The sequence below is a fragment of the Macrosteles quadrilineatus genome, unplaced genomic scaffold (genome assembly GCF_028750875.1).
Source record: "Macrosteles quadrilineatus isolate MER2022 unplaced genomic scaffold, UCM_ALF_1.0 Scaffold_3__2_contigs__length_128488019, whole genome shotgun sequence".
Taxonomy (NCBI): domain Eukaryota; kingdom Metazoa; phylum Arthropoda; class Insecta; order Hemiptera; family Cicadellidae; genus Macrosteles; species Macrosteles quadrilineatus.
Window position 1 is genome coordinate 41,536,036 of NW_026542596.1, and position 72,089 is coordinate 41,608,124.

Consider the following 72,089-nt stretch of genomic DNA (forward strand, 5'->3'; position numbering starts at 1 on the left):
TATAAAAAGTGAATAAATAATAAAGGATAAAAAGTGATGAAAATACGAAAATGTAACAATTCGAAAATTATATAATCGACAAGTTTTAAAGGGCCCAATCTAAACTTTGGTTGTAGTAAACTAATTTGTCAAGAGAATCAATTCATCGTTGAATCATTTTAGGATGGACAAATAAATAAATAGTGTGTAAATATTATCAAAGCAAAGGTTTAAGACATTGACAGCGTCTCCAGTGGAGATCTGATGCGTAACAGCTGAAGTAGTTGATAATGTCCAAAAACCACATTGTCTTGTTGGAAGACAGAACGTAGTCTTATAGAAGTAATCAAATATCACAATTTTTGTCACTCAGGCTATTATTTCAACCCAGTATTTGAAGACAAAAATATAGTGAAAATCTAAAAGCTGACTCGTATATTTGAATGTCTACGAAGTAATCCGTGAGCAAATTGTGAATGTTGAACCCCAGTCAGATTGCAAACAAGAGATGAAACAGTTTATCAAAATAGTTTTAATCGGGTACTTTTTTAATTGTAACCTGATTGGTGTAGATAAATCACTTTTCATGGTGTTGATCTACAATCAAAATTAAATTGTTGGTAAATTAGTAGTTTTATTCACCTTATAATAAACTTAAACTTTAGAGGGCAAAAGTGTATTGCATTGGGTTCTTTTTGCCTTGGAAAAAAGTCTTGGTCTCTATTCAAACACTCATCGTAATTAAAAACACTTAATGAAAACTTAATTTTTAAAATTTACACTGTCAAATATTTTATAGAGAAAGCAAAGGATTTTGCTCTAATACAGCTTGGTTAGCCGTACTAAAAATATTAGCATTTTTACTGTGTGTTATAGGGTTGACCTACCATAAAGGTTATGACATTATAAGTTCGAGAAAACATCATATTTTTACGAGGTATTACTATTTGCGTTATTAATACACAGAACTAAAAAACACTAAGTAAAAAATAAAACCAATTCAAACAATTATTTTAAGTGAAAATATGCCAAAAAATGTAAGAAGTGCAAAAGTTATAATTACACTTAACTTTTTGACTTGAAAATAATATTTGATCGCCATGGAATTGTGTAAGGAAATGTATAAACAAAACCTAATGTCATAACACCCCACACAGAAACGCCTGCAGCCAGCCTAAAATAACCAGCAGTGAGCCTGTGGGTGGGGGCGTTAGTTTCGGGGTCGGCCAAGTGGAGCGCTGAAGTCTGTGACGTCACCGAGTGGGCCTACCCTAACTTGGATTTGGTTGTCCAACCACTCTTTAGGTTACTGGGTCCCTGCGTCTCGCCACCCTTCTACTATCCGGGCTGAAAACATCGCCTTTCACACTATCGAGCCTTTACACAAACATTGGCTAACAGTTTGAATTTTAAAATATAAAATTCAATCTACCATCATGAAAAAAAAAATAAATAAATAAATACCAGTTCTCAAGCTTATGTGATATCGTAATATTTCACATATAGTATATTTCAGTTTTTCAATCCAATGTTATTAGTTTTTCTAATTATTTTTTTATTATATATAAACAAAAATATGTGTCTTATGTATAAAACACTAAATAGGGCCCTCTAATCAAAGTCTGCGTGGCTCCATCTAGTTTTAAGTTGAGCCACCAAATCAAGGAACTTTGTGGTAGAACATCTTAAGAGTCAAACGATTCTTATATGTTTAGGCATATTTTTCACTGGTGCAATACAGTAGTTCAAATCAACAGTTAAGATGACTGATTTGGGCACAGACAATATAATACTTTGGGTCTTGTCCCAACGTGTACCATATGTTTTCTGTGCTTGTACTTACAGGAGTTTTGACAACCTACACTGATGACACAGACTACGGAAACCGTAGTCTGTAAATATATATTATTGACATATACAGGGTTAGGCAAAAGTCTGGAACCCCCCAGTTAACTTTTTAACGCGTTGCAGTAGGAAAACCAAACTCGGCACATATTTATAACATGAGAAATTGCACTTTTTCACCAAAGTTATAACTTTGCCCCATCCCCCAAAATGGGGTATTTTGGGGTCAACCCCAAATTTTCAATAACACCTATCATGTGACCCCTCATTTTAAAGGGTTTATCAAGAGAAATTGAATGGTGCAAACCAGAGGTCAATATCGAACTCCTAATCAAAATGGCTGCCATTTTAATTATTTAAGATGAGGAAGCAAGATAATGTCAGGACACCCCCAGTTAACTTTAAAAGTTTAATATTGACCAAAAGGTAAATTTTATTAAGGTATGCTCAGTTTAGTTTTCCTGCCATAACCTGTAAAAAAGTTCATCACCATCAACATCATCATCATTTTTTCCCCCCTCAAGGGGTACATAAAAAAAATACATTTCCAAAATTCAATTACTGTACAAGCAAAAAAAACCAAGGTTAGTAAATTAGTTTTACTAATAACTTTTTTATGTACGTAAATTTATCTAAATTATTAACTCAATTTATTTACAAAATGAGGGGTCACATGGTAGGTGTTTACATTTGGAGATTTGGGGCTGCCCCCAAAATTCCTCCTTTTTGGGGGCTGGGGCAAAGTTGTAACTTGAAATCCTAATTCTAGACTACTTAAAAAAAGCTGTAACGTGGGGATGAAATATGTATTTCATGGTGATATAAATATAGTACGAGCTAAAATAGTACACAAAATTGATCTCACGTAAACGAACAAAATAATAGATCTTGTTTCAAATGTGAATTCCCCAAAGGAATTGCATCACGATCACGCTAACCTTACGATGCCAGGACAGGAGACATGGATCCGTACCTTGTGTATTCTAGCACGCTATGTTGTAGTTTATTACTGTCAGCGATCCTAGGTATATAACTAGACTTATCTATTCAATGATGGAATATTCACAAAAGCAAAATTCACAACTGAAATAAAGTTGCGGTATCGATAGCCGATTTTAAGCAGAGAGCGATCTTGACTAATTGTAGAGCTCGGGTCTTCAGGTGGCAAGCTCAGTGGTTTGAATCCCGCTAGTAGCCAATGGATCTTAGCTATATGATAATGTTGCGACTCCCTAGGTCTGGCTGTGAACAATGTACAGTATAAACATTTAGAAACCTAGGGTTCTAGAACGTGAAAGTAGGAAAAATTTAAACAAAATTTAAATGTGAAAACTTATTTTGCTTACGTTTTCAGTTGTTTTCATTTCTAATTCAAACAAGACTCTTTAGACAATTTTTTTATATAATACTTGTTTTAAATACTATGTTAAGATATGTAATGAGCTTATTTATATTATGACGTCTCTAATCATAACTTTCAGCCACTAAAATTACATAAACATTGTAAACACTAGCTGTAGTCTGTAGAATCTTTCTGTAAGATCTTTTATAATTGGAAATTAATTCCCGCTACCTCAATTAAAACTAAAGATATTTTAAACTTAAGTATAGATTATATACGAATTTGGAAGTTATTTTATTAAGTAGATCAAACAATAGTCACATATTTCATGATGGGGGTTTATAAATTAGCACAGAGCATTTATTTTAATTCGCTTAATGTATTAAATAACTTCTTGATCAGCATTGTACGTGTTATTAAATTTACGGAAAGTAAATAAAAGAAACGTCTTATAACACTTAAAACATATATTTACGCTTATACTGTTACTCACAAGACGGTAAATATACAAAACAGATGGTAAGTGGTGATCGATTTCGATTGGACACTCCAATCATCATCAGACCCAATAGGCGAATGATTAATGTATTACCCACCACTTCATATCTATATTGAATTTGTAATATATAATTATAGTTAAAAAATGCTGTCCTCTCTTAAAGTAACATTTTCTGTTTCATGCGCTAATGTCCGTAGCCTGTAAGATAATAAAAAATGTACTATTAATAGTCTTATATAAAAAAAAGATGTCGTACTAAACCATTCTGTAGTGATTGACCGAATAACTTGCAAAATGTTTCACAATTGACAGAGCTCAAAATGTCAAGATTTGTTTCGTCCAAGTCTTCTGGGCTTTGTGAGTAATTTGATTTCAGTTTTTATGGATCTCAATCAGGTCAAACCAATTGACTTTTGATCCATGCTTTCAACACAGATCTACGTCAGAGAGTTCATATTTACTCTTTACATTTTGCAAATTATAGTTTTAGTTTATTTTATGATGCATCGAATTTTTTTTTCATATACATCGAATGCAAGGTAAAAAATCTTTGCATGTTAATGAATTATTGCATTTATTATGTTCACAAGTAAATATTTACTTAATCTTATTGTTGAGGGGTAAGTTATCTATAAAACACTAACATGATATTGTATGAAAATGTTTTATTTGGCCTGAATTGATTTAATAAACAATTCCTGATACATGTTTATCAGGTTAATTTGTGCATAAAATAATAGTTACTTTTATCCTTGAAAAAGCAAGTAATCGAACATACGTTACTATAGGTGATTATATTTATTTTATGACTTGATTTTAATAGATATAGTTGGGCCAATTTAAATTTTAAATTATCAGTTATTGTTATTTGTCATATTACCAACATCAGTTAACTAAAGAGATACAACAAATATTTTAAAGTAAAACTTTGGCTCCAATAGAACGGTGTAGCTCTCGCAAACAACATTTCGATGACCCCTAACATCATACATTATCTTCAAGAAGAACTGGTAATATTGGAATGAATACAATTTAAAATAAAAACATCACCAATATTTAATTTTACGAGACATTTAGCATTGATTGAGCTATTGATTGCATCATCAGACACATCACAAAACTGAAGGTTATGTTGATGCTTACAACAATATAGTAAAATAATAAAATATTAAACTTCATTTAATATTGGTGATGTTTTTATTTTAAATTGTATCATACATTATACCCAGAATTATTTTGAATAATTTCTTCTAGTTCATATTGGTTGTTGATTACCCATTATTTCGTTGATTTGGCAATAATTGTACTTTCTCCCACTATACACAGTTCAGTAGAAAGCATTGTTTCGTCGAAATTTTCGAGTTTGAGTTTTGGTTGGATATTGGCTGGATACATCCGCGTGTGTGTCGATGTGTATAGAGCTACAGATCAAACCTGTGGTCAAATTTTAATACAATTTATCATGTGGGTACTTATCATTTGTAGGCCCCATCTCCCATTGTTTTAATTTCCAAAATTATTATGGCTCTAATTTTTTAAATATATTTTATGGTCCTGTTAACTATGGAAAAACTGTACACCCCCTATTGCTGTAAAAATACGGTGCAAAAACTATTGGAACTTATTTAATTTTCCTTATAAAATATCATAGCTACTCCCACAGCTAACCCCTGGATAGGGATTGTTGACAAGTTAATATGAGAAGTATGTGTTAGATTGCTGATGTCGTTCATTTTACCTTTATCATGTATAAATTGTATACAATTTAACCAGCTTAGCTAAAAAATGACCCTACATTGAAAACAAGTACTACTTACAAATCGCTTCAATCTTTACTATTGAATATTTAAAAATACAAGGAGTAATGCATTACATTGAGAATTTAACATAAACATACGTTCTTCACAAAAGGTAGTAAAATGTTAAACATTATGTACTTAGTCATCAGAAATGTTTTGTACATGGTCCAACATACCATTGTATGAAACAATTGTCAGTCTATTCCTAGTAAAAAAGTGAATGTGTAAATGAAATAATCACAAAGAGAGCAGCGAATCACTGCCAATCAAAAATTGCCATTTGGAAATGGATGTCCTACTGCTGGAAGAAACTGTAGTTTTATTGATCCTAAAGAAACTTTCAGCGTTAGTTCCACTAATGTTAATGGACATTACTGCTTTTACGATCCATCCCATTTTTACCAATACTTTTATTTCCAACAATCTTGTACAATTTCTTGATTAAAGTACGAATTTAGTCAAATCCTATACTCTTATATGAACAATGTTTGCTTGTATGTATGCTTGTATGAATCCTTTTATGTTTGTATTTATGTATGTATGTATGCCTGCAGAGAGATCTCAAAAACTGCTTCGACGGTTTCCTTCAAATGTTGTAAACAGTTTATATCTGGCCTAAACTCGTGTTTTTCGAGGTTCTACGGTAATAATAAAAATACCCCCACCACAGAAAACCTGTAGACTAAGTGAATTTCCATTTACCTGGCTAGAATTCTACTAAAACGTTCCCTGAAAATTGTCAAATGTATTTCCTATTTAAAATAAATTAATTTTAATGAGTACCTAGGTTTGCTGCTACAGGGAAGGTATTGAGATGTGTTTTTATGGAAATGTAGATAGCTTAGTATGAAATAAACAAAATTGCTAAATTTCATTAAAATATATCCATAAACAAGCAAACTACAACAGTTTATTTATTCTCCAATAGAAATAAGATGGGAATTTTAAATGTAATGTTTTTTACATTAAAGTCTTTTTAATAGTAAAGTGTAAATAATATAAAACCTATTTTTCCTATATCAAATGCATGTTATTTGGGTTTAACACAAAATTTATTTTCTGAAATGTATAATTAGTGTTATACCCAAATAACAAGCATTTGATACAGGAAAATTAGGTTTTTTGTTATTTACACAAAAACTAAAAGAGATACGAAGTAATTAATAAGTGTAAACAGTTGTTAAGAATTAAAAACCCTATAAAATGTTGTGCCACTTGACATATATTTCTATTTGATAATTTTGAATAATGGGCATTTGCAAATTTTTAAAATCAATTTTTTTTTGGAATTTTATAATTAAAAAAAAACCTTTACTTGTAGCATAATACAGTAAAGCTAATTTCATAACAAGTAAGAAAATTCAACCGGAAAAGGTCTAAAAGCATTGTTATAGGAAACACAGAGTATTAAAAACATATTGATAAAAAAAACTGCCACCATTTTGAATCGGAATGAGACAATTTCTGTTTTCATCAAAATGTTTGTTTATTAAATACCTTTCAAATTATGTATAACATGGCATATGTTTACATTTGAAAATTCCGAGATTCGAACTAGTGACCCTCAGTTTTTCCACACCATGTATCGGAAAAAAGTTGAAATATTATTACGTTATTCCTTGGGGTTGATTTGGCGGGAAACAGTTTTATCTCATCCTTGTACGTTAAGCCGTGTTTCCGTAATCAATTTGAGACACCTTACGTGGGACATTCCGTATATATATTTGAACGGAGGGTGTTTTGGGTCTCTGGGGACCTTAAAACGAAAACGTAAATCGGTCCCGGGTCCAGGTCTTACCATGAGTACTACGGTAATAGGTTATGGGAAATTTGCAAAAAAAAAAAAAAAAAAAAAACTGCTATCATAACTAGCTGTGTGTGACAAAAAAGGTCCCAGTCATTATACTTTTTAAATACAATAGCTTTAGAACCCTAAGTCCGTTTCTAGTAAACACAATCTCTAATTAATATTGTTACGGGTATTCGTTCTGATTTCAAACACAATTTAGTGACCTAAAGGGCTGACTGTTTATATGATCTGTGCACCGTTATCAGATATTAATTGCTCCATCACGAGTATACAGATTAATGAACAAACTCATCAATGTACATGTTTATGCTTCCAGTATTGACGTTGGACGGTTTGGCTACTCAATCAATTTCAGTTTTGATAGAAACTTGAAGCTTGGGAAATTTGTAAAATCCCCAATACTTTGTACATAGACTTATGGAGCAATATAATGGTAAGCAATTGTTAATACATCTAATACTGAGAAAATTTTGGTGAACTTTTTGCTTTTATAAGAAGGTTAAAGCACTTTGGATGTAACTATTTTTATTCAATTAGTGTTTGTTGCGTAAAGTTCAAGCGACGCCAACATACCTGAGTATTTAAATTTGAGTTTATTTTATTTGTCAAATAATCTCAATATTATTTAATTTAATTATTCTATACGAGATTATAAAGAGACTTCCAAACGTGAATAACATATTAAACATAGTTTTTATAATTTACTAACTCTTTTGCGACTTAGTTCACACTTTACACAAACAATCTCCAATATTAGTGGCGATGTTGTTAGGTGATTTAAGATTAGAATGGCTCCAAGCTATTTTACTTAAAATATATCTTGATATGATTTTTTTAAAGTCAGTAGAGGTTTATTTGGCGGAGCATTAATTGCGCACATGAGTTCCATAGCGCCAAGCCCTCAAAGGGTCCCAAAAAATGTTCCTTAGTTGAGCCCAAGTCCAAGCCAGGTAGGGGCGAAATGCTAGAAGAAGGAATGTCCTTGTTTACATGTCATCCTATCCTATCCTAACCTATACTAAATCTAACCTAATTTAATCTAACCTATTTAAACCTAACCTAACTTAACCAAACTCAACCTAACCTAACCTCCTCAATTATACAGTCAAAGAGGGTCACCACTTGGTGGAGTTAATGAACGTATTGGGTGGATCCCTGCAGTTGTGGGCGCAATTCAGGAATACCCGACTACCTGACTCAGGTCAGTGGGCCCAATTAATGCCCGCCCGTTTATTTTGTGTACGCCTCTCCTAAGCTGTGTCACATACAGGTGAGCTCCTCATAAATTACGAACCGAACCAGATTTAAAGGATTCGAACCCTAGGTTGCTAGGCAAGCCAAGGAGACAACCCTGACTGCTCCAACATTGACCTGACCCGTACCGTTTGCAAAATAACATGACAGCAACCCAATTTAGCAGAAAAATAAAAGTTTTTCTATCACGTCCCTGTTGATATGGCAAGCACAGTTTCACTTAAGTTATGATAATTGGTGGTAAATGAAGGGTTTTACTTGGTAATTTATGTGTAAGTCTTTGGAGCTTAAAGGTTTAAATGCACAAATACCCCCGCCACAGGAAATCTGCAGATTAAGCGAAATTCTATTTGGCTGATACAATTTTTGTTCACTGAAATACCTCTCCATGTCTTATTTTATTACCTATTTAAATAATATAGATTTAAATAGTACTTAATTTACTGATGCAGGGAATGGAACGTGTTTTACATTATTCTTGAAAATGCTTCAAATTAAATAAATGACTATCTAAAATTAGTTGAGAACATATCTATAAACAATCAAATTACAATAAATTTTTTTTTATATAAAAATAAAGCAAGCAATTTAAATGCTATTTTATTAAATGCTATTATAAACTTTCTCCATATTCTTTAATTTTGTACATTGACGCTGTAATAGTGGAAAATTATTTGCTTTTTTAAGCTCTGCACGTTGTCTGTATTGATAATTGGGCCATTGTTTGTGCATATAAAATAAATTGTACGTATAATGTGTTCAACTTCTGGAGACATCGGAATTAAAAATTTAATCGCTCCCGGGCCCAGGTCTTACCGAGACACCTGTATTAATAGCTTATTCCCTATGAGGAACAATCGCTAAAACTCCAAAACTGTACACTTGAACTAATATAAGCTTAATATTAGCGCCAGACATCGATTTCTGTTACGATTTACACGTCGCTGAACAGAACCATATAAATTTGTTAGCCGATGGCATATTGGTTTTACGTATTTCTACAGATTTGGTGGTAATATTTAATTAAACATAGTTTAATAACCAATATGACATGCATTATATTCAATATGAAACTGGTATTCAATTATAATATAGTCACATGTTATAAGTTAATGCTGCGTTCATTTAAATTTTGATAGTAAAATTGCTCTCTGGTTCAAAGGTCCGAGGCAGAGGAGTTTTGAAGGAATTTATCAATATTATAATTTATTTATTAGATTGAGATAGGGACAACAAATCAGAGTTTTTATTCTTATTGCGAGTTAAAAAGGGGGTTCAATGCAATGACGTATTTACTTACTGTATTTTGGTTTTTAACGATGGCTATATTGTATTAGTATACTAAAACATTTAGATACATAAGTATTACACGGTATAAAATATATTAGTTAACTGTATGTTTTAAAAATTGTGGGGATGCATAAGAAAAAATCCATGCTCTTATGGTATTTCTTCTAACATACGTCATTATTATCGTAGTATAATTTCATGAATACGGGAAGAATTATGAAAGAAATACTGTATATCCCCTCCACTTGATCCTGTTTTAAAAATAAAAGCTCAACAGCTGCGTTTTGCCAAACCGTCAATATTTTATTTGCAACTTATAGCCTACATAAAGAAAAATGTTGTGGAACTTCTCCTTAAACCAACTAAATATTGAAAACGGACTTCAAATAAGATTAGCTGGCTCTTTGGACAGAACCGTTTTCAAAATCTCAATGGTCAAAGAAATTTCAAGTTTTATTGATAAATTTTTAAATATAAAAAAGCTTCAGCATTAAGGGAAAGCCCTTAGCATTAAACTGGCAAGTTGAGGAATATGATGTAATCAAAATCTCCCATTAGTAAGGCATATCCAACTACTTTTACAGTAAGAAAGGCCTTATTCACAATTTTTTTGAAAATAGTTGTCCTTCAGCTGGGATACTAAAACTAAGACTTTTTATTTAAATGCGTGAAATAGAAGTAATGGTACAAAGAACATATTTTATTAGTATACCATTCCTTTTTGTATAAAAACAATTTTGTTACGTGGTTCAAATTGATAGACAAAAATAATTAAAGGAAACTCTTTTGTATCAATTAGGTAAATCGAGAAACTTCAAGAAAGAATATTGGAGTACATTGGAGCTTAGCACTTTTTTATTCTAACGAAATTGATTAATGAATTACTTCGAAAAGTAAACTTTAACGATCCCGCCAAGTTTTGTAAACAAGAAAATTAGGTCAATCGGAGTTTGCGGAAAGGGTTCTACTTTTTCTAAATAGCACCAGTGGATTTACATATTTGTTCCCGCTCATGAACAAGACGAAAATTGAATAAGTTCATTGTTCGGGTATGGAATTCAAAGTGCACAAAAACATCACATTTTGTAGTTATTTTCTTAATGTAGGCTACTATCAACTTTAGATTATATCAGGAGTTTTATATGTATCTTTTTTAAATTAAATCAAAATTGCAAACAAGGTTTTGCAGTTTCAAAAGATCTACGATGAACTTAATTAATACTTGTCCAATAGGCTGAGCCTTGATGATTACCCTTCATATGGACTAAGACAAAAAAGACAATAGCTTATGTTCTTTCATCAACAGAGAAAGTGCTTAATCGTTGGTACAGAAATAACTCTTTTAGAAGTAAACAAATATTTACGATATTAGAATTATAAATACATTAAAGACATTGAAAAGAGGGAATAGTTTACTTCAAATATTAGAATTATCAAAATACATTGTACGTGATACCTTTTTAATCAATACAAAACCTTTACAGAAATTTCTGTCATGAAAAGGACAAGGAACAAATTTATTTATTTTTTCCACTTAAGTTCACATTAACACCTGATTCATAATGTCATGCATACAAAAATATTAAATAATGTGTTATTCTATGCCAATTTAAATTTCAAGTGAGTGATTTAAGATAAGACTTGTTAATTACAATAATTTTACCAGCACAGCAACTATTATCACAGCTGTAATAATTACCATAATTGTTATTAAAAACTAGTTATTCTACGAATCAGGCAATTCTGTTGCTTTTTCTAATAAAAATAGATGGTAAGAAATTCATTTCTTGCTTCTTACTCGGTATTAAAAGAGATTGTCGTGAGGTTCTTGAAATTAGTTTGGGTCCGCTAAAAGAGTAACCCAAGTTTTGGTTGTTTACAATAAAACATTTTCCTAGCTCTTGCACTGGATTTCTTTTAACGTATTGAATTTTATTAAAAAGAAAACCCAAACCAATCGTCTTGGTTGTTTTGTTTTAAAATTAAGTTGTGTTTGTTTCATTTGCATAGATTACATCTATCAAATGTAGTGAAATATTAATGGGGAATATATCAGTAGTCATGGCAGCGATCTAGCAGGAATTTGACCTTGAGATGATCTCAGCTGATTAGTTGACCACAGCTGACCACGTGACGTCAGTAGGTGTTTGTATTAAATAAATTATTAAATTAAATATTAAATTATGGATAAAAAGTGTTGGCCTGACCGGGTTTCGAACCCCGGTCTTTTTGCTGGTAGTTGGAGTCGTTACCATATGAGCCACAACAGTAATTATGGGTATGGAGTTTTATATCGGTAAATGACACCTTATACCTATACCTACTCTTGTACCTTGCATATACAGGGTGTGTATTGGAGATTTGATTTTAACATGGTTCACGGGTTCGAATCTAACCTATGTTAGAGGTTCATGGGTTCGAATCTAACTAATGGTAACTGAGGTTTACTGGTTCAATCCTAACCTATGCTAGAGGTTTATGGGTTCGAATCTAACCAACCACTAATGGTAACTGAGGTTTACTGGTTCAATCCTAACCCTATGCTAGAGGTTCACGGGTTCGAATCTAACCAATCACAAAACATGTTATTAGAGGTTCATGGGTTCGAATCCTAACGCACAGCTGTTTATTTCAGTTGATCATGTGACTTAGTTTAGAGGTTCATAGGTTCAATCCTAGTAGGTCTGGAAAAAAACACTTTATATAGTGTATAACGCTTAAGCGGAGCTTTACCGTTGATCATAATTGGTAATTGTTGAATGTTATATTATATAGTGTATAATAAATGTGAAATAAACAGATGTTAAAAACAAAAAAGATGTTGTTAAACAAAAAAGAAGATTACAACAATTCAATAATTTTCAAACTTATAAACCACCTAGAAGATCAATGTGGCAACAGCGCAGAGACTTGGCAACGTCGCAGTCCAAGAAGAGAAAGCTCTAACATTGTAAACTCACCCTATTCTCTGACCGAACCTCCCTACAAATACCTCTTCAAGCTAGTTGTTAGTTAAATAGTGATATATGTAGTGCTTCTGGTTGCGTATGCGTTTGCGCGCTAGGTTTTTTGACTTTACCGTAAATCGTCATCCGACCGAAAATGTAAATATTTGTAAATAGTGTTTGTGTTAAATAGTCTAATGTGATAAACTGTGTTTGTTAAAAACAGCTGAAAGAGGGTTAAACTTTACTATTGAGTATAAAAAATGGTTTTTGTAAAGGCTGTCAAATAGTAAATGAGTTATTCTGGGTTGTTTTTTTGTATAGTTAACTGTTTGTATATGAGTTCTGAAGGTTTGATCTCTTGTATATGTAACATAACCTCACTTTTTACCTATTACTACTGGAGTGCTAGTGTTGATGCAGTAATGAATGTATAAATATATAAGATTTACTATAATGGATTATAACCATGTATTACTTGTACTATATACATCTTTTAAATGTTTTACTCTAAGCTGTTAGAGCTAACAAACTTTTTATCATGTAGCAGTGATTCTTACTATCTCGGTTGATTACGTGACCTCAAACCAACGCTTTGTTAATTAGTACCAACTGATTATATGACATTGGATTGTCCTCTACAGTTGTGTAGTTCATTATGTCTTCTGTGGTACAGCTTCTATTATGGGTAAGTATTAGAAGTAACTATTTATTAAAACTAATACTATTTTGAAATTTGTATTATAATACAAATGTATTAACAATACAGGGTTTTTGAGGTTAAATAAAAACAGTAGATTTTACTCAGAGAAATATATATTTAGCCTATCGGCTATAAATTTTCTGCAAAAGGGACATCTATATACCCTGTGCGCGCAATTAGGGCACAGGGTATGCCCACATGGTTGTAAAGCAACTGTGGGGGCATTCTCTAGGCAAATCTGACACGTTACCAAATTAATTGGGGGATTTGATGGTCGTGGAACTCGTTCTGATATCATAGTGTCTATTTGGCTGGTAGTCTGCCTCAATACACCTTCTAACGTGTTACGGAGGTCCTCCCATAGAGCTGATATAACTGCTGGCTGTAGTCCACAAGCATTTGAATAACCCTCTAATGTATTTCCGGCTAAGCTAGCTACAGCTAGGAGTTCGGTTCGTAGCGTAGCAATCCTACCAGCTGCAGCTGCAGGTAGGGTGAATTCCGGGTTATTCACAGCCTGAAAGATATTATACAAGAATTAATGTTTTTATCTATTTATATAAAATAGTATAAACCATAAATCAGCTGGTTAGTAAAATTTATTACAGTAGTATATAATAAATCTCTCAAGCTGGAGGTAAACAATAGTTAAATTTTGTGTGGAAAGTTTAGTGTAAACATATTAATTTATTTATACTTAATTTCTCTTTAAAGGATACCTACCCTTTGAAGTAACCTCCTGCGAAAGGTTTCAAGGCGAGCGCTCTGCCGGCAGCTGCGACATTCATGTGTTTCAGGTATAGTTGAAGTAGAATTCTGAAAATAGAAACATATATATTAAGCTGATTTTTATTTACTTCGATATATAGTTGATTTATCATCAAGGTAATATTATATTTGGATCACTCATTTAATAGTTAATCTGTATCATATAAAACTGGGGTAGCTTTCTCTTCTAATTTAAATTTATTGTTGAAGGAATAAAAATAACTGAATAAACCTCTGTTATAAAAACATATACTACAGATTTATATAAACATTTGTAGATTTAATAATGTAGTGTTTAACTAATATTCTTTCTATAGATTTGTATAGGTGAAATATTTGTTTAAGTACTATATCAAGTCCCAATAAGTGGAAAATAATATGGTTTTATAAACCAGGTGTAGCCCACTGTTGGAATTTAAAACTTATTAGAACTAAAAATATATGTGTTGAAGTAACTTTGTGATTAGTTAACTAATGCAACTCTATTTAAGTGTAACAGTTTATTAGATTAATAGCTATAAAGATTAATAAGTTTGATAAATGTGGTGTTTTATTTTTAAATCTTTAAAAAAGAGATAAATAATAACAGAAAAAATCTAATACCTGTAATTGTATCTCAACACTTTTATTTGTTGTATATATAAGAAATTTATCATTAGTAACTAAAGCAAGCTTAGGAAGCTAATATGTTTAGTAGAGTTAAAACCATTGAAGTAATTACTTAACTATATCAGCAAAAAATAAAAAGTATGTTGAGTTGAATGATTTGATTTTGAGTTTGTTCTTACAGGCTATCGGTATTACACTTATATGTCTTGTAATGTTAAAATACTTATTACAGGTTGTATATGTTGGGGAGATTGTGATGGACCGGCTAATTCATCAGCTGTTGGCCGCTGTCTAGCAACACCAGCTGGGGTATTCACTGTTGAAGGTGTCTGGGATATAGCTGAAGTTGAAGGTAGTGTAGGTCTAACGATATTACCTATATCGGAAGATGGCTATTGAAAACAAAATAAGTATTAGTAATAGCTTAGGTAGTAATTACTTGATTACATCAGTAAAAAAAATGTCGAGTTAATTAAATTGATTTTGTTAAAATACTATAATAATTTGTACTTGTTTCTACATGTATGTTTTATTAAACAGAACCTTACTGTTGAGCATAAAAGAATATTAAATATGTAGTAGTATTGGATGTTTATAATAAATGTGGAACAAACGATAATTTATCTATCTGATGTTAAAAACAGCTAAAAGAGGGCTTAACTTTATCATTAAAAGCTACTAAATATAGTAGCTTCGACTTGAAGGTGGTTGATAATTATCTAACTTCTTTGGTAATTATCTAACTACATCAGTAAAAATAAAAAAAATGTCGAGTTAATTAAATTGATTTTGAGTTTGTTCTTACAGGCTATTAGTATTACACTTATATGTCTTGTAATGTTAAAATACTTACTACAGGTTGTACTCGTCTAGAAGGGTGGGATGGTCCAGCTAATTCAGCAGTCATTGCTCGCCGCATTGCAACATTAGCTCGTGTATTAGACGACGACCTATCTACAGATAGCCATACTCCATCTGTTGAAGATGCCTGGGATACAGCTGAAGCTGGAGGTATTGAATGAGGTGTAATAGGAGGCACTAATAATGTAGGTCTAACAACAGAAACTATTGTTGGTGAGAGCTGTTGAAAATAAAATAAGTATTAGTAATAGGCGGGGTGTTATTAAAATAATATTAAATTGTTCAGGTAATGCTACCTACATGTTCTGATGAAAACATTCGTAGAAAACTTGAAGGTTCTAGTATTATCATATTTGTAATTTCTTCATGTGGAAATCCAGAAATAGGGATTGAAGCTGAAGGGATGTTTGTTAGGTCCCTCTCATAAAACACACCATCTCTCTGAAACAAATAGTTTAAAATGTAAATAGGTATAAGATTCTCTTAAACTATAAAAATCTTTTTTTTGTCTCTATATAACTCACCATAAGAATTCGTAGAACACAGGTAACATCGTTAATCCTTGAAGTTATATAATAATCCTCAACTAACAGCTCCTGCAAAGCTGTTGTATAAAGCTCGCTTACACACCTCTCAGCATAATCTTGGTCTACTTGCCGGAAGTTGGTGGGTATAGCAAGTCTAGCTATAACTTCTTCCTGAAACACAATCTTAGCTAAATAATGATATACAGTATAAACATATATAATATAAATTATATTTTAATATTGTTTTAAAAATATTTAAAATGTATTTTACCGAAAAAATGTGAAGAACTATCCCTCTTGTGTGTACGAACCAAAGGCCAAAGTTATTTGATCTGTTAATCTGAAACATAAAATGGTTATAATATAATCCTAGTAAATATTTGTTGTATTGTTTTTGCTTGTATATTTTTGGACTTTTTAAATACTTCTTTTAAAATATTTCTTACTGAGTCTCCATGGGGTAAAAGCACTCGTTCTGTATTTAGCCGCCTACGTCTAGTGGGTGGTGGTGAAGAACTCTCAGATATCTGTAAAAATAAAGCTTATTAAAAATAGAATAATAATAACTAACTGTTAGTTTAACTATTATTGAAATCAACTCATCTGTGGGTTGCTAGACTTTTTTTAAAATTACAACCTTAAACTAAAATTAAAGTTTTAATATTTTTTATCATAAAACTCTGTTACATACCTAGGATTATTTAATATCTAAGATATGTATTATATAAGGAAAACTATAACTTACATTATTTATAGCTCTTCTTTGTTCATTTTGTCTACTCTGTAAATAGAAGAAAATAATATTATTACCCTATTTGAACTAGTAATATTATATAACTCTAAAAGAATTTTTTGTCAAAACATTTTGTTGGTTAGGAATATCTGTGTAGTCTAAATATATACACCTGTGTGTTTAATCATGCTTAACATTATATGTTGTAGCTTTCTGAAATTATAAGGCTCTCTTATAAATAAAAATTAAATCACAAACTATGATCAAGTATATATATAGTATAGTTGAGATAAATAGAACTTGTTTGAAATGTAGAACTTTGTGATTGGTTTGTAATAGAAAAAAAGCTATTAAAATAAGTAGAATTTAAAATCTTGTTTAACAAACTCTAACTAATTCTAATCTATAAATATACTTACAGCCGATCTTAGAATATCACGATCATCTTGAAAGAAGGAATCTCTTGAACTCTGACTTGGTGGAACTACAGATCCAGGGCTTGAAGGTGGTGAATCTATGATGCTTGAATTTGGGCTTGATGGTGAACTAGCTGGTGAGTTGTTTTGTATAGGAGTTACTAAATAGTTATCGATCTGATCATTTATGTGTATCCAGTTTGTATTAGCTGTAAAACGCCTTGTTGTTGTTTGCCAAGCCCAAATAGGGTTGTCTTGAAGTGTATACATTCTGATCAATTGCCAATTATATCCATCAATGTTTTCATGTATGATAACTATACAATTAGAGGGACCTGCTCCTTGTATTTGTATTTCATGTATTAGTTGTTGCGCTGTTTGCTAAAAAAACAAATAATTAAATTATATAGCTGATTAAAATATAAACAATAATCTAGAAACTTTTAAAACAGCTAGAGCAGAGCCTAAGAGTATAAGACTAGTTTGCAACATATTATTTATATAGATTATAAACATGTTTGTTGCTTAAATTATAAATACTAATAACTTTTAAAGAGTTAACTTAATCACCTCACTATAGTCATCAAAACTAAAAACAAATTCTTAAAGCTCTTGTGTAATTGATTACTGTGTAAAATCTGTCTAAATAAAAGGTTTAGTAAAATATATTTGATTTAGAGTAAAGTTTAAGATATGAGAGGTGACAAAAATACTTAATCTTGATATATTGTAAAAATCTAATTATATATATTCAAGTTATATAGCTTACCCAGGTAATTGGATAAAAGTTGCTTAATACATGTGGCGGGGAGCGAGGCGGTAAAAGTGGGTTAGCTTCTAAAATGAGAAGATGGCCAAGATCGTTTTGAAAAAAACTATCTGTCTCCATAGCAACAAATGGCTGAAAACATAAGTAGAATTAAAAACCTAATAAGTTGAATTAAACACTTAGATAAGTAGAAGTTTATCTATATAAAGCTTCTACTTACAACAAGAACAGAAGATTCAGCCTCTCTTAACATATCTCTTAAGTGTGAGTTAAGGACAATCCTTTTTGATATAGGTGCTTGCCGAACATTAGGTCTTGCAAGCAGTTGACGTTCTTCATTAAGAGTTATAGATGCACCATTTCTCTATAAAAAACATATTATGATTAATAAAAAATACTTTTTAAAAGAGACACATTATATAAATAAAATTACAGTTTTGTCTGTATATCGGATAAAATTATAAACTTTTTATCTTTTGGTTTTTTGATTTCTGATAACTAGGAAAAAGACTTTGAAATAGTGTTGTATATAGGTGGGAAATTATATTTTTAAATAAGCATTTTTAGTCAAGATTTAGTATATAATTGATAGATAAAACTGATAGTAAAAATAAAAGTAGGCCTATTATGTTTTATTTGTCACCACTGGTGGTTTAATTTTGTTAAAGTGCATCTCATGTGATAGGATATATTAGGGTTAACTAGTAGATACAGATAATTAATCTTTTTATTGATTATTATATTGGTTTAAAACAAACAACATAAATTAAGTTATATATAATAGTTAGCATATCTAAAAATACATAAACCAACTGTTTTATAAGGTTTTAACTAAATACTATAAAAGTTTTATATTACACAGCTAGTGATTATATATTTTTAAATAAAACCTACCATTAATCGAAGTAAAGTCCAGACAAGATTAGGATATTCTTGTGATGACTCTATGATATGGACTCCAGTTTGTTCGGGAGGGTTACTTATTGACCACATATCTCGAATCCTATTTTGAGCATATTCCTAAAAAACCATACATATATAGATTAAAAATAAAGAATTAGACAAACTACTTCTACTACTATTAGAGGTACTTAAACTACATAGAGACCTACATACCTCAGAAATTGTCCAGAAGCCCGTAGGTATAGGTGGTATTAGGTCTAGATTATCATAGTCTAATGTGACAAAGGAAAGGACATCCCCATGCACATTAATGAAGTAATGTTCCAAGTCAGCATTGTAGGGATATTGATCCAAAAAGGTCTCCAAACCACCGCCCCACTGTAATAACAAATATATATTTATACAAAAGTTATGAATTAACTATCAAATTAAACTATAATTTAGCTCACAGCCCTAATTAACATATAGGCAAAATTTTATGAATATTTAAAGTCAGCTGTTGGTAAAAGTTGGTTCTATGATATACATTAAAATTACCAATAGGGTGCAGTCTATTATATTTATAAAAACAGCTTCAGCATGGACAAAAATATACAATGAGAACTAGTAAAATTGTTTACAGTTAGGTTTTTAAATTTGTGATATCTTTTTAGGTTAAATAATAAAACATTATAGTAAATGTGTATACAACAAATATAAATAAAGATGAATAATAGTTTACTTACAGTTTCCAAAATTGATCGTTCTCTTTCATCTCTTGTATCTCCTTCTATTGTTGCCCTATCCTATAAAAACATATTCATTGATAAAAAAACACTAACAAAGAGCTTTTCCTAATTAAAAATAAATAATTATTTTATAATAAATATATTAAAAAACACAAAGCTACTTTTAATTATTTATCTAAAGTTGTATAATTATATAGTACTACTTACTTGACCATTTGGGGGCAGATTTTCATCAACTGCTTCAGAGCTGATTAGTAGTCTCAATACAAGTAGTATGAAGAATAATAACACCATATTAGCTATGATGAAAACTAACATAACAATAATCCATATAGCAGCTACAGCTTATATTTATATGATTGGAGGGAGGGAACATCTGAGTTAACCACATTTTCCACCTCCTTCCTAAGACAGTATTATCTGTCACTATTTCCCCTCCTCTCCAAAGCAATATTATCTGTTACTATCATCATTTTCTAACAAGATGCCTAATGGTGTGTGCTGGAGCTGTCGCCGCTATGTCTTTTGTTGCTCTATTGAAGAACACTGGGGAGAATGGCTTCCCCTTTGTTGCCAGTACGTATCTTTAAACTTAGTTTTTAAAATTTATTTCTCAAGGGTTTTTAACTTTATGCTGATTCTAATACTCTTTTAAATGATTTATAGATGCAGCGATATGACAGCAGAGGAGATCCTAACTGTCCATTATGGACAGTTTAGGGAATATGTGGCAGAATGCAGCCACGAACTGGAAGAGGAGGAAGAAGAGGAGGAAGAAGAAATAGAAGAAGATGAAGGAATCGAGGCTGATTTAGAAGAAAATTGGTAAATTTATTAAATATATTTTCACTTAGGTGACACAGGTTTAAGTTTATAGTAGGATCATTATTTTATATAACCATATAAAAACATATATAATGTCTAAAGTTTAAATATCACAAATATTTTAGGGTCCACTAAATCCCTACACATATATTTTTACATAAAAACATACACTTAACTAATTAACCCGCCCCCGACTAAGTTATTTGTCCAGTTAAAACTAAGCAAATTTTAACTTATATTTTTACTAAAAATATTTATCTCTAATTTAAATATCATTAAATTTAACAAACGCTTAGGGTTGCTACAGCAGAGAGTAGTAAAAGTATTTTTAACTTTAATTGTATAAAATGATATAAGCAAACTATAACAGTTTACAATTTTCTCCATAAAAATAACATAGAAGTAACTATTTGGCACACAATAATGTTTTAATCTACTAAATTATTTTTAGGTTAAAAACCTGTTTTACTTTATAAAACTCTTGGTTCAGCTATGTTGGTGGCCTCTAGGGTTATCAAAATAAAATTGGTTCTAGGTCTTATTATAATATATTAGCTTATTTCCTATATAGAAATTTTGCTAAAACCAAAATTTTTATACAACTTTTACTAATTTAAATGATAAAAACTTATTAACAATTAAACTAAGTATTTTAAAACACAATTGTTATACAAATTGTCAAACAGCTACAATAGTTTTGACAATAACTTTCCTTAAAGATGTTTTTTTTTACATAATAATAAATATAGACTATAATAGAGATCAAGATATATATCATTTTACTTTATTTATATTGAAACTATAATTATAATATCCTACTAAAATATCAATTTCTTATCTATATTATAAATTTAAAAGTTTGTGTGATTATATATATTACTCTTAAACAACTAAATAGATTAAGCTAAAGTTTAACACAATAATATATATATATAGCCTCAAATATATACATATTTTATGAGTATTTAAAGTTAGCTGTTAAATCTATACATTAAAAATTATAAAATTCTCTAATAAGGTATAAGGTATTTATCTTTGTATTTATAAAAACAGCTTCAGCAAAGACAAAAATATATAATACTAGCTGTACCTATGGGCTTTGCCCCGTTTAACTTTATAAGTGAGCTCGTTCGCATAGCTCAATCACGTCCTGGTTGAAGTTCGTTCGCTACGCTCATTCACTTTTAGGCTGGAACTCGTTCGCTGCGCTCACTTGCCTTCAGATTAGCTCGTTCGCTACGCTAACTCGCCTCCAGGTTGAAGTTCGTTCGCTATGCTCACTCACCTTTTGGTTGCAGATTAGCTGTTGTCATATATTTAAAAAATAGTGCTACACCCTGTTGGTAATCCTTGTAACTTTAATGCTATTGAACATCATAGAACAGAACCAACTTGTTTAATAGAAACAGCTGTTAAGATTCATTAATTCCTTTTAAATATGAAAATCATAAGGTTAACATAGGAAACTCCAGAGCCACTGGGGCGGAACCCGAAAGCCCGATGAGAATAAAAACTACTTAGTTTTCCTATTTAATGCCCGAAGAATCAGTCTACCGAATTTCAGCCTCCTAGGTAAATGGGAAGTGGGAGAATTAGTGATGAGTGAGTGTGTCAGTGAGGGCTTTGCCTTTTATATATTTAGATAGATAGATAAACAATAAGTAGGATTGTTAACAATTAGATTTTCAAAATTGTGATATCTTTTTAGGTTAAATAGTAATATTCCAACTAAATTACAAATTAACTTTTGTCCTTCATTAATGCATAACTTGAGTATAACTGCAATACACCTTATATGCTAACCCAAAATAGGTATTTTGTTAGTAAAATAAATCACCGAGATTTACTTATAAATATTTTATACAATAGTATTATATTTTTAATTCCCCAATAAATTCTCTATAATTTTATATATCTCAAGATTTTTTTTTGTAAAGATTACACAAAATCATATTCGACATTGGTTTTACCACAGATAATAGACCGGATAAAACATGATAATAATTGGCCATTTTTATAATTCTTATCTGACCCTATGCCACTAAAGATATCAAAGTCCGTTACAAGAAACCATACATCCTGTTGTACTATCCTCATCGTTATCGAGTACACTTATCACAGCGGATGTGTGTTTTTATTTAGATAACCCTTTCCGCCTGACAAATAATTTATATCTAGTATAGTTTTTCCTTATAAAAATTATATATACACATCTTTTAGCTTTATATTGGATAGGGTTTGAGACTATCCCCTCATTAAGTGAGGCCAAGTTAAACGTTATACAACCTATCCAGTTTATAATATTATATACCAGTTTATAATAGTATATAATATTATATTGGTTGATGTTGTTTAACGTCCTCTCCTTTATTTATAAAGCTTTTTTTTGTCAAGTCTATAGATTTAGTTATATAACCCTACCAAAGTTAACATTCAAAGTTTGCGGGCGGTTTAGTTGGCCTCGCCAGTGACTTTCACTCATGGTTTACGGGCTGTTTCGTTGGCCGCGCCAGTGACCAATAACATTCACACAAATACAAAGAGGGGCACAGGTTCTATCCAATCTGAACCCCCCAGTGTACACACATTCACACAAGTACAAGGAGTAGCACAGGTTCTTCTAAATCTGAACTACTCAATGTACACACACACTCACACCTTGGTCAGGTTACATAAGTATATATCTATAGACTTGTTTTTTTACTAGGAGAGCTATATACAGTTAAATTTACAATTACATTTACAAAGTTATTTACAAAGAAGTTTACATTTACAATACAATTTACGTGGCTCTTTGGACTTTTCTATATCCAAAAGGTAAAGTGTCATATTGACCTTCGTACCTCCTTTTAGGACCAGTTATTTTAAACACTTTGCTCTCAGCGATGGTGACGATGTCTCTGTCTGTAGTCCTTCTGATTCTACTTTCTTCAATTTCAACAGTCTGTTTTGCTTCACTCAGAACCATCTCTTTTAATTTTTCAAAATTTACAACTTTTGATGTTTTAAAGTTAAGGGTGAGGCCCTTGATTTTACATATTGGGATCAATTTTTGTTGATTGGTTGACCAGACAAGGTACGCGTAAGTTTTAGGCCCCCCAGAGACAAACTCAGTAATGTATGAGCCGGGTCCATACTCTACTAATTCGTCAGTCATTTCACCGAGGTAATCTCCTGTAGACACCCTATAAAGACCGTTTCCATATATGTAAACAACACTGTCAGTATCATAATATAATACTTGAGCTCCTAGGGCTTCAAGATGTTCATAGAGCTTGAGTCTCGCCTGCGAGGTAGTGTAGGCCGCAATACAAACGTTTATGTTACCAAGAGGTTCCCCCACTTCCTCTAAATACTCCCATGAAACTACAACAACCTCATCATTAACAATCTGAATTCTGTTTACTTTAATTTCGGGGCTAGAGAGCATTTGAAATAATGTTTTCGAGTCTCTAACAATAGTAGCCTTAGTTTGATTTTCCCTCTGTCCAAATTTTCCCCAAAAACTGTTTAGCATTAATTTTGCCAAAGATCTCAAACCTCCATTCTTAACAATCTTTTCTTTCTCCAACTTAATTCCCTCGTGTCCCAAATACTCTGCAATATACTTATTTTTGTCCTCCTCAGTCTTACACCATTCCGGATAGCCCGAAGCTTCCTGTTTCATCTTAAGAAATTTATTGATAAAATCGGTGAACAAACCCCCATTTTCATAAGTCGCTACCTGATACTCCCACAACTCATACATATCCAATACAATATACCCTTTCTCTACTGCCTTTCTGATTTCATCCATTGTCCATGTCCCAACTAACGCCCTATTATCACTGTCATGATTACACTCTCCCTGATACATCATTTCCCCACACGTTCTACACAACACAAACATCAATTTATCATTCATTTTTGTAGGGAGTACAGGGTGGTAGAGATCACGAGGCGGCAATACTTTACATTTTAACAAACCCTCTACACCCATACCTCTTTCACGACACTCCCTGTCTCCTACATAGATGGTTGGGTGGCCTATGGGGTACTTCCCATACTTACAAACATAAGGGTATAGGGAACAAACATCGACATACTGTATAGTTTCCCCCTCAACACATTTGTGATACGATTTTGCGTTACCCGTCCTACCTCCAAAAAAAGCCTGCCTTGGATCAAGTGGGAGATTGTTTAAGATAGGCAAACTATCCAGATATTTAAGCTGCTGATCTTTTTTTTGTTTACGAAATTCGCATTCCCACATCTCTACTAGTGCGTGTTCTGTAAACTTTGCATTTTTAGCCTTGGTTCGCTCATAGCGAAGATGTAGGCTATCAGAAGGATCCTCTTTTAAAGGAGCGTGACGGTTGTAAGGAAAACATTTAACACACCCGTGGAAATAACAGCCATTAAATTCGTAGATGTTCCTGCCATCAAAACCATCTACTTTCATTCCATTGACTTTGACTTCTTTACCTCGACCTGCGTGGTCAATCCTAATCCCGTTGGTTTCCTCGACCCAAGAAAGCCATTGGAGCGCTATATTTGATTGATTGTCTACTAATCGATAGCCGTTCTTAGGGATAAGTCCGATAGTATTGGGTTTCAGGAAATTACGGCGGAAAGCTAGATTACAAGCACTCGCAATGGTAACAGCCTCGAGAAACGGGTCAACATTACACTCTTTTAGAAAAATTGAACGAAACTTTAGACAGGCTTGGGCTAAGATATCAACATCTGAAATACAATAGGCTAGGATCTCATTTTTAAAGTTGAACTCATAGTTACTAATGACCTGATTGCTGTACCATTTTTCAAAGTCATTGTAAGATTTCTCAAACATAGATTCGGGACAGTAGTACTTTTTGTCTGGCATAGGGCCTACATAGTCTTGGTTTGCCAGAGTATTGAACAGGTGGGGAAAGTAGCCTTTCTTTTTCTCTGGAGGTAGGTCAAAGGCTTTAGGCAGAGCAGACAGAGCCATAGGGAAGTAGCTAAGGGAGTCAACAAACCTCACATTATCAATTTCCATTAGAATGATTTTAGTTCCCCGCATTACAAGTTCCGGTGTGAATTTTGTTTCTTCCAACAAGTACTTTAACAAAAATTGAAAGTCAAATCCCTGCCCATTGTGTGCAATTACACAGATTTTTTTAAACTGTTTCCTCACTGACATGACATAGTTCATAAACTGATTGATAGGGTCAGAGTCAAACACTCGTGTACGATTTTTACATGCTATACAGAATTTCCCCTCAATACACTGATAACAAAATTGCTGGGACACACACAAGTTTACTTTATGCACTTTACTTTCAGGGTCAGAGGGCAGAGGCTCATCCTGACGGGTTTCCAAGTCAAAGAAAATAAAAGCATAATCTTTAGATTTAGGTTTACCCTCATTAGGTTTCATATAACATTTATGGTTAGGATCTTTAAATGCTCCACAAGGTTTACAAAATATTTCCCCACACTTATGTGGGGTTGATCGTCCCCTAAGCAAAACTAGTTTCCCGCAATCGAGACATTTCTTTACATGTTTACACCTATCAACCTGATGCGCAATGAAACAGCGTTGGTTTTTATAAGTTAGATTGCATTTAGGACACAAGATTCCCCCATACTCCTCTACACAAGGAGGTGAGATGGTTTGACAACAAGGACAAATGTTTGAACATCTGTGGGCTCCTTTATGATCATACGGGACATGACAACCATCACAGAAATGGTTACATACAAAAGCAGCCGTCAGACTAGTAATTACATTGTAATGTCCATTATGAAACAACAAGTTAATTTTGAACTTGGGGTTCTCTATACTACCCTCAAAATACACATCACGGCCTTTAACATTATAGTTGTACACAGTGATTTTATAATCTTTAAGCAAATGTTGGAATTTTTCAAGTTCGGGAATGCCTGCACCACCCTCAGGCATCACAACTCTAGCTCTACGTACAAGTTCTTGAGCCCTAACAGTCTGTCTTTTTCTGTCATCTTGTTTCACAGCTTTGTATTCTGGATCTTTAGTTACATTAGCTATAGCCACTACAATAGCACAAGGAAGACACAGGTTATCTTTATTGTTAATTACAACAATACCAGTCCTAGCTTTACATTCTTCATCAAATGTGTTATACAAGCCTGGTCTTTTGCGGCACCCTGAACCTACAGGTAGATTAACTCGGGTACATTCAACTTGAAACGTGTCTGTGGACTTGATTGATTCAGCGTTACTTTGGACAATTCCCCCAAAGATTTGCCACAAGACATCCTCGTTTACTTCATTTGCTGGTCGAAAAGCAACAAACCCTGGCTCTTTACTTTTTAGGTTAAGTGAACGCAGAGTGAATCCCAATTGGTCGCCCTCCTGACAAACTTCTTTCATTTCATTTACAATTTGACCAAACCCTTGTCTTAGCCAGTCAATCTCACTAGTTTCTGGTGGGGGATTAGAAAACTTAAAAACAGTATTAATTCCATGAATGCGAAATCTCTTTACATAATTTTCATGTTTATCTAGAATATTTACAGGGACAATTACTTCAACAGAATCTTCTACAACATTTACAGGTTCATTATTATCAACAGATTCATTGGAATCTACTGGAGCAGAGTTACTTACATCCATCATCTTGAAGCACTGGGAGCAAAGTGATGCAATAATGGCAGGGTTGCGATAAGAGTTTATATAGGGACAAAGATAACCACAAATGTGGTTATCAAAGGTGACGTGGTACACAAGAGGAAGTGATAGCTGTTTTTAGATGATGCAATACCACAAAAGTGGTTATCAAAGGTGGTTATCCGGTTGTGATTTGGTACACAGGAAGTGATAGTTGCTATTTTAGATGATGCAATACCATACAGGATGTAGACATTATATTTAATATTATATACTATATAATTATTATATACTAATTATGTTTATTATTTGTTTCAGATGGCTGCCCCTCTCCTCCTCCTCTACTAGCATTAAGTATTTAGTTATAAGTTTGTGTAAATAATATAAAATAGAGTAATATAAGTTTGTATATATAAATAAATTCATATTTAGCTTTCACAGTTGTTTTCATTATTCTTTCAACTAAATATCCAACAAGTTTTAAAATTACATAATCTAATAGGGGGAGGCAATGGAAAATTGGCAAGAAAGCATATAAGACAGAAGTGAGGTTATGTTACAAGAGCACCTAACCTGTAGTTGGCTATACACTAGTGCTGTATCCTAGTAGAGAATTTATAAACTAATACCATCAACACTTAGTAATCTGTTATGATGAATCTTATATTAAGTTAATCATTATTATAATTATACCATCAACACTAGCACTCCAGTGGTGAATTAACAAAGTGGTTTGAGTAAAAAGTGAGGTTATGTTACATATACAAGAGATCAAACCTTTAGAACTTATATACAAACAGTTAACTATCAAAAAAAAACACCCCTACCGGAAATGATTGGTGATTGGTAAGGATTAAACCCATGAACCTCCAGGACTCACACTACAATACAAAGAACTCATTTAACATAGATTAGATGTAAGTTTAACATATGATATTTGGTGGCCTTTACAAAGGCCCTTTTTTATACTCAATGGTAAACTTAAGCCCTCTTTCAGCTGTTTTTAACATCTGTTTGTTTCACATTTATTATACACTACAACATATATAAAATAACCTCCAATACTACTACACATTTAACATTCTTTTATGATCAACGGTAAAATTCCACTTAAGCCCTCTTTCAGCTGATTTATATTTATTATACACTATAAAATAACCTCCAACATTTACCATTATGATCAACAGTAAGGTTTAAGCATTATACACTATATAGAATAGTTTTTTTCCAGACCTACTAGGATTGAACCTATGAACCTCTAAACTAAGTCACATGATCAACTGAAATAAACAGCTGTGCGTTAGGATTCTCCCACTATAATAGCATTAGTGGTTGGTTAGATTCGAACCCGTGAACCTCCCGCTATAATACAATACCATTAGGTTAGTATTAAATAACCGGAAATGATATATTTTATGTTAGGTTAGATTCAAACCCGTGAACCTCTAGCATAGGATAGGATTGAACCCGATAACCAGAAATGATATATTTTATGTTAGGTTAGATTCAAACCCGTGAACCTCTAGCATAGGATAGGATTGAACCCGATAACCAGAAATGATATATTTTATGTTAGGTTAGATTCAAACCCGTAAACCTCTAGCATAGGATAGGATTGAACCCGATAACCGGAAAAGATATATTTTTTTATGTTATTTTAGATTCAAACCCGTGAACCTCTAGCATAGTTTAGGATTGAACCCGATAACCGGAAATGATATATTTTATGTTATGTTAGATTCGAACCCGTGAACCTCTAGCATAGGCTAGAATTAAATAACCGGAAATGATATATTTTATATTAGGTTAGATTCGAACCCATGAACCTCTAGCATAGGCTAGAATTAAATAACCGGAAATGATATATTTTATATTAGGTTAGATTTAAACCCGTGAACCTCTAGCTCTAGCATAGGCTAGAATTAAATAACCGGAAATGATATTAGGTTAGATTCGAACCCGTGAACCATATTAAAATCAAACCTCCAATACACACCCTGTATATGCAAGGTACAAGAGTAGGTATAGGTATAAGGTGTCATTTACCGATATAAAACTCCATACCCATAATTACTGTTGTGGCTCATATGGTAACGACTCCAACTACCAGCAAAAAGACCGGGGTTCGAAACCCGATCAGGCCAACACTTTTTATCCATAATTTAATATTTAATTTAATAATTTATTTAATACAAACACCTACTGCACGTGGTCAGCTGTGGTCAACTAATCAGTTGAGATCATCTCAAGGTCAAATTCCTGCTAGATCGCTGCCATGACTACTTATATCAATCTTAAAACACTTCAAGTGCAGGTAATTGTTTGTACTGATCTAAAGAGCTGTATCTGACGTTAGGATTATCACTAGACAATAAGTTGAGTGAAGCACACAATAATATGTCCAAAACACTAAAAAATAATTGAAACTCTTTCGTTAATGATTCCTCTTAATTTAATATGTAGTTTCTAATGTATCAATGGTGATACAGTTTAGTTGGTTAACCTGTATAGTCCTACTACAAGCAACAGATAATTATACTAAATTTTAAAAATAAGTTGAATGGTATATTAGACCAACAGTTTTGGTTGCTCTGCGTAATATTTAGAAGAATAATAAACTTTATTTGATTACAATTAAAATGATATGTCGTCATAAAAAATTCCAATTAAACTTTTGTTTAATAACATTTTATTATATTTGTGATATCTGTTTAGTTTAGGGTGGGGGGACATTTCAAAACGTGTTTTTTTTAGCGACTTTCCCATATAGGGAATAAGCAATTACCGCAGGTATCATGGTAAGACCTAGACCCGGGACCAATTTACTTTTTCGTTTGAAGGTCTCCAGAGGCCAAAACACCATCCGTTCAAATTCATATATTTTTATATATACAGGGTGTCCCACGTAAGGTGTCTCAAATTGATTACGGAAAAACGACTTAACGTACAAGGATGAAATAAAACTATTTCCGGCTAGATCAACCCCAAGGAATAACGTAAAAATATTTTCAACTTTTTCCGATACAGGTTGTGCCAAAAACTGAGGGTCACTAGTTCGAATCTCGGAATTTTCAAATGTAAACGTATGTCTTGTTATGCATCATTTTAAAGGTATTTAATAGACAAACATTTTGGCGGAAACATAAATGAACAACCACGAGCAACTGTAGTACAACTGTTACGGTCGTATTTTTCCGTTTCAAAATGGCGGCAGTAGTAGAGTGGGTATGGGGTTTTAACAGGTGGGATGGAAGTTTGGAAGTCCGAAAAAAAAACGTAACAGTGCTGTTTTTTTTATATGTTTTATTAAATAATAATAATTAAATTAATTATAACATGCTCATCATATTATAAAATTATCATTATCATACATTACATATGCTGGCTTATTGTCATCCAGTTGTAAAAAATCATACACATAAAAATTTTTACAGTTTATGAGCGTCCTGTGTGTGTTTGTGTATTAAAACAAAAAAAACCTTTTTAGTTTGTTACTAGCCTACATACCGTATACATTAGTATCTATTTTGTGATGGAGACCAGTGCTAATGCTATGATTATGTTGTCTTTGAATAAAGCTTGTGTTAACCGTAAACGTAAAGACTTACGATGTTTGCTTTTGATTAATAGCGTGTTACAGAAAGCTAGAGAAGTGTTTGTACAGGAGGCATTTTTTGGTGATAGTTTTAATAGCGGAAAAGTAAATTGAGTATAAAATATTTCCAAACAGTGAACCGGACATTGTAGTTGAGACATATAAGGATGTTTATGAGTGTTGAAATAGAAAGTTGTTATTTGTTATTGAGGAACACAAGTTTCACTCATCCTTGAGCGGTTCTATATCTACTCAAATTGACGAAAACAAACTTTCACTTTCACCACCTGGAGGCAAATAAGCCCCTTAAAACCCCTGCCTGCGATGGTAGGAATCACTCAAGCTCGCAGAGTCAACACTCCGACAGTCTACATCTGAGCCCTAAGACACCTCCGAGTATCTACCATGGACCCACAGGACCTGAAGGAGCAGCTAAACAGCGTCAGACAGCCACAGTACACACGGTTGTCCGAGCTGAGGACTGGGATGCTGTACAGAGTCGTCAAGTTTGATCGCTGCACAACGAGACTTGGAGAGGCTATCGCAGCAACGTTGGAGGGACTCATTGGAGATGATTTTTATCTTCGAGTCTTTCTACCGGACCGCTTTAAGGCAGTTCTACCAGATGAGGTGATAAATGCCTACAACAGTGAGGACACCCCTAGATTGTCGCTGCAATACCTGGGGCGTGGAAAGGGTATAGAATTTGTATAAAAATGTAAAATAATGTAACTGAATAAAATTTTCATAAAAAAAATTACATTCCTTTTATTTGTGTTACACCCTATAGTTATTTATATTTAAAAATACTGCTTGTGTTTAAGTAGAACCACTGTTAATCATGGATCCAAGGTGGAAACATCCATTCTCAGCAATCATAGCAGGCCCTTCAGGCTGTGGAAAGTCTCATTTTGTTAGTAAATTTATTGAATATATGAGTATTATTTGTGATACAGTGTTTAAAAATGTGTATTGGCATTACGCCAAATGGCAACCAGGTTATAACTTGGAAAGTGTTGTGTACAAAGAAGATATCCCAAATATGGGCGACTTTGATGGTTCTGAACCTAGCTTAGTTATAATTGATGACTTGATGAGAGAATCAGATAGCAGAGTGGTTGATTTGTTCACAAAAGGTTGTCATCATAGAAACATAAGTGTATTTTTCATAACACAGAACCTATTCCACCAAGGTAGGGGACAAAGAGATATATCGTTAAATGCTCATTATATAGTGTGTTTTAAAAATCCTAGGGACAAGGCTCAAATAAGACATTTAGCTCAGAAAGTGTATCCAGAAAACCCAAAATTTATTCAGGATGCCTACAATGATGCGACAAAAGCGCCTCATGGTTATCTGTTACTTGATATGAAGCAATCAACACCTGATGAAATTAGGTTCAGAACAAGCATATTTCCTAGTGACGTAAATAATTATGTTTATGTTCCTAAAAACCGCAGAGGAAAGTGAATATAAGTCAAGTGTTTGTGTTTTACTACTTCAGTCTATCGCCATGTCTCAAGCGGTCAAAAAGAATATTAACTTGTTACGAGCGATTTCGCTCATGACTCCCAGACAACGTAAAAGTGTTTTAAAAACAGCTGACAAGGACTTGATTCAGTCAGTCTGTGAGTGTGCTTACAATCTGTTGCAAGGTAATGTCAGTGTTACTCCTCAAGTAAAACGAAAACTATCTAAATATAAAGCAGTGTTAAGAAGATTGGTGAAGAAAGGTGAAAAGTTAAAAAGTAAAAAGCGATTTATTATTCAGCAGGGAGGTGGCTTTGTACTACCAATACTTTTAAGTGCAGTGTTACAAGCTCTCCTTAACTAAAAAAAACCTATAATGGAACATGCAAAGAAAATGATAATTATTTCTCCTGATGATCTACAAAGAATGCAAACCAACCCTGAAACCCATGTGAAAAGTTCAGGTAACAAAAGCGATACCGTTAGTGAATTGGATCGTGAAATGTCGAGTCTGCTTAATAACAAGAGTCTTAGTGATCAGGATAAATGGAGTCAATATCAGCAGGTGTTACAGAGATATTGGCATTTTGCAAGTCAAAAGCGAAAGCCTGTTCAGATACCCATCATTGATTTCGAAACACATAAGCACAAGTCTTTAAACACAGATGAGTTGGTTGAAACATTCCCTAAAACATATAAGTCTGATGTTAAAAATTTACTAAGACATATTGGGAAACATCAGGATAAGATAGAATGGGATGATAATGGATTAGTTTTTATTGATGGAGTTGTAGTGGAAAATACCAATATAATTGACTTGTTGCATGATATAATAAGAACAAGGAAAGCTACTCAGCCGCAGGGATGGAAACAGTTTATGAACGTTCTAAAGGATATAAGTACACCTATTGAGTTCATAACCAATCCATTTGCACGAAACTACTATGAAAGACTCAAAGGTTATGTTTCACCAGCAGATAAAAGTATCAAGCCGATGTCAAGTGGAGCAGAAGAGTTCAAGTTTTCACCACGTACACTGCGACCATTGTTTAGTGCCCAAGAAGAATTTGAAACCCCTACAAGATCAACCCCACTTTCAACATCATTTGAACGTAGAAATAGAAAGCAAAAGTGGGACAGCTTTAAGTTCGACTAGATGTCAACAGATTTAGCAACTATCTATTATGACCCTGCACACCCAGCCGGATACCGTGGAGTTGTACCGTTATTGGAAGCAGCGTCTGCAAAGAAGAAAACTGTAAAGGAATGGTTACAATCTCAAGATACATACACACTTCATAAACCAGTGAGAAAAAGATTTCCTCGGAATAGGTATGCAGTGTATTCAATCAATGAACTCTGGCAATGTGACTTAAATGATATGAGAGGGTTAAGCAAATATAATGACAATGTGAACTATATCTTAACTGTTATTGATGTTTTCAGTAAACAAGCGTATGCAAAACCGCTAAAAAGAAAAACCCCTGCAGAAGTTATTCGAGCGTTTAGTTTGATTCTTTCAGAAACGCAAAACCATCCCAAGAACCTACAGTCTGACAAAGGAACTGAATTCACAGCTAAGGAAGTAAAGCAATTTTTCAAAAGTAAAAATATTAACTACTTCACTACAAATAATCCTGATGTGAAAGCGGCTGTAGTTGAAAGATTTAATAGAACATTGAAAACTCGTATGTGGCGCTATCCAACACATAACAATACGTACAGGTATCTAGATGTTTTGGATGCACTGGTGAATTCATATAATCACAGTCAGCATAGAAGTATAAAAATGAAACCAATCGAAGTTGATGAGACCAATTCATTCAGAGTCTGGAAAAACCTCTATGGTGTAAAAGAAAAAGTTGTTAAACCTAAACTATCAATTAAAGATACTGTGCGTATATCAAAAAGTAAAGGTACTTTTGAAAAGGGTTATGAAACCAATTGGTCAGAAGAGGTGTACAAAATTGTAAATGTCATTGAACTTCCCAAACCAATGTACAAATTACATGACCTAAAAAATGAACCAATAGATGGATATTTCTATGAGCAAGAGTTGCAAAAAGTCAATCTTCATGACAACAAGATTTTTAAAATAGATAAAATCATAGCCACCAAAGGAAAAGGTCCCAGTAAGGTTTACTTAGTGAAGTGGTACGGTTATAGTGACGATTTCAACTCGTGGGTGCGTGCTTCAGACCTTCAATCAATATGAATGATCAATTCTACCTCACGCTACCTAGTAACAGTTCCATGGGCTACTATCCACAGAATACAGTAGCAAACTTCATTACTCAACTATCGCGCCCGATAAAGCTGGATGGGTTGCGGGAAGTGGCAATAGTAGAGGTACACTACCCCTGCTCTTTGTTGACTCTTAGTGAAAACAGTGTTATATACATCCATGCGTACCCAAAAGACACATATGAGCGGGTGAAGACCAGTGCTTGGGAAAAAGGTGAAGAACCCAATTATGATTTGATCGCTCCTATGATGGTGGTTGCAACATTGACACCTGGTGATTATATAAATGTTAAGGAAGTCATAGATATGATAAACAAACATGAGGCCATTCGAGATCACACATATTTTAATTATGACGAAAAAACTAAGAGAGTTGAAATCAACAGTCAGTTTCACGTAATACAGATTGAATTGTCAGACAAGCTAGCTCTACAACTTGGTTTCAGCCCTGGAGAAAATGACTTGCTCAAGAATAACCAATCGATTCGCCCAGCCAACCTCAGAGTAGGATTACCCTCTCAAATGTATATTTATTGTGATATTGTGGAATCACAGTTTGTGGGTGATTATATGGCCCCGTTATTGCAAATTATTAATATCGACACAGCTGACTATGTGTATGGAAGTAGTAGATTTATGCAGTTTAACAGTCCCCACTATGTGTCAGTGTTAAAGTCAAGTTTCGAAAGTATGGAAATCGATTTAAGGGATGACACAGGAGCGAAACTGCCATTTAAGTTTGGAACGTCCTGTGTTAAACTACATTTCAGAAAGAAAGCGGACAACTAAGAGAAATGGCTCTTAAAGTTTATGACCCTTATTTGGTATATTACCGTAACCAATTAGGTAGTGGTGTTAGTGTTGTGTACAAAGGTTCTCCATACCAAAGAGGACACGGTATTGGCAGTTTTCTAGGCGGGTTATTTCGCACAATAACCCCTCTGCTACGTTCTGGAGCAAAGACTATGGGTAAAGAAGCTATTAAATCCAGTCTTCATGTGTTGAAGGATGTTATTAATTCAGTTCCTCCAGAACAAGCTATATCTTCTGGTGTCAGGGAATTTACAAGTAATCTGAAACGTAAAGCAGACGAGAAGATTGATAGAGTGATGCAAGGGTCTGGCTATAAGAGGAGGAAAATCAACGTTACATCTCAGTCTTTGAAGAAGCTTCTAGCTGTACACAACAAGTCTAAGAAGCGGTCACCTGTCAAGAAACCGTCTGAAAGCAGTGTGAAGAGGAAGCGAAGAAGCAGTGCTCTGAGTAAAAGAGTGAAAGATATTTTTGGTTAAACAACATGGCATTCCTACATCATCAATCATGTGAGTGTGTGAAATCTGAATTGGACTTGTTTACGCTACCCGCAACACAAACTAGTATTGAGAATGGCAAATGGGTTCAATACAAACCAATCTCCTCGTTAACAGATGATTCACCCATAGAGTTTGTAGTGCCCGGTCATGGTGATGAATACTCTGACTTGTCAAATACAATGCTAAATATCAAAGCATGTATTGTAAAACCTGATGGTACAAAACTAGACCCATTGGTTGATACATCAATTGGTCCAGCAAATAATTGGTTACACTCAATGTTCAGTCAAGTGGACTTGTATGTAAACCAAAAATTGGTTTCACCACAAAACAATACTTACGCTTACCGTTCGTACATTGAAACACTACTCAACTATGATGAAAGTGCTAAAGACTCACATCTATCCTGTGCTCTGTGGTATGATGACAAGTCTGGTGAAATGGATGATTGTGAAAGTAAAAATACAGGTTTGGAAAATCGCAGATATTTTACAAAGTCAAGCAATGTTGTAGATATGGTTGGTCATTAAATGACCATGTGGTAATTTTTGTGGTCAAATTTTGCATGTGGATTTATTCAACCAGGAAAAATTTTTACTTAACGGTGTGGAACTGCGTTTACGTCTAGTGAGATCAAGAGATTCGTTCTGCCTAATGTCCAAAACAGAGAAGTACAAAGTCAAGATTGTTGAAGCAAATCTTTTGATACGTAAAAATAAAATAAATCCTACAGTGTTGTTGGCTCATAGCAAGACCCTGGAAAGTGGAACAGCCAAGTACCCAATAACAAGAGTTGAAGTGAAAGCTATGACCATACCCTCAGGCATTCAAGGCAAGACATTGGACAATGTTTTTCTGGGCCAGCTACCAAAAAGAATAATTGTTGGTTTAGTGAGCAACAAAGCATTTAATGGTGATTTCAAATCAAACCCATTTAATTTTCAATCCTACAAGGTGAACTTCTTCTCACTCTACGTTGATGGAGTCCAGATACCCTCCAAGCCACTGCAACCAGAGTACTCTGAGAATAAGGAATTGTCTGTTATGGCCTATCACACATTGTTCAGTGGGACTGGAATACACTTTCTAAACATGGGTAACAGCATTACTCGCAGTGATTACTCTCAAGGCAACTGTTTAATGGCATTTGACCTAACACCAGACTTATCTGCTAACGCAACCACTCACTGGAACCTCATTCGACATGGTAGTTTAAGGATTGAACTTGGATTCTCCGAAGCTTTAACCGAAACCATCAATTGCATCATTTATGCAGAGTTTGACAACATCATTGAAATTGACAAAAATAGAAACGTAACGGTTGACTATGGGAGTTAAATACAAACACCATGTTTCATGTTATGTCAGTAATACGCCTACAGTCTGGTGAGATGGATCGTAAATCTAGTGTTGTTTTAGACATTCAATGTTTCAAGAATAACGATGGAGGTTACATAATCAAGGAAGTTGCTGCTATAAATTTAGAAACGGGAAATTTATTATTTCATCATATTGTTTGTCCACCGTTTACCCGCAGGCTGTTGACAGCAGAGAAACTAAGAGAAAGTCATTGGGTTACGAAATACTACCATGGCCTTGACTGGAATGATGGTGACATCCTGTACCATGTATTGTTGGAAAAACTAAAAATTTCACTTACTTCAACTATGTTTGTGCTTGTGAAAGGAAGAGAGAAGGCAGAGTTTATTAAAAGTATTTTACCACTTTGCTGTACAGTTATTGATTTGGAATGTTTACACTCTCATTCACTTGATGTGCTCAACAGTTTGTTTGCTTCAGACAGTTTAAGATGTAACAATCATCGTGATAGTTATCACAAGTGTGCATTGTCTAACTGTGTAAACTTAAGAAATTGGCATTTGCTTACTCTAAAATGAACTCCTTGCAAGTAGAGTGGTGTTTAAAGAAGCTACCAATTCAAAATGTTGGTGTATTCCCATCAGACTGTTTACCTATTAGGATTACACCCTCAACAGCGTTTGTAGTCAACACTGACCCACACACCAAGAGAGGCACTCACTGGATCGCAATTTATCTGGATAAACACCAAAGACTGGAATACTTTGACAGCTATGGACAACCACCAACTGTTCCTGATCATGTTAACTTTATAAGAAGAAACTGCTGGCAATACCACTTCAATCACAATATGCTGCAAGGCGAATTTTCTCCAGTTTGTGGACATTACTGTTTAACATATTTGTATTTCAGGTCACAAGGTTATTCAATGCAAGATTATGTATCTCAGTTTTCAATAAATGTTAATCAAAATGATTTCCATGTATGTAACATGTTTGACTATTGTTATAAAGGATTGTAAATAAAAACAAGTATATTTCATAAACATTGTAGTTTATTGTTTTCCTTTTTGGTTATATATGTATACATACAAATAGTTATATTTAAAAAGACATTGTTCAAACATATAAAGGTTGCTTTTTTAGCTCAATTTAACAAAGATTTCAGCACAACTATGATGATACAATGAACATAGTTATATAATAAAAAAAAATATAGTAACACAGTTATACAAAATATAGTAACTGGAATATTTAACTGATTTATGAAGAAAAACAAAATAAAGCTATGTACTCTAAAGTAACTACAAGTTTGACATAGGCTATACAGATATATACAAACTATAAGTTTATTACAATATATACAAACTATACATTTATTACAAAATATATTACAAAAGGTCTCTACAGTTGAAACGTCAATTCTTAGGAATATAATAGAAATAATGGTAATGCCTGAAATTTGTTGCTGTAGGGGGAAACATGTTTTTAAAAGATATCCACATCTAACTCTACACCTGGTGGTATTATATGATGTCCATGGGGAAGGGTTCTAAACCCATCAACATGCAGGTATCTTTTCCCATCATACCCACTTAATGTGAGTTTGTTTTCCCACCGGGTGTAGACCTTGTGTTTCTTAGATCTAAAAGTTGAATTCATGGTATACAAATCATAATTTTCTCTTATACACGTTCTATAGTGGTCAGCCCTAAGTTTATGTTTCACTACAGCCCTAGTGATACCCTTACACTTTTTAATTTCTGCTTCGGTGCCCTGCGGTACAATGCAGTACACCTTTGTCCGAACACCAAGAAATTCGAGAATGAACACACCGTTCATCTCGTCCTTCATCTTTCCCAATACCTTGGCGTTCGTAGGGCTGTAGGCGGGGTTGTCCCTACTCAATCCGCTGGTGTCAAGATGCTGCATCATTGAACGGAACCTATTGTACATGTCCTCAGTGTACAGCTCGACTACAAAACTGTCTGTGTCCATGTACAACAGGCCCACATTCTCCTCACCAAACTCTTTCACCAGGATGTCATAGAAGAACCAATACATCAGCTCTTTACTTATGTCCAAGATACACGAACCAACGTAAAGGGGCTTTTCAAGAACAATACTTGTTTTAGCCAAATGAAGACCAGCCAATGATTCAGTGAATATTGTGCTGTACAGAAAGTTAGGCTTAGCAATATATTTTTCCAGCTTTCTGTTGTCAGACACAAGTTTAAAATTCATACGCTTACGGTAGTTTTCCATAGTCTTCCCGAACACGGAGTTGTTGAACAATTTAAAAAGATCTTTTTCAAAATCATTCTTGGCCTGTTTACGGAGGTTCGTGTTTAGCTCAATGTATGGTTTTAACCATGGAGACTGGTTGAACTGAACGGCTCTGTAAATTTTTTTAAGTTTTAGGCCATGGTTTAGAGCTTGTTTTAAAATACGGTAATGAAGTATGTAATTTGTTTTGGGTTCCAAAGTGGTTAGCAATTTTGGATGTTTGCCACCTGGAGGGACTTTCCTCTCACAAAGGAAGGGTAAGTGTTGGTGAGACCAGTGAAGGGATTGAGGATAGTCAATGTCAACCTCAAGGATGTAACCCACGTCAGCATCGTCAGGCACAGACTCCACCTTCAGGCTATCAATTTGCTCTTGAGAGAGCCAACTGAAGCCTCCTGTCGGGAGATACTGGGACATGGCCCAACCATAAAGGTTATTAGCGTCTACATACGTGATGTATTTAGACGGCAAGGTCGGATCATAGTCATCACAATGTGTGTTGTTGGCCACAGATCTTCTCTTACACACTTGTGAAATACCTCCCCTGATGCTTTTTTCAAAGAATAGGTATATGTCGTGGTCCTGAAGGGTCTCTAGAGTGACGTTAGTTTTGAAAAGCATTGCATCCCAACTGAAACTAGGCAATGTGATGTAGTGGGCAGGGTCAAGTTGGTGGGTCTGCAGACTAGTCTGCCGGAAGTTCTCAAAGATGTCTGTGAGCAACAGAACATCAGTGAGGAGATAGATGTCACTATACTGTCCGAGGTTTTGAACATTGAATGTACTCCACACTCGCTGAGCGTGTTCATACGATTCATCTGAGATTTGCTCTAGGGACAATTTGTTGTAGAACTTGACTTTATCAAGGAGTTGGGTTTCATCTAACTTTGAAGGACATGAGACATACTCATATGGGAACACCCCCTTCCGAGTTAGCAGGTCGAACTGCTCATCTACTGGGAACTGTTTCCTGGTTTCCTTTAGACAATCTTTTGGTAGGGATTCGGCCAACTTCGATAAACTAGATGGGAGAAATCTTAAACTATCCAGGAAACGAAGTTTTAGTACTCCACGGTTGGCTTTTTTAAAGGGAACGTACTTTGTGAAACTAATGTACTTTTCCTCGGAAGTGGGGATTACTGAAATTTCACCGGCATCACAGTCAAGTTCTGGTATGATGAAGTGAGAGTCGTACGAGAGATTGTGAAAATAGCAATTTATCGTGTTCTGCTCGTGAAACTTAAGGTTACACAAGTTGTGGGCAGCACCTCGGAACTTATAGGGAGCGGAATGCATTTGGTCCCTAACCTTAAGGTCTTCGTTTGTAAACACCTCACCACAAATGTGGCAATGCGTTGCTGCCTGAAACAAAGCCTCTTCATCAGGGGAGAGTTGCGGAGTCATGTGCCTGTCACCATACAAGATATCACCGATGTGCAAAACGTCTTTTCTTATGGATTTGACAAAATCTTTTGCAGCATCGTTACCTCTGTACTGGCGGATTGGCGTAAATACACCCTCAGAGTCTTTAACTAGGTAGCAATAGGAGTAGGGGACATGTGTATGAGTAATTGGAGAATCAGCCTGGGAGTCTTGTTCATTAGGTTTGAGATAGGTCTCAAAGTCAGCATAGATCACAAACCGCTTTTTCTGACTTCTCTCAGGATGTTGGAAGGATATGGTTTTGTCAGAGGAAAGGTCCAGGCGCAAAGGTTTTTTGAAACTACAGAACCGTTCATGTTCATCCAGCCTCTGCTGACCACTAAGCCCTAACTTGTTAGGTGTATCTTGAAAGAATGCAAAACATTTTTTACATGTGTAAACCCTACATTTGTGTTTTGTTAACTGAGTACTGACTAACTTATTAAAATCACAAATGTAAACATAGTGGGTTTCTTTATTTTTGTTGGACAATAGCAGTAAATCTCTGTGATCCTCAAGTTCACGATCGCAGACTTTTAGAGGGTACACAGAGCCCTCGTCATCCAAACCAAAAACGTTAATTGTCATGTTATTAGCCTTTTCAAAGATGTGGATATCTTTTAACTTTGCCGGATAATCAATACATTGCCAATTATATTTTTCAAATAAATCACGCGTGGAGCTATTGGGATCTGTTGAGTCCCTGACAGTGACAAACTTTGCAAGCAATGCATACTTAAAACAAAACTCATTGCTGTTCCGTGTGTTGACGACACCTTTAAATCTTTTAGGTAGTGGAATGTAGCTAGATCCTCCCCTGAGCGGAACGTATCTATTAACCCTAACTTCAAATTTTGTAACTTTCAGAAAAGCCCAACCTGACCCTTTCATGTCGCACTCCTCCTTCTCACGAAGGAGTTTGGCAAACACGTCAGAGCAGAATTGTTCAATATCTGAAGTCTGCAGGAGAGGAGAATTTACTGTTTTGAAATTTTTTCGACATGTTTCCCCATGGATGTTTTCAAATTCACATTCCATAAAGATATTAATCTTTACAGCATCGTACGTTTCCAGGACTTTAGCTAACAGTGTTACCAGATGGTCAAAAATGAATGTGAAGAAGAGCGGAAGCGTAAACTTACGGCTGAAGCTCTTCTTTAGTTCGTAAGTTTTTAGCCGAGACTGGAACGCCATCTCCGTCACTCTGAAGCCTGGAGCTTCGTTGTCCCCAACGTTGGAGCTCGTTGGCAGCTTCATGGTAACGGGGACTGAAGCATTCCGATTCTTGAAGGCAGGGCAGGTCTGTTTTAGATGCTTGATTAGGGATTCCTTTCGCTCAAAAGACTTCCCACATTGCTCACAGCTTACAGAATCTGGAACATAGTAAAATCAAATTAGTAATAAAATAGATAAACAAAAAACCTGCTATAGAAAGTACAAATCTTCGTTACTACTATGATTATGTTTAAAACTTACAGATGTCAATTTTCAACTTTGAATATTTTTGTTTATGGTTGGAGTAGTTGAAATACGGCAAAAGCACCAAAGACACTATCTGTTGGAAACATAAATGATTTTTATTTTATTTTATATATTTATTTATTTATTTTAAGTTTTTGTTTCATAAATATAGCTTTTGATTTATAAAAGAGTTTATGAAGATATTTAAATTTTGAATGGTATATGTACTACAGTAATAAAATAACACTTACTAGTTGGATCATGCGATTTCATATGTCGTGTGAGGTGGAAACGATGAGTATAGGATTTGTCACAGGTAGTACAATGGAACAGCAACGCGTCCTTCAAGGGCGGAGAGTCAGGTTGTGGCGGAGCAGTTTCAGGTCGCGATGGACCAGGTACGGCTCCATCACCAGCATCCAACCTCAGGCGTTCTGGAAACATGATATTGCCAAAATAAAATAAAGAAATAATAAAGAGCAATATTTCTATACACAGATATTTGATACGCAACAGGTTTTATTCAATGTAAGCATAAGATTGCATCTACATTTTATGGTTTGGAATATATTTATCTGAATTATTTACATTGGATAAGTTAAAACATATACTTTTAAGTAATTAAGTTCTAAGGAAATTCGTTTACGAGTTTTAAAAACAACAATTCGGTATTTATGTGTTGTAAATTGATTTCTTAACTTAAGTTTTACGATAATTCAATGATTAAAAGTTTTAAACAATAATTTGTTTTTTATATTGTACTGTATAGTGATTTTCTCAAATACAATATTGAACAATTCTTACCTAATTCTCATTATGAGATTTTAAAAAACAAATATTCCTACATTATTAAGGTCACAATAGGGAATTTACATTACAAAGAAAACTTTTCATTCCACAATTTAGTATATTATTGAGTCTACTAAATAAATGTTATATTCATTAAGTCAGCTTGTGGATTAATTCATCAAAACCACTTAACATTAAAATTTTCCAGTTATTTTTTTTTTACATGGTAGTTTTACAGTCTTCCTATTCCATTGCTTTATTTGGTAAACATCTACTATGTTAACTTTAAACTCATATTTTCTTACTTGAATGTTTAGTGATATGGCGCTGAAGATTATTCTTTGTAGAATAATGTCTATCACATTCAGCGCAGCTAAACCTTTCCCCATCTCCATGAACATCTCGTACGTGACGGTTCAAACCAGTTTTCAGTGAAAAACTAGCTTCACAAATACTGCACTGGAATGCCATCTGTAAAGGGGAAAGATGAAACGTTACAAATAGGTAACACAGTTTAAGCATATTTTTCATGGTGTTATCACCAATAAAGCTTTATATTACTTATACTTTAAGAGAAAAATTAACTTTAGGGAAACTAAAATAATTTAACTCAGACTCCATCTAAGGGTTTAAAAAAACTTGAATACTTAATTATTTAAATTTAACATTTGTTAGCTTTAGATTAAGTTACTTTTTATATGGTTTTATCACCAATAAAGCTTTATATTACTTATCCTTTAAGAGAAACATTTACATTAGGGAAACTATAAAATCATTTAACTCAGACTCCATCTACGGGTATAGAAAACCTTAAATACTTATTTAAATTTAACATTAATTGTTAGCTTTAGATTGAGTTACTTTCCCATTTCAAGAACCATGCAAATTGTAGATGGGAATTGATTGTACCAAATATTATAAGCTTTTGGGTGACTAGCCAATAATTCAATGTAAATGTTACCTTTAAACTATTATTAAGTATTATGAGTTGTGAAGAAACATATTAGCACATATACATATGTTTAAGGTTATTTACAGACCTATGCACATTGGGACTATCAATATCAAATTCAAAGCCCTAAACTTCTATAGTTAAATTTACATGTTTATTGTAGCCTTTTTAAAAAACTTATTGTAAATTGTATTTAAAAACAGAGATGCTGACTGGTTTTCATTTCCTATTCATATTTATGCAAAGACTATTGTAAATAGTTATTAAAACATACCTTATCAAACACTGATGAAAGGGTGAAGATGACTGAAGCGGTGAGGCGTACTGATGGTCGTCAACTAATTGGCTGAAGTTTCAGTGCGCTATGACACACTAGCCAAGGGGTAGCATTTATATAGGTGGTGAAAGTCGGCGTCACAACAGGATATTGCACAAATAATCTTTCACCCTCAAACTCTTCTCAATGTTAAAAACAACTATATTTAAAACATATTCATCTTGACATATATTTTAACACATAATACTGTTTAATGCCGTTTAATGCTTAGGTGTTTGTTTCACGTTAGGCTCTGTGACAAACTCATTTGACTCATTTTTTTTGTAACTTACAATTTATATTAGTCGGAAATATCATAGTAAAACAATTACTAGCAAACAGTATGTAGTTTTTATTTCTAACCGCAGGGCTCATACGTTTAGATTTTTCTTCCATTTTATGTATATTGGTCAAAATCAAACTTTAGAGGCTTATTTCAGTCATATACTTAAAAATGGGGAGCACGTCTAAATAAGGGTTGGTGGGAAATATCCAAGCTTAACGGTCAAGTGACCTAAAAACAGATTTTTGATTCAGTAATTCTTAAACATAAATATAAAATTGTCTTAAAGAATTTGTGTATTTATATTCTTACACTATAAGCCCAGACCATTTATACTTGTAATTCTTAGTTCTCATTGTAATCTATTCTCAACTGCAACCATACAGCCGTGCTTATTTCATTATAATACCTTTTTGTAATTTTTACACTAAGACCAACTTCAATTATATATTTAAAATGTGACGCGCCTAAATAAGGGTTGGTGGAAATAGCCAAGCCTAACGGACACACACACACACACAGGTTTCACTTAACGGTCCCCGCTGAGACACCAACCGCTAATAGCTTGACAGAACTACCCATCTTACGCTTTCTCATATAACGCTCAGAACTGTAAGAACTTTTACCTAACATTTTTTTTTTACAACTGGATGACGATAAGCCGGCATATGTAATGTATGATAAAGATAATTTTATAATATGATGAGCATGTTATAATTAATATTATTATTATTTAATAAAACATATAAAAAAAACAGCACTGTTACGTTTTTTTTTTCGGACTTCCAAACTTCCATCCCACCTGTTAAAACCCCATACCCACTCTACTGGCAGTTTATATGGAAAAAATCAATATGTCTTCCGTTTCGAACAATTATTTAGGGATGAAGTTTTTATACATTTTGGTATGTCCAATAATTCACACTTCTCAAAAATTAGATTAAAAAATAAGATGAGGTCAGTTTAGAGCATTGCACGTGGATACAGCGACGTGTTCATAAAAATTCATCAACCACCTAGTCTGTTGATCCTGTAAATAACCATGTCCTCGCTCTCTTTCCACATTATTTATCATGTCATCATCCCTGGTTCTAACTAATTCTTCCTTATTTCTGTAAATGCTTTCCTGGTACTGTATTCCAGCTTTTTGTATTTTGTTTTGCCAAATTTATAAAAATAAGAATAAGAATAGTTTATTGTCATTGACCATGTACAGAAGGAATAGGCATTGTCAAGTTACATAAGAATAGAAACAAGTATAAATACATAATATATATACATATAACGAAGATTCATTAAGTTCTAAAGAGTTCTAAAATATAAATAAAATTAAAAAGTAAAACTAGTTTGAATTAGCCATTCTATCAATTTCTATTTCGTGTTCTGTAAATTCTTTAATACTATAAAACGGATTTGCCACGAGCCAATTAACAATTTTTGATTTGATTTTCGAAAAGTGGAAAGAGAAAGGCCTTGAGAAGCTCAGGCAGCTTGATGTAAAATTTCACACTACAGTATTTAATTTTAAAGAATTACCTGTGATGGCCATTCTGTAATGGGGTATGTCCAGCTGTTCTTTCCTATTCGTGTAAAGTGTTAATGGCAGTCCTGCCTGATGGAAAACTAATTTAAATTAGCTTTTGTGTATGTAAGAACGGTGTAGATGTATAAATTACGATTGTACAGATGTGTAGTCTAATGAAAAGTTGCAGTGCTCTGCAGGGTCAGTCCCCAACATTTTGCGAATGACTTCCTTTTGTATTAGTAGGAGCTCATTAACATGGGGGGAATGGCCCCATGCTAGAATTCCATATTGAATATGGGTGTCGCGAAGTTTGCGTACAGCGAAATTTGCGTATACCTATTTTGAATTTAGCGAAGACTGCGTACAGCCCACCAGGTTGATGTTGAAGAGGATGAGACAAGGCCTGACCTTTGAGGCAGTGGAATTTGATAGATGAAGTCTGCGTACACCACCAAGAACCTCGGCTAGGTGTTGACTATAATTTGACTCAAGCAAAAAATCAGTTCTTACTGATTACATAAAACTTACAAATGATATTAAGTAATGCAACTGACTAGCAACAAATAATTGAGTCATTTATAATATTTGAATAATATATCCCAAATATATTGTTGAATAAAAATATCCAGCTTTAGTTCTGCTGGGGTTAACAAACTTGTGCATAGTTAAATATAGTAACTATCCAAGTTTGTGAAGGTATGATATCGCTTTCAAACATGGAGCCATATATTCAGTATCTTGGTATTGTTTGGTATTCTTTCGACCCTTTTGTCCAGCATAAAGATAGCGACCAGAAATCATAACGTACCAAAAATAAAGTATATCCTAAATAGTAATGTTTGTAATGGTAGCTCAAAGTTGTTGTCTGAAGTAGTATAACATTGATTGAAAAAAATATATTTAATAAGTGATTGCGATGCTGTATTCCGCGTTGGATGTTTACTACATTTGGCCATGTACAACAGGTTTGTTAAACATACAATTCTAACAGAACTAAGTGGTGTAAATAATTTTACTTAAGAAACTGTAAACATTGTACGTTACTAATAATTTTGATATAAATGCTGGATGCTAAAAATGTAAATTATAAGAGCAGTATAAGGAATAAAACTGACGAGGCCGAAAGACCGCTTTATCCATTTCTAGACTTGAATTTGGCAGGCAAATCTGTCTAGTAATGCATAAGCGGCTGTTAAATCTGCACATACAGTATTCACTAAAAGATACACTAAAAAATTGCCTCATATTGGTCAGATATGATTCTATTATGTATATTGAGTTTCTACTAAGTCCATAAAAATTACTAAGGTTATAAACGAAATGGGCAGGTCTAGTAATTGTTTGTACTGTAATTAAAAACTGTTGCAGGTCGCCAGGCCAATTTAATTGTTAACGAGTGGTGCAATGTGTGGTTGCATTACTCATTGCACCACTCGTTAACAATTAAATTGGTCTTACCAGCTTATAAGTTGACGTTTGAAGCATAACAACTTTACTTCTTTTCTCTCAATCGTTGAACCTCATTGGCCCACTACTAGTGTTGAAAAAAAAATACAATAAAGTAAGTAAAAAGCAGTAAGTAAAAAACGCTGTAAATCGAATCAATTCATTTCTAACAACTGAACTGAAAAGGCTAGTTTAGTAAGCGGTAGTAGGTAAAGGTATTTTTTACACACATAAGCAATAAATATTGCCACCACGTGTCTGCAAACACAGTTGATGCATTGACACACATTTGTAGTGGAAAGGTCTGCTCTCATATTTTAAATACCCAATATCGATCTGGGTATGAAAATAAACCGAACAAGTTTATCCAAACATGTGTTTTGCTCGTGAATTGCTCGTAAGTTTGCATCCACACTGCTTTTAACTTTGCCATAAGTTCTTTATGGTAAATAAATCTCTCTGGTAAAAAAAATCTGGAAAACTTCGTTCGTTTTCTTTTTAAATGCAAAATTGGATACGTTTGGTCTGTTTTGAAAAAATAAATAGTTGGAATTGTGAGTTTGAAACTAAACCTATTGTAACTTTACTCTGAAGAATTTATGTTGGATGAACTTCTTATTCCTTTAAACTTAACTGATAAATAAATTCTTTCTTTTACTGTTAATTCTTTTTCTTACAGAATAGGAAATCAGCTTTTTTCTATAGAATAAATATACAAATGTAATTGTGAGCTTGAAACATAGCCGGTTTGAACTTTGCTAGAAACTATATTTTGGTAGACAATAAACGTTTACAAACGTTTCAGTGCTAATCAGTTAAATAGAAATGTTTGTTGGCATTCAATACTGGATTTGATGGTAGAAATCTTGACCACCTCTGAAACTTCAAATACATATATTCAAATACAGCTTGACAACACGGTCCAACCCACAAAAGAATGAATATACAAAACTATCAATACCCGGCGTTGTTCGCATCAAAATACAATGCAAAATCTATATAAATAAATGTGAATCCCTGTTTTTTGGTATTCCATAACTGGAGAACCATTGCACTGAATTGGATGATTCTTTTTTTGTTTTGTTCCTTAGAGCCAGGAGAAGGTCTTTATGTAAGGAAATGTATAATTCATCCAACCGTTATTTAGCAATTAGATTTTTAAATTTAAAAAATGCCTTTACATTAGCTCACTCATTTCAACCTAAAGGCAAGTGAGCGCAGTGAACGATCTCCAACCAAAAAGTGAGTGAGCGTAGCGAAGAACTTCAGCCTGGACGTGATTGAGACATGCGAACGAGCTCATCTTGAAAATGAATGAGCATCTGTGATTTGACATAAAAACACATTAGGACAAGACGACGTCTGTCGGGCCGGCTAGTAATCGTTATAAAAAATAATTTTAAATCAACAATTTTATCGACGCATAATTGCTTAAACATATTTTAGGTCTGGTATTGTCCCATTCATAATATTAGCTGGGGTGGCGGTACTTGGATGGTTGTTTGATTTTACATTTCATACAGCACACACTTGCAGTTTCACCGTGAAAATATATTTTCGTTGCAATATTAACAAATTGTATTTATTTTTCCAATATAGGAATACTTTGATGTTCATTTTATCTTTCATGGCATGATAACAAAACGCTTGAAGTTCTAAACGGCCGTTGGCTTATTGTGAGCGCTCTTGCTCCACTTTGTTTATATTATTGTTCCCTTCAATTAGCTTATTGATAACGGTGAATTTTTAGGTTAATACGGCAATGGTCATAGAATCTTGCCTATTTCCCATAATCAACTCTACGCATCAGTCTACTGTCTACTGTGTTGCTATACAAAATATCGTATTATTAATTTGTCAAAATCAGCTATGTGAAAGTGTAAAATAAATGTATTAGTCGGTTTGTCAACATAAATGTAAACATTGTGAGTAAAGGCATTTTTATTTATTTATTTATTTATTTATCCTCATGGTAACCATGGAGACCAATCAATATTTACTTTGAAAACCCCTCTCCTCAGATCTTTGAAAGCCGTTGGGCAGAGCCCTAAATCAATATCGTTGTGGAAATAGTCTTACTACTATTTTCATATTTTATCTACTTCATTATTATATTTGTTCATTTTTTCACTTGGAAGCTTTAGTTTATTTAACGAAAACTCGCATTGTTTGACGGATCATTGATATTTACGAATCTAGAAGAAAAAACATGAAGATACATTTTTATATATTTTTAAAACTAAACCACTATTTTCTCACGACGTAGAGATTTAAAGATGTTCATGATGATTCATAAAACCGACTATTGAAAACAGATTTATTCACTATTGATGTAAAAACCATCAGCGGTAATATTTTTCTAAATAAATTAAATTTGCAAAGTATTATAATACATATTAGTGCCTTAACGGGTTTCAAAGCAATGAAATCGTCAAGAACAGCTCGCTAAGCTAAGAGTAAGTAGTTCTTAATATTAACCACTAGAACAAACGACACTCGGACATAGCACTATAGTATACTCAAGGGCTATTTCGAAACTGTCTAGTACATTCTCATTCTTTCTTAGCAATCCTCCTTAAATGATACGGCACAAAAAGTATTTTTTTTCTTTTATTTGACAATTTCGTGCACAGTTAAATTATTTTTTAGTTTAAGGTATAAAATTACACACTTTATGTAAAAAATGTGAGATCTAATAATGATCGTACATACACAAAATCGTAATATACAAAATGATATAAAATGAAACTTTTAGTAATTAATATTTTACGTGTTTACTATTTAAAATTAGTTTTTAGATGTTAGCTGTGGTATGCTTTTTTATTTTGGTACGCTAAGAAATAAAGATGTATTTGTTAATTTAAAAATACTATTATTTCTGGTAGCATCAGTAAAATACAAATTAAAATTTTTCGTATATAAATAAATAATAAATAAAATAGGCTATCTTTTATTTGTAAAATTACTTCTTGTTGTAAACTTTATATTTTTAGGGTTTATTTTTCCATCGTGTTTTCTCTTTATTAATTTCCCATTGTTCATATTATTGTTTGTTTTGTTTTAAAGGCTACTAGACTTCTCCATGACGATTGAGATGTGCATTGTATCATTTGTACCTGATTCATGATAAAATTTGTCTATGTCTATGTCTGTCTTTTATATTTTTCTAAAACTGGATACACCGAAATGTTTGTGAAATAACTATTTTATTATTTTGTAAATTAATCCAAGATTTAAAATATTCCAGGAGAATGTAGTTAACAACATGACTCATGTTAAATGTTTAATTCAAACCAAAGTTTATGATATTTATAATTGAGATTAACAAATTAAAATTATAAAAACCCCATTTTTGGGGGTTTCATATGTTACAAAGACAAGCTAACTTAGCAAACGTGCCAATTACACTTCTTTAACACGCTTCTAAGTGCAAATTTGGAAAATTGTTTGGAAACCAAACGATAATCACTTAACCATAATACATAACGTAAACATAGTTTAGACCTTAAATCCTAGGTTATTTTTAAATGCCATCAGTTTGCTCAAAACCATCGATTTACAAAATAATTACAAACTATTTTTTGTAAACAGATATTTGTATGGTTCCAGGATTGTTAGCAAAATGATTTCGCACGTCAAAACGTATTATCTTTTCTATCTGACCATTAGCTAATGTTAGCAAATTGCTAAAAAGATATAAAAGATTCTTCATTACACCTAACAATTTCCTTGGTGGGAACTCCTAGCAGCCATGTCACGTTTTGGCTATAAATATAATAACTGTCTAGCCGCCGCTGCTAGCTCTTCACTTGGCTGACGTGCTTTCTCAAATTTCTCAAAAATATTTTACTTAATCTTTGAAAAACGGGTTGAAAATTGTCTCTGTACACATCTTGTCTTATCTTACTAATATTATAAATCTGAAAGTTTGTGAACCCATGTTCAAATCAAAACCATTCGATAATTAATCAACCAAATTATGAACTGCGATTTCGCTGTATTAATACACACTGTTATGCAGAACTCCAGAAGTGATATATATTGTCGGGAATGTATCGTACAGACATGTAGTTTGTACTATTATCGTGACAAGCTCGTTGTGATCTACATGTCTGAACATCTCTAAACAAACGACACGACTCAACATGTTACATGCTTCATAAAGTAGTTTAACAACCTTCCCAATACGGTTAATAATGTTATATTGTAATTGTGTCTTCTTGCTGTTGTTTTTGACGTTGGATAAATAAACAGTGTTTATATGATTTATATAAGTTCTACTTTCTTTTTTTCTGCTTGAGTATAAAAATGCGATATGTCAAAGTAATAATAGTTAACATTTTGGTGCATTTCAATTTTGAATTAGATAAAATAAATTTTAACTACTCGTTGGTGAAGACCAATTAATAGGTGTAGAATAAAAACGAAATGAGAAAAGACGTTTAGTTTTTTAATGCTCAAGGGGTACTAAACAAATGGGAACATCTTCTTGGCAAGTCCCAATAGCAAATATACAAGTACATTAATTTTTAACTGAGCGTTAAGAAAGTCATAAACATCTATGCTATAAAATACCCCTGTCACAGCTAACCCGCAGACAAAGGGAATTTTAATTTGTTTGATTGGACTTTAACTAAAATATATACATAAATAAGTAATATTATTTCCCATTAAAATAACACCAGATTTGATGGGTACTCAGGTTTGCTACTACGGGGAAGGGAAAAGTGGGTTTTTATCCAATGTTTACAGTAAAGTACTATAAAGCAAATAAATTAATTTTACCAAATTCGGTCAAAATATAATATCTACCAGCTAACCTGTTCCCCATAAGAATAAGAATAAGAATGGTGAATCATTGGCTCAGTCGGTAGCGTCACGGAAGCGGACTTTGGGCCCAAGGCAGCGATGTCGTGGGTTCGGGTCCTGGTCACTGCCGCAAACATTTTATCAGAACAGTTCACCTTCGTAATGTACCGGCTCACCCCTTGCTTTGCTAGATATGATCACAGAGTCGGCACTGACCGTATGGAGTGAAGGCCTTTCTTTCTCACCAAGATGGCGGTCCCTAAAAATTGACCCTCTAGTTCCAAGCGTAGCGCCACGGTTCTGTATGTAGCTCGTAACACTCACAATTTGATAAAAATAAGAAATGATTTGGTACTTAGGTATTATACGGAGGCCACATTTTTTTCAGCGCGCTGCGGCTATGTTAGGTTGGGTTATCATAAATATGTTTGTAGGACTTTCCTCGTTTTGTTATGAATAAAACGATATCAGACGAGTCATACTTTCTATTATGATAACCCAACCTAACATAACCGCCGCAGCGCGCTGAAAAAATGTGGCCTCCGTATAATACCTAAGTACCAATGATTTTTGTAAAAAAGTTATTTTTTCTGGTTAGTAGGGAGTTATAGACAAAAATAGTAGGCCTTGTTTTTTGTATATTAATATTGTATATGTATGCTGTTTATTTTGTTCTTTTAAGTAAATAAAGTAGGCCTATAATTTTGATTGTGAATATAATTTTTCCTCGATATAATTTAACTAAAAAGTACTTGATATCTTATGCCAATATTATACAATATATAATATTGGCGTATATTAAAAAAAACATACGCTGTTCTTATAGTTGCATAATGGTGATGGAGATCAAGACATTACTTCTAGTAAAAAACATCACATCAACAAACCCTTACAATAATTAAGTGTTACATATCAGCAGAAAAATCTATTAAAATAATACTAATATTGTGGGGAAAGGCTGAAAATTAAATAAATATATCTTAAGTTATTTTTACTCTAGATAGTGCAACATACAATTATTGTCATGGATGAATACTGATGATGGAAGGTAAACACCAACATTCCCCAATTTCAAGCCTTACCTTGTATTTATATAATGGTAATTTAAAACATCTAACTTTTATAATTATATTTTGCAAACCTACATGGTTGAAACTTTCCATTGACCTATTCATTAATGAAATCGGTCTATTAGAACTGCAGATTTAATTGTACTATTAATTTGGAGGTTGCTTAGCTGATTTACAAATAACTTTTCAATGGTGAGGAAATTAACCAAAGTGGAAGTAAATACTCTAAAAGAGAATAAAACTTCCTACAATATGATGTAAAATGTATGTGTGTAGATGACCTCAACTTATTTTTGGTTAGTGTTACATTATTTTTAAATAATCAATAAATTCAGCCGAAAGTTGTATACAAATAAAACATGTTAAAAACCCCGTTTTCAATGTAAAAAGGTATTATTTAATTTTTCACCATAAATCCTTTCAAAAACAAAGTTCTTGTACTATTGCTGAAGTGCATACACTACACGGGACGGGGCCGGTAACTGCATCAAAGCAGCCGCGGTGTGCCAGGTCTGTAGTTTCACGAGCACAGCTTATAATTACAAATAAATAAATAAATAAATAAAATAACAAACTTCCTCACAGGTCATATTTTTCATGTCACATTTCATTATATTAAATTTGTTCTTGTACATTTTTGGTTGAAATAAAATATATAATTATTGTTGATAAATTCATGTCTTCTCAGGCACCCGACAAAGTGGGCTTCCTTGCACAGATTATAGTACAGAAAGCCTTACTTTGGCACACAGTTTTTACTTTGGCACTCACCAGTATTCCAACCAAACAACACAAAACAGCGTGTTTTACTATGCACATAATTCGTGTACGCTTGAAAATAAGTTGGCAACACTTAAAGATATTGCGAGTACGATCAGCAGGTGCAGCGTTTCTCTATTCGTTCAACGTTTTGATTTAACTTAACCTAAAAACGTGTTGTACAGTATTTGAAAGAATTTAATTATTCATATGGTTAATAGTAACTGCAGGACAAATATAGCCCATTACAGTAGTTACACAAATAACTATTCCACAGTATCAATCCCAGGTTTAAATTCTAACAGAATACCAAAATTCTAAATTTTTACTTTACGTTTAGTGCACAAAAACACGGTGGTAATGACGCCATGTTTTCGAAAATCGGAGCTGTCTCGGCTGTGTTCCGAGCTTCACTCTCGCCTCAATATGGCGAAAATCGGCTTCACTACTGGTATAGCTGTATGTATATATAGGAGGGGCGACTCTATTTAAGATCCACGCACGGGCTGTTAGTCTATGTTGACGGGCAAATGCAAGGTTAAAAGAGGCCACCAACCTCTTAAAAAAAGGATAATAATTATAACTGTAATTTTGTTTTACTTTTATCCATAACCATTTGGCGTACAAAATCACTTCATTGTACATTATTTGTTTTTTAGCTCAACAATGGTTCAGAAAGTAATTGCAAAGCTTTATGTTTTGAGGATCACGTTTCTACCGTGTTTTCACGTTTGTACCGATTTCAATCAAAACTGAATAAGTTTTACTCAACTTCATGATATACATTGAAATGAACTGGTGGTGCTTTTGGTCTCTGTGGAGCTCATAACGAAAAGTAAATCGGTCCCTCGGCCAACCATTCAACCAACGCCCCGGCCTTATGTTACCAATGGTAATATCTTATTTTCTATAAGGAGATATACTAAAAATTAAATGAAATAACAACTATTTGATTCCGTTTATCCTTGAAAACATAAGATCCAAGAGTTATTGTATAGAGTACAGAAGACTTACTGACACTAATCTCTAGCAGCACTTGTGTGTAGAGACCACTCGACGATACTCCAGGCTAAACAAAGTGGTCTGTGGACATTGACAAGTGCTTTAACTTTGAGGATCTTAACTATCTCAGCTCTAGGCGTCGGCCATTACTTGGAACAAACATGTTACCATTGGCTGCAAACTGGACCATTGAGAAAATTGCTCAAAGAGTATTAGTATTGTGATCTAATAGCATAAGTTCAACATAGTTTCTTCAGAAACATAGCTTTATGAATCAAGTAAATATATTTTCAACTTACTATTGAATGTTAAGGGTGTCAATGTATTCTAATTTGTAACGCAGGGATAAAGTGAAGACGATTTTAATGAATGTTTCTGCCTGTCCCAGTTTTAGAAGGGAGATTAAGAAGGGAAATTCTGTTAAGAGGGGAGATTTTAAGAGGGGAGGTTAAGATGATATTGCTATATTTTGGGGTACAGGAAAGTGTACATAACGTTTTTAAAATTGTAATATTAAAAGAAACGTACTACAGTATTTTACAATAATAATTAAGATATACAAATTACATACTTACAGTACCTGAGACCCCTTATTTTTCGAATGTGGACTTTTGAATAGTTTAAGTTAAAATACAACCCTTTTGTAAATTCTGGAGAGTGAGTGTTACGTTGCTGACGTTTAGTGCATTTTAAAGACATAATGCGGTGATTGACATATTTTTTTCTCCTTTTTATGTCTAGGTTTATTTGTATTTTTGCTAATGAGTTAAAATAATAGTTTACAGGTAAATGATAATTTTCAGTTAAAATAATTTCTAGTTGTTTAGATATTGAGGAACATATAAGAAACAACGATACCACATCAACCGATCATAAATAGCTCATTAGTGTCTTCAGCTAATCCTCAAAGATGATAAACAACTTATAAGACGGTTTATAAAACATTTACGTTTTTGATTGTAAGATCATGATCGCAGTATCAAATTTGGTTTTAAAAACAAATTATAAACAATTAAATACAATAGTACTGTCATAATTGGTTATAATTTTATTATAATTGGTTCAGTTTTACTAGTTTTATAAGTTTTTATTGATTTAGTTTCAATTACACTATGACATGATATTTATAATTCAATTTTCATTTTATTTTGACGAGTTAGAGTTGTTATATTTTAAACCCATATTTTTCTTTTCATTAAAAAAGAAATTATATATTTAGGATCAGGTTAACTATCTTAGTAATTTGATAGGACCGGTTTCACATAGATAGATTGGTGTAGTGTGTTTGTTTTAGTATCATTTTATTATAGTTGTTTACCAGTGAAATAAAAAAAAACTTTACTCGATATAGGTGCCGAAATGATATTACTTAACAAGTATGCGAATCTACTGGAAATATCTGGTGCATATATTAATTTTTATATTGGTTAATCAATTATGTAAAAACATAACTTGGCAGTAGTGGCACTGAAAATAAATATTAAAAAAATATATATGATATCCTGACTTAATGCACTTATTTACCAAATATAAAATATATATAATACTGTATATGATCGCAATAAGTCATTACAAATTGACACTAACTACTAAAATAAAAAATAACATAGGCTACATATCTGTATGTTCCTTTATAAACTGTCAAACTAAATTTACTTAAAATATTCCAGGTAAACGAAAAACTCTCTTTAAAAACACGAGTATGTCCCTTTAGCTTCTATCTTTTGACCACACCAAAAACAAAACCTGAAATAAAGTAATAAAGCAAACATGAGATTTTGACTCGATTGAGGTGTTATAGAAGTGTTATTGCATTCCATGGCTGATGTTAGGATAACTTTATTGAAGTGCAATCTGAGTTGTGTTACTCTTGGAATATTGTACCATTGTAGCAAGTTTTATTAACACTCACTCGAAGGTAAGATTAAAATGTTGATATACAACATGAATAACTCTAGATTTGTTTGTAACCGTAAAATTAAGTTTATTCAAGTGGATGCAATGTACAGTACGCTATTCATTTTGTGTCAAGGACCTTTTCATAAATTATTATTATATTTGGTATAATTGTAATGGGGTTTACTTTTCAAAATTAATATATTTTTATATTATATCATATCTTTTCATTTCATTTCATTTCATTTACATGCTGGACTCAAATTGAAGAAATAGGGTTACACTTTATTTGTGTACATTTAAACAATATCAAGTATTTAGTTTTATTGCTACAGTAGGGTATGTCACTATAATTTATGGACCTTTTGACTAAGTAGGGGTTATAAAGTAAGTAGGTCTTTAAAACAAGTTTATTTTTTCAATCTAAATCATAGAGTTAAAGTAATGTTAAACACCCATCAGCGCTACTTATGTACAAAACTTGTCTGCCTAAAAATTTTGAAAACCTTATCAGAATTGGAAGAAAAGAATAATACTACTCTAAGAGGTTAAATAAGTGGTTCGTTTCTAAAGTAAATAATAGATGTGTAACTATTTCATACAACAGATGTAAGGAACAACTTTTTTCTCTATCGCATACGCTACACCCCATGAAAAGCACGAGTATAGGATCTCTTACTTTTCACTACTATATTTTCTTACAAAATCTACAAAATCAACCATTTTTGAAAACTTTATTTGATATTATATTTACAAAATGAACTGTGAATAAGTTACATTCCAATTATTCTAATTCAACCATCGTTGACTAATTGCGAGCTGGTAGATGGGTGATTGTTGAAATACTAGTTGATATTCATGAAGGGAAATATCACGTCAAAACCGTACAGGTGATCCCCAACTGAAGATAATCTTGTAGACAGACATCCTCTCCACGTGCGGATCAGCTGTTTAGAGATCGTACACAGAGTATCTAGAAAATATATATGCTGTAAATATAAAATGCCAGTTTATTGTTGAATCTCATGAACATTTGCCTATGCATAAGTAATTGAGACTAAAATTGAATTGTGTGATCTGAATATTTTTTTAGTATACATGGGTTCCAAACGTAAATCATTATATTTTTTCATCTTGAATTGACATACTAGCTGTATCAATTAGGCTAAATGTTGAATGCTTCAACTTGGAGCTTCATTGTCTATGAATATTATTTCAATCAAATTTGGCAGATATATTTTATTCGTGTTAAGCTATTGGTATTTCTCAAAATACATACTTTATTACCTTCCCTGTAACAGCAGACCTAAGTAGGTACTCTTAAACATTAATGTTACTAAAATATGAAAATAAATCTGACAGTTTTACGGGAATATTTTAATGGAAAACCAGCCATAGATATGGAAACTCGCTTAGCCTGAAGCAGGTTTGCTGCGAAATGGTACATCTTGTTTGGGTTGACCTGCAGCTAAAGTTGGGCTCCGAATCCCTAGGTCACGTTATTGCTGTAATCCTAATTCAAGAATAATTATATAAAATGGAAATTTGCTGTGATAGTTTCATTTGCGTCTTTTATCAATACAATTGTTTAGAACAAATTGGCTGCTCAACCCAAAAGATTATTTAAACATAGGTGTGAGCGGATAAATAACCAATATTATTAAGTAAAAATGATAAAAAAATCCCAAAGCCGAGAAGTATATTTCCTATATATGAATAGGCAAGCATGTTTATTGAAAACATTTTTTCTAAGCTCGTGTGTATTGTAGAGAATATTGCGCATACTGTTAGAAAGATATTTTTCTGAAGATATGCGAAATCCCTTCAAACATTAAAATAGGCTCACAAAAAAAAAAAAAAAACTAATTTAAAATTTTTACAAAATAACATGGACTTTATGGGCTGCCATGCTGGTGACGAAATAACAACGCAATATAAACATAAAATAATAACAAATGTAAGAAACTCTAATAACATATGTTATATACAGCGTAGGGTAAAAAGAGACGTCTGTACAGTACATAAGATATTTTTGGTCCAGTTTTCGACAACCGGTCGACCTCTAGTTTTACCTAAACAACACCATTAATTGAGTAAATGCAATCTAGTTGGAATGCTGGTGGGTCCATCTCGTTGTAAACAAACATTTAAACTTAGCTCCTTCTGATAACGGATCCAACATAATTTTCCACGTCCGCGATAAGCGCCCCATGCTGACCTGGAAACTACAACTAATTTCTAAATGGTGCAGTTTTCTATAAAGTCCGTTGGTATACATTTATGTGACCAATACCAATAATATAATCTAATATAATGTGACAAAGGTGATTATTAATGTATTTCTGATTTATGACAATCGATAAATCTATTTTGATGTTTCAGAAACACTACTTTTTGAGGAAAGTTACATTTTACCGGAGTATGTATTAAATATAATCAATAGTTAAAATATACAGTATGTAAATTACGTATCTAAACAAACATGTATTTTTTAAACCGAAATAGATAGAAATATTCTGTTTGTGGCATTGATTGTACACAAAGTTTCCGCAATATTTTACATAAATAAATTTTTTAACCCACCCACTCCCATGTAGGGAGTGAATATTTTTTTTCAAATAGCACCCCCTATTGAGGGACCACTCATTTTGAAGGGTTCGTCAAATGAAACGCAATCACGCAACACTACGTTATTTTTTTATATTACTGAATACATTCAATATCTTACATAAAATAATTCGCGAAGGTCAGCTATATGTCCTTTCTCAGGACTGTTTTACACATTAGGCCTATTTTAGTCCTCGAGGGTTGTGGCATAATCAAATGGATAAAATCCATTGGCGATTGGGGGGATTTGAACCATGACCATGGGTTCCGAAGCCCCCCGCACTCTACCATTAGACCAGTAGACCAGCTCTATCCCTAAAATTTGAATATGGTTGGTCTGATTTATATTGCAGGTGGTTGTGATTCTTTCCTTTTAAACATTACCGGAGTGGGCGAAGAATTTTGTTAAGAACATTATAACTGTTTTTAAAACTATCTTCTACAATCCAGTTCTTAGAATTTATAAGATTCACTTTACCGCATTGTCTACTTAATTTACCACATTGTTTTATATTTACTTCACAGCACTAGTAATGGACCAATTAGGTGCAAGGATTGAGAGAAAAGAAGTACAATTATAATGAGCGCCAACTTATCAGCTGTAAACCTATTTGAGTCGTTGCATCGCTATCAGTGGCAAGGAAAGGCTAAAAACAAAAACATACCCTCTCTTAGAAGTTATAAGTAGTGGTTGTTAGTGATAAAAAAAGATCGTAGGTAAAGTAGTGTACTCAACCTGCGTAGTATTTACGCGATCGGAGCATAAACTACTATTGAGCTTCAGTTTCAAAGATAATACTCGTTGACCTGATTTTCTTGTTTTCAAAACATTAACCAGTTTGTTCAAGAGTGTATTTAAAATAAATTCTGGTTAACTGGAAAGCTTACACAACATATACATTACCAAGGTGTTTGGCAGAGTATCGAGTATGAAACCCTTGAAGTAATCACTATATACAGTAATATGGGACGGTTTCTAGGTTAGAAAAATATAATCTTTCTTTCATATATCAATATATATTTAAAAATACCTTATTTCATCAGCATAAAGTTGTTTAGTAAGAAATGATAGCTGACCAGCTTGGAAATAAATAACTATGTTCAAGCGAATTGTCGAATATTTCAGCTTACAGCGAAACGCAACTTTGATAAATTTCTTTCTAAATTGGGTGGTTTGGTACACAATTATCTTAAACGTTTAAAATAATCTACATTTTACGTAATCCAAAAGTAACATAAATGAATACCTATTTATGAATTGCATTTGCAGTCGTTAAGTTCATAGATTTATATTCCGAACCGATTACCGTCCGCGTTCTGATTACCGTTTTGCTTTATGATTAAAACCTTTCAGTATTTTTTTAGAGAGGATTCTTCACTTACATTTACAACAGTAATAGTGACTGCTTTACTCCAATTACAATTAGTGGAACCTAAATTTAATTATATTCCGAAGTAGAATAAAGGCGTACTTTTAATGAAACCAAAGCAGAATGAATTAGATGTATTGAATGTTCTATAATATTATAAATGTGAACAATTGTGTTTGTATTTTTTTAAAGCTCAATCACGCATTAACTATTGGTCAGATTGGGCTGAAATTTGGCATGATGATAGCTCACATTCCCGATTAACATACAGGCATATTTTTATCTCAAAAACCCATTCGGGCTCCACCCTAGTGGCTCTGGAGTTCCCCATGTTAAGTTAACCCTATGAGATGCACCATTATTAAATTTTGCATTATTTTATGGAAACCCCAATTTGTACTAAGCAGCAACAAAAACTTTCAAAAACTGGCAATTAAAGGAACTGTAAATATATCAACTGCAAACCTTTATTTAAAAATAAATGTATTATGTAAGTCCTAAAGGGACAAATCAATTATAACTTTAGAATAAAAATCAATAAGACTTTATAACCGCACTACAACTTAGTACACAATAAAAATTCCGTAATTATACTGTATAGACTGAACTTCCTCTGATAGATTTCTTAATACCTCCAGCCGGGACATCATGTACTCTAATTGTGTGGAAATAAATCGTGCAAGAAGGACTTTTTAAAATCTATAAATTTTTATCTTTTTCTTAGCCTCAATTACATATTTCCGCTATAAATCAACTCTACTTTGTGCATTCATTCATCTCATTTGTTAACTAATATTGATAATTAACATTTAATACAGGCTTTAGCTATAATTGTTAAAAGTTGAAATCAATTTTAAACCGAATTGATTATTCGTTTTAAAACTGTTTAAACCAATTTTTTGACAGTTATGAAATAAATTCCAAGAGTTTTTTTGTACTCTGTTTTGTCAAAATTAAACTTATGTGTTGAGAGTAATTTATTTGCGCAAGAAAGAGTCGTGAAGCGACTATTAAAGCTCTTTGGAAAGGGAAGCAGCTAAGTAATTTGATTTTGAGTTTTATGTTTTTGTTTCAAGAGGATTTACCTCCAGTGAAGTTCAGCAAAAGCTTTAACCAAGGATCATTCTGAATTTGATACATATTGTATAAATAACTACAATGTATTTGGTTCTCTGAAAGGATTTTTTTTTATTGTTTGTACGTTTATACTAAAATCATCTTTCCCAATGAGGAGAAAATACTTGTTTTTGAAACTTTTAACACAACCTCACGTCTTGTTTGATTTTGTCTTTTATACAACGGTTAAAAACTTATGGTTTCCGCAGAATTCCCAACCTAAAATGTGTTAATTTGTAGTACAATATTACACTACTGACTTTGAAAACGTAACTGTACTTTCCGTCCTTCTGTAAATCCACAAGTATGTTTACGTACGAGTAAAATGTGTAAAAACACTTGAGTTTGTCAACAAAACACGTTTATCTTATTTCAAGGCAAACTACCGTAGAACAATTATTAACTTACATGACTATAGTATGACATTCTATTTGTTGGGAATAAATTGTAAGGTAACAGATCAGAGGGTCTGACTTAGGGGAGGTACGAATGAGGCATTGGTTCAAAATTCCTCCGCGAACAGCGCTGTAGTAGAGAGTACTTTGGCAAAGAAGGTTTACTAATCGCAAAAATAGTTCTGTTCATAAAATAAAATTATAAATGCCTCAAATTCAATTTTATTATTTTTTAATTATAAAATTAAACTATCATAACCTAACCGAACTAACCAAACTTGCTGATAATGAAATAATATAACAAAAGTTTATTAATAGAAAAAATAATTCTGTTTATTAAATAAAACTAGAAATTACTCTACTAAAATTTTATAATGACTTAATAATAAAATTAAACTGTCATAACCGAACCAAACCAACCAAACTTGCTGATAATAAAAAAATCTTGGACAAAAAGTTAATGCCACGAGCGGGATTTGAACCCGGGACCTTCAGCATATCAGCCCGGCACGCTAACCATTTATTTGACCACCGAGACCGATGACTACTGATCGTTTTGTTACGGTAATGGCGTTCCCTCAGCTAATAAGAAGCCCACAGCTGTCATCGTAGCCTCTTCTGTACCTCCCCTGAGTAAATACCCAGATCAGACTACGAAATAAAATGTCTAACCTCTTGAGCGTTACCGAAAATATCTTCCACTCATATTCAAACAATATGTTCAAACATAATTTTTAACTTTGAATAAACGAAATCCGATTTCTTTTTTATCTGCCACAAGCTGTAAGGGTCCGAAACCCGTAGCGTTAGGCTATAATCTGTTCTAAAGAGATAGCCCTGTCGTTTTATATTTAAAATATGCTTGAAAAATGAAAAAAATCTTATAGTTCTGGAAATCGCTTTAAAATGTCCTTCTATGTGTCTATTTTAACATACCAAAAACCCCGATGGTGGGGGGTTGGGAAGTGGCCGCAATCTTTTAATATTAGGTGCCATTTTTAAGGTTTTCCTAAATATATAAAAAAACTATTACGTTTTTGTATACTATATGAAATTGGAAAATTTATGAAGATTAAATTTCCTACAAGAAAAGTATATGATGTAACTATTTCAGTTCAACCATTTACAAGATATAATAAATTTGTAGGCTTAACTTCTTCAATTAGGAATACATGTAAATTATTTTGTATGTAAAATAAATGCTTAACGTGGCAAAGCCTATCCACCTAAGTTCAATATAACCAGTATTCATGAAATATTTAAAAATTTCTAGTGATTTAACACTTTAACAATAAAAATTAGTCCAAAATTAAGGCAACGGTGGGCAGACAAAAAAGTTGTAATTTAAGAAACTATTTACAAATACTGCGGTTATTGTGAGCTCGCCAACGCCTCAATTTTGGCAATTTTTATGATTAAAGTGTCAAATTGCTAAAAATTATGACAAGATTTCATAGATATCGGTTTTATTGACCATATGATGGATAGGCTTTGCCACGTTTAGGATTTATTTTACATACAAATTTATACAGGGTGTATATAAAGTGCCGCTCGGGCTTAATATTTTCTAAACGATAACAGATAAATCAATGAGATTTGGTAAATCAAATGTTTTAACTAACCAAAAACCTAAATATCTACTTTTTGAAGGAACTGTCAGTTTTCTGTCGTATCATGGGGACGTACTGCAAGGAGTCAGAAGGAAATCTTAAATAGGAGCATAGGTTTTTATGCACATCGAATTAAAGGGCTTTATTAGCAGAATACAATGCTGCAAATTTGAACTCAAACGGACAACCAAGTCAAAAATGGTAGCCGTTCAAAGATATCTTGAATCTGCCATTTTGAATCTTAAACGGCTGCCAATTTTTACTCAGTTGTTATTTTGAGCTTGAATTTGCGGCATTGTTATCTACTAAAAAAGACCTTTAATTCTATGTGTATATCGACCTATGCTTACTTTTACGATTTTCTTCCGATTCCTAGCGGCTGGCCCCTGAGGAGGTAGCATTGCAAATTCAATGAATCTTCGAACTGCTGTCATTTTTGACTCTGTTGTCCGTTTCAGTTCAAATTTGTGTATTATACTCTGCTAGTAAAGGCCTTTAACTCGATGTAAATATCAACCTATGCTTCTATTCAAGATTTCCTTCTGACTCCTTGCGGGACATTCCCACGATATAACAGAAAACTGATGGTTCCTTCAAAAAGTAGATTTTTAGGTGTTGTGTTGATGTACAAAATCTTTTGATTTATCTGTTGTCGTTTGGAAAATATTAAGCCTGTGCGGGACTTTATTTAAACCCTGTATGCATTATTCCTAATTGAAGGAATAAATTGATAAGATTTCCTACAAATTTATTATATCTTGTAAATAGTCCAGTAAATAGAGACATAAATAGGGGGGTTTACTTACAAACGGTCCGGTAAGTCTAAATTTTTTATATGTTGTCTAGGATGGTAAGTAGGTGTTAAAACCGCAAAATGCACAATTCTACCCCCTCCGCGCCCGCCACCACATTGAAAAATCGAAAAAATCGGTACTTTCTAGAGGTTTTCGCCTATATCTCCGTTTTGGTTCGTTTTAGCGAAAAATATGTAATTGCAATGTTGTAGACAATTAAATTTCCTATAATATAAGTATAACAATTTGGTTCTAAGACTTATTGATACGAAAATATTCAAATTATTTTACAATAAAACGTAAATTCTTTTGTTATTTTGCCAAATCTCTTTCTTTAGATCGCTGTAATTCAGTAATGAAATATTCTAGGATAACAAGTATCCCAATCACATGTATAGAGCATTTAATTACCTACAAAATGCTTCTATTCTTTAGGCCAACCGTTTGATGTGGGGCTGAAAAACAAACAAAACAAATTAAAAGAATGGGTCTATTTTTTCGCTTTTGTGACCTAAAAATTAACAAATTAACTTTCAGTTTTCGGTTTAATTTTCAATTAAAGAAACCATACTTACTGTACTTACTACATGTAACAGTGCAATGCTCATGATGCAGGTACTATATTCCTCCCTTACAAATATACACTGGTGAGAGGAGGTGTTAAATTTAAAACAACCCACCAACACAGCAAGTATTTTTTTTAAGATTCATTTATTTAAACAAAATAAGATTAAATACTGTAATAATGAACATTTAATAAATAAGTAAACTAATGGCTAATAGAATTAAAATAAACTAAATAACTAACATATTAGAAAATGTATTACTGGAGATTTGCTCGTTTAGTAGGCAATGTAGGCATCTTATGGGGTTATGCATATTATTCCACCCATGGCATGAAAAGTCCCTCGACCATCTAGAGTATTGACGTTGAAGTCGGCGTTATCAAAAACCAGTTGGCAGAAAGCATCGCCACGGTTGGGTTTCACCAGAGGTGTAGCATGATGTTGGACACTTCAAGTAATTGTGCTTCGTGATAAGAGGAAGAAAATCCAAAAGATGACATTAAATCTACCAGAAGCTTTGAACCAAACTTTTTGTACACTTAGTCCAGTCAGAAGGGGTGACACAAAGGACCTTGGCCTTGCAGCAGCTATGACAGCGTGCGATAAGGCCACACATTTCTTTTTTAATTTCTCCAGAGATCTTTTCTTGTTCTTTGTTATAACGGATGTCAGGAGAGTGGGCAAAGATTGTGGAATAACTGTTGCAACATCATTCAAAAACTGGTCAGTGGGTGGGTATTCTGTGGTATTGTACACCTGACATTCAATATCTTCCAAAACTATGTCTGCTGTTGCTTTCACTACTCTTAGTCTCTCTCCTTCTCGATCTGTGGATTTCATTGTACTGTACCAGTTGTCGGTGAGTATTTTATATATTGTATTTTTGAAACAGATTGTCGTTTTTAGCGAATTTCCCATATAGGGAATAAGCCGTAGTACTCATGGTAAGACCTGGACGCGGGGCCAATTTTTTTTCGTTTTGAGGTCCCTAGAGGCCAAAAACACCATCCGTTCAAATTCATATATATATATATATATATATATATATATATGTGTGTGTGTGTGTGTGTCAGCACGATAACTCGAGCAAAAATGATCCGATTTTGATGAAATTTGGTACAAACGTGTAAACGTACGTTTATTCGAACGAGTTCGCGATCCAGCATGATCGGACCATGGGAACGGGGGTTTACGGGGGGTTTTATGGGGTAAAAATAGGTTTTTCCCATTTTTGACCCAAAAAACATAAAATTTAGCAATTTCTTTCTAAACCATTTTGTAGAGCTTAAAAAAACAAATAATTTAGTATATTGAAGCGTTATTATGCGCCTAATGGTTACGGAGAAAATTCCAAAAAAATGTAAATTTAAAATTCCCATGTTATTCTTATGGAGAATAAGTAAACTGTTGTAGTTTGCTTGTTTGTGAACATATTTTGATCAAATTTGGAAAATGTTTTTATTTCTTACTAACTTTTCACATTTTACAAAAAAAAACAGTTTTACCCTCCCTTATGCAGCAAACCTAAGTACTTGTTAAACTAATTCTATTTAAATCAAGAATAAATGTTATATTTTTAAGTAGACATTTCAGTGTAAATCCAATCAGTCAAATGGAAATTCGCTTAGTCTGCAGGTTTGCTGCGGCGGGGGTATTTTGTGAGTATCAACAATTAGGATATCTTCACCGTACTTCTCCAGTAGGCGGGATTTAATTGTTCTTGAATCGATTTGATATTCACCCTTGATTCAAGCCCTTGATGCAAGAAATTTTGCAAAATAACAGAAAGTGTGATTTATTACAGTTAAAGAAATAGAATATTTTCGTATTTATACAAGTCCACACAAATTACCATACATAATATATTAGGATATTTAACCGTCTACAACATTGACATTACGTATTTATCTTATTTTGATCTTATTTTGTGTAAATAAATAAATCTTAAAAATTTACTTGCTGTGTTGGTGGGTTGTTTTAAATTTAACACCTCCTCTCACCAGTGTATATTTGTAAGGGAGGAATATAGTACCTGCATCATGAGCATTGCACTGTTACATGTAGTAAGTACAGTAAGTATGGTTTCATTAACTGAAAATTAATTTGTTAATTTTTAGGTCACAAAAGCGAAAAAATAGACCCATTCTTTTAATTTGTTTTGTTTGTTTTTCAGCCCCACATCAAACGGTTGGCCTAAAGAATAGAAGCATTTTGTAGGTAATTAAATGCTCTATACATGTGATTGGGATACTTGTTATCCTAGAATATTTCATTACTGAATTACAGCGATCTAAAGAAAGAGATTTGGCAAAATAACAAAAAAATTTACGTTTTATTGTAAAATAATTTGAATATTTTCGTATCCATAAGTCTTAGAACCAAATTGTTATACTTATATTATAGGAAATTTAATTGTCTACAACATTGCAATTACATATTTTTCGCTAAAACGCACCAAAACGGAGATATAGGCGAAAATCTCTAGAAAGTACCGATTTTTTCGATTTTTCAATATGGCGGCGGGCGCGGAGGGGGTAGAATTGTGCATTTTGCGGTTTTAACACCTACTTACCATCCTAGACAACATATAAAAAATTCAGACTTACCGGACCGTTTGTAAGTTAACATACCTCTATTCACTGGACTAAAATGGCTGAACCGAAATAGTTACATCACATGCTTTTATTTATTTAATTTACTAATTTCATATAGTGTACAAAGAGTTGATAGTTTTTAGATATTTAGGAAAAACCTAAAAATGCCCCCTAAAATCCAAGATGTTGGCCATTTCCCATCCCCCCACTATCGGGGATTTTGGTGTGTCGAAATAGACATCTAGGAGGGCATCTTGAACCAATTTCCAGAAAAAAATACGATTTTTTTAATTTTTAAGGCATTAAATGACTGGGCCAAAATCATTATGAAGAAAATAGCCTAAACATCATAAATGATAGTAGTAACAACAAATCATCATTAAATCGCTAAACCAATTAAATGAAAGTTTAAACCAACAATACTGCATCCCCAGAACTATTTTAATTATGAACTTATCCAGCACACTTTTTTAGCAACAAGACTAACGAAAGCAAAACAGCTGGTGTCAGAATAAAATATATCGAAAGCTGTCAAACAAACATAACTGAAAACTTTCATTACGTTTGATTTTGGTCTCTACTTTACTTATATTTTGAATTAATTTTCAATAGCCTGTCATTTTTTATAACTAGTTTTAACAGCATTTTCTTTAGTAGCATTTTCTCAGAACAATTGCGTGTTTATGAACTTGGCGCAGTATTTTTATGGTGTATCGCCTGTTAATAAATCATAGAGCACAAATAAATAAGTAGTGATTACAATATTAATAAAAAATGTATACAACTTTGTTTGCATATTTATATAAAATTCGAATTGAAACAAAAATTCGAGTAGAGCGCGTAGTTTTATTATTTTAATGTTTGTTCGTGTCACCACTAACATAAGGATTGTCTCAACAATGGACAACAACAACAATGAAAAATAATGGAGAGAGGATGGCCTTGACTTGACCATGTAGTACCTCTTAGTATTAACAGCTGAAACAATTGCTACGAAATTACTTATGTGTGTTGCCTTACCGTTGGCACTAACACTTTATTTTTTACTCGTTTAAACCGAGCACCTTTTGATTGTTAGCCAGGCATTATAGCTAATGAAACATTATCGTTACATCGTTACATCGTTAGCCAACATTATCATTACATTAACAATATCAACCTGTGTCAAAATTCCTTAAATCGAACTGTAAAAGGTGTTTTGGTAATTGAAAAACTTGGTTTGACAAGTTATAGTGTTAAAGCATGCGCTAACATTCTTTATGATGTATAGTTTCATTGTTATTAACTCGTTCACTTTATTTCAGTTTTAAATTAAAATCGGTTGTCTTTTTCTTTAACCAGGATCTTTTATTATAAGCTATAAGATAAAGAAACGCTTGTCATAGTTCAAAGCTTTAAAAACCTCCTGACTTTTCTAAGGAACAAACTGGCAACCTTGAAAAATCTTATCAATATAACCCCTCGTACCGGTACATTGAACTTTATAACCATAGATAAAACATACGTGTTGCTTAGTCGATGCTATAACCATTGACTATTGCATAGTCAAAGCTATAACTATTATATATATAAATACAGTAACCATAAAACATAAAATTGTTGAAAACATCGTTTTACACGTTTGTCTAACTCTGATCCGCTATGACTTTAAACGTATTGTAACATAGTCCATTTTAATTGCACTGTCTCACATTTAACTCCTGTGTCTCAAACAGACTTTATGTAATCACATTCTTTATTTATATTTACAGCTTTGACCCTAGCGAGACTATTATAAAATAAACATATTTTAATAGTAATGCAGTTTAGAACTTTTTTTACGTAATGTAGAAAACAAACATTTGAAACTATTAGAGATAAATCTACTATTACCAATGGTTTAATTTTTCCCTATAGGTATATTAAATAGGGGTTTGTACAGACATAGTATATAGAGACAGTATTGTTTTAGTCAACATTTTCGAGTTTGAGTTTTGAATTGTTATATCCGTTTTAGGCCCCTTGAACCCAAAAAGTGGGTTTCCAAGTGATATATGCGTATATGTGTACAAAGCTACAGAACACAGCTATAGCCAGATTTTGACGACATTCGGTAGTTTAAACTAATTTATATCCACACTTTGTTTTTTTTTTTGTTTTTTTTTTTGTTTTTTTAATTTAATTTTAATGGTGGTTTATCCAAAGGGAAAATAGAATTCTTTAAAAAACGGCTAAGAAGATTTTGATTTAAATCTAGTATGTTCAGACCCTTTGAACTCTAAACACAACTGTACCAACACTATTGCTTTAAAAATTACGATTCAAAAGTTATTGAAACTTTAAATTTATATTTACCTATAAAATATCATAGTTACTCCCACCGCTTGCCCAATGATAAGGGTTGTTGACAATTTAGTGGAAAAAAGTAAGAGTCAGATTGCTGATATAGGCCTACTATTTTATTTCTACGATATTGGTTTTAAACGTGTTCTTGTTAACTTTACATGTTAGTGCGCAAAGGCTTATTTTGAGCCAAATGTTTGGTCCCAAAAGCAGCTAAAAATATTTTTTCTGGATGGAGTCGTCCTTTGGATGGGGACGAATATGCATTCTCTGCATATTAGTTCATGACATTGACTCCAAGATACTGTTTTACTGTTATGTGTATGCTATGCAAATAGATTAAACACAAATGAAATCATTTCATATACAGTATACTTTTAATTGAGTGTTTTTTAACGTATTTGCAGAGACTATTTCAAAACGAGGACGCGAAATCATGGCAGGTCTTAAAATAACTAAACTGTTTCAATTGGGGTAAATATATAGATTTTTGTAGAATATTTTTTTCTAGGGCATCTTGTTAATGCACATCGTTGAACATTTTATCTCGATAGTAGGATTTAGTTTGGTGTATTTGGAGAACGATTGAATATTTTTAAATTTTACCTTATGTTACAGCATCTCAACTAACAGGGAAAAAATGTAATCACATTAGCAGATAGTTGAGTTTTTCAAGGTTGATATAACTGATTTTAGAATCTAGACATGTGTAAAACTCAATCAATTTTAATAGTTATTTTTGTTAAAAATGTGTAAGAAATGCTAATTTTAGGTAGGAAAAAACACTTTGCAAAACGCAGTTAACACTCCTTGTGCTTATTAGCTGCTTATACCTTAACTACAATAAAATCTTGAACAAGAAAGGCTGGAATAACATTTGTGGTATTCCCGCGAAACCTTGTACTACTTAATTGAATGAGACAGAGACAAATGGCTGCGATGCACTTGTACACCTTCTGTAAAATTAACCAACAGCATCTTAGTTTATTGCCTAGCGTTGAGCCTGCATTGTATCATTTTTATACATGAGTTGTTGCGCGTTGAGCTAAACATGGGTTTGTACATTAGTGTTACACCCTGAGAATTTAATTTCACCTTAAATCACTCAAATTAAATGTTAAACTGTTGTATACATACAAATAGTTATAATAGCTTAATACTTCAATACTCTATAATACACTTCTTTGTTTCAATTTGTATGTTAAAAATATGAGTAACACTTTAATTAATAGCGTCAATTTAAAAGTTAATTTGCACAACTTTAGTTTTGACCCTGTCTTCTTGGAATCTGCTACCACACTGTTTCATTGTTGGAGCTCCATGTGTTAATTTATGGGGTTCGAATAAGTGTAATTAAATATGTAATAATTTAATAATATAATATAATCTGTATTTAAATATATAGGCCTATGTGAAGACAATTTTGTTTAAATAGTTTAGAGAGTTAGTTGACAACGGTTTTACTACATCAATGGGAACATTTAGGCAAAATACATTCTATCATATATTATTTAAATAAAAAAATTAGAATGAAAATCA

At 33.0% G+C, this 72,089-nt stretch overlaps 2 protein-coding genes and 1 long non-coding RNA gene across 3 annotated transcripts; all 3 read left to right on the plus strand.

Moving 5' to 3' along the window:
• Nucleotides 1–13,181: 13,181 nt before the first annotated feature.
• LOC128990906 (uncharacterized) lies at nucleotides 13,182–27,608 on the plus strand. Its single transcript, XR_008490569.1, has 7 exons — nucleotides 13,182–13,451; nucleotides 14,181–14,263; nucleotides 15,076–15,195; nucleotides 15,702–15,854; nucleotides 17,386–17,517; nucleotides 20,447–20,605; nucleotides 27,537–27,608. It is a non-coding gene; the product is annotated as an uncharacterized LOC128990906 (long non-coding RNA).
• An 8,217-nt stretch (nucleotides 27,609–35,825) lies between these two features.
• LOC128989139 (uncharacterized protein F54H12.2-like) lies at nucleotides 35,826–36,371 on the plus strand. The gene has a single exon (XM_054411007.1). It carries the CDS (start codon nucleotides 35,826–35,828, stop codon nucleotides 36,369–36,371), a length of 546 nt encoding a protein of 181 aa, XP_054266982.1.
• A 124-nt stretch (nucleotides 36,372–36,495) lies between these two features.
• On the plus strand, nucleotides 36,496–37,179 carry LOC128989140 (uncharacterized protein F54H12.2-like). Its single transcript, XM_054411008.1, has one exon. The coding sequence runs from the start codon at nucleotides 36,496–36,498 to the stop codon at nucleotides 37,177–37,179; it is 684 nt and encodes a 227-aa protein (XP_054266983.1).
• The last annotated feature ends 34,910 nt before the right edge of the window (nucleotides 37,180–72,089 follow it).

Bases quoted from the DNA above. Each gene is read 5' to 3' on its own strand.
- LOC128989139 (XM_054411007.1), top strand. From the start codon at position 35,826: ATGGCATTCCTACATCATCAATCATGTGAGTGTGTGAAATCTGAATTG.
- LOC128989140 (XM_054411008.1), top strand. From the start codon at position 36,496: ATGTCCAAAACAGAGAAGTACAAAGTCAAGATTGTTGAAGCAAATCTT.